This window comes from Mytilus galloprovincialis, chromosome 1, assembly GCF_965363235.1.
Source record: "Mytilus galloprovincialis chromosome 1, xbMytGall1.hap1.1, whole genome shotgun sequence".
NCBI classification, from domain to species: Eukaryota; Metazoa; Mollusca; class Bivalvia; order Mytilida; family Mytilidae; genus Mytilus; species Mytilus galloprovincialis.
Window position 1 is genome coordinate 106,839,667 of NC_134838.1, and position 72,089 is coordinate 106,911,755.

Here is a 72,089-nt window from a genome sequence, read left to right on the forward strand (position 1 = left end):
TGAACATTGCGTTGAACATGTCTTAGTTTTTTCGTGTTAGTAGAAAATATTTTTAACATTATAATGCTTCATGTTTTATTATTCACCTACTGATTTATCTACTGATAGGATTTGTATCTGAAAAAAAATCCTCAAGTGTCAAGGTGTGCTCGATCCTTAGAATATTTGAAGAGATTTTTTACTGAATATTGCGATAAACACGTTGTTTGTTGATGTGTTAACACTTTGTTTTTTTTTTTGTTTTTTTTTAAATAAGTATGGCAGTCAGTTCGTTTTCCGTTTGAATTGTTTTACTGGTCATTATAGCTGACTATGAGGTATGGGTGGGTTTTTCTCATGGCTGAAGGCTGTACGATTACCTATAGTTGTTCATTTCTGTGTCATTTTGGTCTCTAGTGAAGAGTTGTCTCATAAGCAATCAGACGAGATCTTCCAAAAAAAAAGGACTTTGTGGCAAATAAATCAAGATTTTTATAGAAAATCCACAGCCTTTAAACATAAACCTTAATACACAAATTATTTATTGCAGTTCGCGTGCCGGTGATTAATTGATTGATCATTGCTTCACACCTGAAGTATGTCGATTACCAGTTAATCGGCCCTTATTCACACACGAAGCGTGCCATTAATTATTTAACCGTTATCAAAACAACTTCACACCTGATCTAATCTTTCTGCATGTACGTTTGCACTATATTTTAAAATGAATATTTCATCACAATACTACTATCATTTATATACGTATTGACCTCAATTATGATAAAAGTTAAAATAAAAATTAAGCCAATATTTAGAAGAATTACGAGAGGCGTATTAAAAAAAACCACTAGTATCACTATTATTTACACACACATTGTAAGACATTTTTACAAGGCTTTGTTGCTATTAATAATAGTATTAAGGGTCCTACAAATACAGCTTTTAAAATACGATTTTTTGTTTTCATTTACTTCTCTCTGTTTATTCTACTTTTAACAAATCCATTCTATTTTTGTAGGTATGTTATCCACTAATGACCACTGATTAGCATATTGTGTACTCATAATTATTTTAATGTGCATATCAAATAAATTGCCGTGCAAACAATTTCAAACAATCAATTCTAAGGAATCAGTGGCGGATCCAGAGGGGGGGTTCCGGGGGTCCGCACCCCCCCTTTATTTTGGCCGATCAATGCATTTGAATCGGGACATATGTTTGCACCCCCCCTGCACCCCCCTTTGCCCTGGGCTAGCACCCCCCCTTTCGAAAATTCCTGCATCCACCACTGGGAATACTAATGATTATAACGATTAGCATTTTATAAGCTTATTTAAAACAATTATGATTGAATTTTATTAACAATGAAAGTTGTTTTTTTATTTGTATTTTGCTATATAATGATATACGAAAGAAAGTTACAATAACTATGCATATAAACTTGATAAATAATATCAAATAAAACATGGTTACGAGTTGGCAAAAATAGGGTACGAGTTGGTTGAGTACGACTTGCCGAAAGTACGAGTTGTCGTGTACCCGTCCCAGGTTATGGGGAGGGTTGGGATCCACGCCACATTCTTTTTTTTTGTGTCTATCCCAAGTCAGTGTTGTTTGTTGCTGTCTTCCATTTGTAGGTTCAGATTTTTTTTTGATGACTAAGGGGTATAGGCTTTGCTCATTGTTGAAGTTGAAGGTGACATATAGTTGTTAATTTCTGTGTCATTTTGTATCTTGTGAAGAGTTTGTCTCATTGGCAATCAAACCACGTCTTCTATTTCACATATAATCCTCATAGTCTTCGAAAATTAATCTTAAACAGTTTTTTTAGGGGCATTTTGTAAGTTTAAACATAGATGAACTATTTTTCACTTCTAAGATTGCTAATTGATTTTGAAAACAATTGTCATGACACTGAAAATTAAAAGTTGTAGAGTGTACTTTTATTCAATCAATAATTTAATATTTCCCTAAAAAGGGCACTTCACACTTTAAACCTTAGGCAATGTTGATACGTTTTTTTCGTGTTTATGCAAATCTACAATGAATGCATACAAGTATATTGAGAGCAGGTTGATTTCATATATCAATTATTAAAGCTTACACAACATCCAACACTGAGAACTTGGATTCATTTTTTAACAGGAATAACAGATTCAGAGTTAACATCAACATGATCAATGAAACAACAACCAACCCCACACAAAATTTCGTAAAAGGTTAAGCAAAACCTTGTGTCTTACCTGCAATTGCAGCTGTCAATGAATACTGTCTTTTGGTAAACAAAAAGACTTCTGTCTAAATTAAGTTTCCGAAAATTGAATCAAGACAAAATACATACAAAAGACATTTACATGTGATGATACTATCAAAGTTATTGTCTTAACTGTATATCTAGCTCTAAATTGAGTCGAGATAAGTTGTGAAAAAAATCAACATATACACATACCACAAAAGATTTGCAATTTGCCATCAACACATCTTCCTTAAAAACATATTTTTAAGATGCAACTTAAGACAACCACTGATATGGTTATGACTTCAATTTGACTAGGCTACAGACATGGAACAAATTAAACTAGAGGCTCTAAAGAGCCTGTGTCGCTCACCTTGGTCTATGTGCATATTAAACAAAGGACACAAATGGATTCATGACAAAATTGTATTTTGGTGATGGTGATGTGTTTGAAGTTCTTACTTTACTGAACGATTTTGCTTCTTACAATTATATCTATAATGAACTTTGCCCATTAGTAACAGAGAACTATATTTGGTAAAAATTTACATATATTTACCAAATTAATGAAAATTGTTAAAAATTGACTATAAAGGGCAATAACTCCTTAAGGGGTCAATTGACCATTTAGGTCATGTTGACTTATTTGTAGATCTTAATTTGCTGAACATTATTGCTGTTTACAGTTTATCGCTATCTATAATAGTATTCAAGATAACCAAAAACGGCAAAATTTCTTTAAAAATTACCAATTGGAGGGCAGCAACCCAACAACCAGTTGTCCAATTCATCTGAAAAATTCAGGGCAGATAGATATTGACTTGATTAACAATTTAACTTCTTGTCAGATTTGCTCTAGATGCTTTGAATTCATAGTTATAAGCCAAAAACTGCATTTTACCCCTATGTTCTATTTTTAGCCGTGGCGGCCATCTTGGTTGAATGGCCAGGTCATCGGACACATTTTTCAAACTAGATACCCCAAAGATGATTGTGGCCTAGTAGTTTCAGTGGAGATTTTGTAAAAGATTACTTAGATTTATGAAAAATGGTTAAAGATTGACTATAAAGGGCAATAACTCCTAAAGGGGTCAACTGACCATTTTGGTCATGTTGACTTATTTGTAGATCTTACTTTGCTGAACATTATTGCTGTTTACAATTTATCTCTATCTATAATAATATTCAAGATAATAACCAAAAACAGCAAAATTTCCTCAAAATTACCAATTCAGGGGCAGCAACCCAACAACCGATTGACCGATTCATCTGAAAATTTCAGGGCAGATAGATCTTGACCTGATAAACATTTTTATCCCATGTCAGATTTCCTCAAAATGCTTTGGTTTTTGAGTTATAAGCCAAAAACTGCATTTTACCCCTATGTTCTATTTTTAGCGGTGGCGGCCATCTTGGTTGGTTGACCAGGTCACGCCACACATTTTTTAAACTAGATACCCCAAAGATGATTGTGGCCAAGTTTGGATTAATTTGGCCCAGTAGTTTCAGAGGAGAAGATTTTTGTAAAAGATTAATTTAATTTATGAAAAATGGTTAAAATTGACTATAAAGGGCAATAACTCGTAAACGGGTCAATTGACCATTTTGGTCATGTTGACTTATTTGTAGATCTTACTTTGCTGAACATTATTGCTGTTTACAGTTTATCTCTATCTATAATAATATTCAAGATAATAACCAAAAACAGCAAAATTTCCTCAAAATTACCAATTCAGGGGCAGCAACCCAACAACCGATTGACTGATTCATCTGAAAATTTCAGGGCAGATAGATCTTGACCTGATAAACATTTTTATCCCGTCAGATTTCCTCAAAATGCTTTGGTTTTTGAGTTATAAGCCAAAAACTGCATTTTACCCCTTTGTTCTATTTTTAGCCGTGGCGGCCATCTTGGTTGGTTGACCAGGTCACGCCACACATTTTTTAAACTAGATACCCCAAAGATGATTGTGGCCAAGTTTGGATTAATTTGGCCCAGTAGTTTCAGAGGAGAAGATTTTTGTAAAAGATTACTTTAATTAACGAAAAATGGTTAAAAATTGACTATAAAGGGCAATAACTCCTAAACGGGTCAACTGACCATTTTGGTCATGTTGACTTATTTGTAGATCTTACTTTGCTGAACATTATTGCTGTTTACAGTTTATCTCTATCTACAATAATATTCAAGATAATAACCAAAAACAGCAAAATTTCCTCAAAATTACCAATTTAGGGGCAGCAACCCAACAACCGATTGACCGATTCATCTGAAAATTTCAGGGCAGATAGATCTTGACCTGATAAACATTTTTACCCCATGTCAGATTTGCTCTAAATGCTTTGGTTTTTGAGTTATAAGCCAAAAACTGCATTTTACCCCTATGTTCTATTTTTAGCCGTGGCGGCCATCTTGGTTGGTTGACCGGGTCACGCCACACATTTTTTAAACTAGATACCCCAATGATGATTGTGGCCAAGTTTGGTTTGATTTGGCCCAGTAGTTTCAGAGGAGAAGATTTTTGTAAAAGTTAACGACGACGGACGACGACGACGACGGACGACGGACGACGGACGACGGACGACGACGGACGACGGACGCCAAGTGATGAGAAAAGCTCACTTGGCCCTTCGGGCCAGGTGAGCTAAAAATGAGACCGAGATAATCTAATAAAAAGCAAGGAACATGGTAAATGAATTTATTTATACAAAAATAAACATACTGATATAAAAATGGAATACTAGTTTAATTGCTGTTCTTCATGAACCATACACCAGTTTATTGACCACACAACCCACCAAATTCAAGGTAGATAACTGTATACAGCCATCTTAAAATACCAGTACACAATTGCTCTAGTTCTTAGCTTAACATAACTGTTGACACAGATTAATGTCTCATCTGTCTGCCAAAAATAAAAAAACCAGATGCTCCGCAGGGCGCAGCTTTATACAACCGCAGAGGTTGAACCCTGAACAGTTGGGGCAAGTATGGACACAACATTCAAGCTGGATTCAGCTCTAAATTTGGATTGCGATTAAGAAGTTGACACAGCATAGGTTTCTGACACAGAATGAATGTGGTCTAATGAACTTAAAATATTTTTTTTTTTTTTTGCCTTGGAGCAATTCACTATGTTGTTGAATATTAATCCTCTCAAAAAAATGTTTGAAGAAATTTTCTTTTTATTTATGAAATCTGAAATGAGAAGAATTTACCCCCCCCCCCCCATTTTTTTTTCACATCCCCCTTTCCCTTTTTCCAAAACTGATCTCAATTCAAATTTCTAATGGAGTTTGCAACAATACTACTCATTTAAATACATCATAAAATATTAAAATGTAAAATAAAGTGCTTGTTATCACTGAATGGTAAAGATTGTTTTTTTTTATCAGTTGGTAGTAAAAGTGAATATACATTGTATATTGTATAAAACAATTTAAGTTGATTCAACTACTATTCTGGACAAAGAAAGATAATTCCAATTGAAAATTTCTTGCTATTGCACAAATTGTGCAATTAGATATTTCTTGCTATTGCGCAATACTGTGCAATTGAAAATTTCTTGCTATTGCACAATACTGTGCAATTGAAGATTTCTTGCTATTGCTGAACACTGTGCAATTGAAAATTTCTTGCTATTGCACAATACTTTATATAATAATTTTGGATCATGATTTGAACCAACTTGAAAACTGGGCCCATAATCAAAAATCTAAGTACATGTTTAGATTCAGCATATCAAAAAAGCCCAAGAATTCAATTTTTGTTAAAATCAAACTTAGTTTAATTTTGGACCCTTTGGACTTTAATGTAGACCAATTTGAAAACAGGACAAAAAATTAAGAATCTAAATACACAGTTAGATTTGGCATATCAAAGAAACCCAATAATTCATATTTTGATGAAATCAAACAAAGTTTAGTTTTGGACCCTTTTGGCCCCTAATTCCTAAACTGTTGGGACCAAATCTCCCAAAATCAAACCCAACCTTCCTTTTGTGGTCATATACCTTATGTTAAAATTTCATACATTTCTGTTCACTTATACTTTTAAAAAAAGTTATTGTGCGAAAACCAAGAAAAATGCTTATTTGGGCACTTTTTTGCCCCTAATTCTCTAATCTGTTGAGACCAAAACTCCCAAAATCAATCCCAACCTTCCTTTTATGTTCATAAACCTTGTGTTTAAATTTCATAAATTTCTATTTACTTTAAAGTTATAGTGAGAAAACCAAATGTCTTCAGATGACGACGACGCCAACGTCATACCCCTATACGACCAAAAATTTTTCAATTTTTGCGGTCCTATAAAAATTCATTGATCTATCCTATCAAACTGATAAAAGCAGAAAAGTTAAAAGCATTAAAATCTACTTATTGATTCAGTCACTGGACAATAACCTAGTGGGCAGGGCTTCCAAAAGGTCTTCATACGGATATGTAATTAGTTAAATTTTTTACAAAGAAATGTTAGAGAAATTTTCATTTTTTACTTGTAACAAGAAAACAAATTCACAGTCACTATTTTTCCTACTATTTTCTTAAAACCTATCCTCTCATATTTTACTTCAAAATTCTATCTCAAAGATTTCTAATTATTCCCCAAAAGTATTTTTTTCATGTATAATGATTAAATCTATGCAAAATTTGTAGATTGAAATATAGCACAGTGACCTATAATTTTTATGAATGTTTTGAACAAAGAACAGTAAAATCTACATTTTGGCTTTGTATAAGAAAACTCTTTCTGAGGAAATATATACACATCATCCATCTTAAAAATCTTCATCAAAAGAATAATAAAATTTGATCATAAAAATGTAGCAAGAAAACAAATTCTGAGACACCATTTGTCTTATTATTTTCTTAAAACATATCCTCTCATATTTTATTTCAAAATTCTATCTCAAAGATTTCTATTTATTCACAATTGACTTTTTTCATGAATAATCTATGTAGAATTAGGTAATTTTGCTCGACTTGTGGATTAAGATATAGCACCTTGACCCATAATTTTATGAATGTTTTGAACAAAGAAATTCTTTCTAAGGAAATATATACACATAATCGATCTTGAATCCTCATCAAAGAAATAATAAAATTTAATTATAAAAATGTACATTAAATATAATTTCTGATGGAAATAATGATCTCAATTAGCTCTGTATGGCAAATACACAGATACAAGTAAAACTGCACTACATAATACAGTTTTGAATAATGCTTGCTTATACCTTATTTGTCAATACAGATAACATGCCTTCCTACACTTCAAAACTTCAAGAATAAGTACCACTGTGGTGACGGTGATGATGTTTTCTCTTTTTACTCTTATGATGCTTTTTATATTCTATCTCACTACTGTCACTATCAGATGAACCAGAGTCACTATCAGGGTCACTTTGATGCTTGTACTTCTTTTGTTTTTTATGTCTTCTCTTTCTTTTACTATAATCATCATCACTTGAACCAGATAAGTCACTGTATTTATGTGAATGTTTCTTTTGATGGGAATATTCATCCTCGCTGTCAGATGATGAATCGCTATAATGTTTATGCTTTTTGTGTTTTTTATGAGATGTTTTGTGTTCATCACTATCTGATTGTTCAGAGTGTTCAAGGTGCTTTTTGTGTTTTTTTCTCTTCTTTACTTTATCCTTTGCCTTTTTCGTGACAGGAGATCTTGATCTTGACCTGAAAATGGATATAACTGACAGCTACAGTCCACAAAAAACAAATATTAGAATTTGAAATATATAATATTTTGAGTGTGTTCCTGTGCAATCAAGGCCAACAATTGGTTTAAAATGGGTCAAATGATTCAGAGGCAAGGATCTTTGAAACAAACTAAAACTTGTTAATGAACAGCCAATTGCCACTAATATAAAAGTATGTTATGCTTATTTAGGGGCCTTAGTGGCAGAATGATCAAAGCAGTTTATCTACTGTCTTACTAGCTTTCCAACACTGAGGTTGTGAATTTAAGCTCAGCACTATGTATGGGCGTTTGACTATAATTGTAAATTGATAACCAGGATGCTAGTTTTCATGCCAAAGGTAAGTGGAGCTTTCCAGAACTTGAACTTTCCTCACCAATGAAATTTATCTGTCATGACATAGCCAATAGTGCAACAATCTACCTTTGTCATTCTGCCTTTTTTTGCAAAGTGGCTCAATCTCCCTTTTTTTGCTCTAAACTCCTGTCCTGCCTTTTATCAAATGGTAGCTCCCTAAAGCTTTATAATAAACCATGAAATTAAGCAAGAAATTCACTGATTTATACATTAACAGCTTCCAGAGGCGTCACAAACCTCTTTATATAAATGCAACCTTCCATCAGTTGCAATTCTTTAAAGTATGCCAAACCAGAAAACAATTCGATATCAAAACACAATTTGGTCTCAGTAAAGCTTGAGAGAAAGAAGAGGAAAGAAAATATACAGCAGCAAAGCAGGCAACTTTCATGCATAATGCAACAGCGTACAAAATATCAATAAGACTATTGCAAAATATGAAATACTACTTTGGAAAGAAACATCATCAGAACAATATTCATCTTTGTATGATTTAAAAATTTCAAAGACACAGGAGAATAATTTGTGAACGGGACAATGTATGTGAGTTGCTTGAACACTAATGCAACAGTTTACTAAATATAAAATGTGAATAGTAAATTATGATTATGAAATAAATGTTTTATTCTAACCTTTTGTGTTTTTTCTTTTTCTTTTTCTCTATGTTCTTTTTCTTTTCTTCTGTCTTATACTTCTCTAAAAAATAGAATATGAAAATTCACTTCTGTATAATAATAAACTTTTAAACAACCATATGATTCTCTCTTTCATATAATTGTAAGTCATTTAACTTCCCATAAATGAAATAATAATAAAATAATAACATTGTTACCTGCTTTTAGGCAGAGAGCTTACTGCTACAGCATTTCAAAGTTAAATCAAAGCTGATTCATTATCTCCAGCTAAATACATATTGTAACAGACATCAAATAATTGAAAATAAGAACACAATTTAAACTGATATAATGTATATGTAACTGTAAATGTAGATCTGAGTGACAAATTTTGTCTGGTAAAAAACTTTAAACACCTCATACATGTACATGCCATACACTTCTTTATTGTTCACTAACTCAATAGATTTGTTATTCAACTTTTATAATTGAATGCCATTAAGTTATAAATAAATGAGTTATAGCTGATCATATACATGTATTACAATATGTAAGGGTTAGATCTCCTCAAAATCTAACTCGATGACAAAAAATAAACAGATGAACAAACCTTGTTGGAACTGACTGAGTGGTGAAATAAAATCATCTTCTGAGGAATCTGAGCTAGTACTGCTGACATCTAAAACAATATCTTTACCAGGATCTGCCTTCACAAAGTTACGACACTGAAATGTTAGATGTCCGGCTGAAAAACAAAATGGAAACGAAATAAGAAATTTTGTCAAAGGGCATGATTGCTCCCTGCTCAAGCTTTGCAATTTTCAAAAGTTAAAACGGGGCATAACTCAGGAACAATTATTGACCCACTGCTCAAATAAAAACTTAGTCTGTGTGTTGTTGTTCTAAGCATACATGGCAAAGTGTATGAATTAAAAACATATAGATGGAGTGCGCACAAAATTTTCAATTTTCCAAATTATAAGGGGCATAACTCTAGAAAGGTTAACAAAATATAGTCAAAATTTAATCTCTTGAGTGTTGAATTTTTCAGTAATAGAGTGCAGAAATGTACAAATGCAATTTTCAAATTTATAAAGGGGCATAACTACTAGTAACAGTAAATGACTCTTTGACAAAAGAGTGCTAAAACAAAAATAGGACGGACGAAAGGACTGACAGATGGAAAGAGGGATGGTCAAGGGTAACACTTAATGTTAAATAGCCCATGTTGCTTAGGGTTGGGGCATAAAAAGAAAACATACTTATACTCAAAGGAAAAGGAATGAAATAGTCCTGGATGTTAAAATATTTCCCAATACATTCCACCTGCCTTATACTACAGAAATAAGAATCCTTAAATGTCTCAACTGCTTAATTGATTATTTTTTGTATATATAATAGCTGAATAGTATTAAGTTGACAGGTATTGAGATAAACACTCATTAAATTCTTATAAAATTAAATAGTGCCAGAATAATTTTTATACCATACCAGTACAATGCAATGAAATGTTGCAAGTGGGACAAATAAAAACATGATCAAGCAATGCACAACATATATACCAATAAACAAAATAAAGTAAGCAAGTGTGATGTCTGATATAAAACATCTCCCCTCCTCTTGTGGATTGAGATGCCACTAGAGGGCGTAGTGTGACAAATCAAAAACAAGATCAAGCCATGCAAGTGAGGGGTCTGAATCTATAGCAATGTTTAACATAATTATTCTATAAAATAATCGAAAGGTATTTTAAACAGACTACAGCTGTTGTCTGCTCTATGGTCAGGTTGTTATCTCTTTGACACATTCCCCATTTCCATTCTCAATTTTATACATTATTTTTTGATTATCATGAAGTTTTAAGAGATATAGTAACTAACGTATGTTTTTAAGTCTTACATGGATTGTTAAAGTACTTCTTTTTTGTATACTGTAAATTTGTTTATTTTCATGAATACTACAGTAAAGATATGTTGGTATTTGATTTCATTGTTTTGCCAATGTCTAAATACAAGCCTACAGAATACTTGTAATTTTGTTGTTGAACGTTTCCACAATTTCAATCTTTTTTTTACATATACCCACAAATTCCATCCCACCAATTATCATGATAATGACGACTTCACAGTATTATATACATGTATAACAATCTGCAATACATACCATATCCACATTTTTTACAGGCTGGTTTTAGACCATCATTTTTATTGGTGTATTTGCTGCCTATACCTGAAAGTTTAAAAAGAAAAATAATAAGGCATCAGTCAAACATTAAAATCAAATAGTAAGACCTAAATGATTGGAATATCTTGCCTGCTATTATTGAAAACCCCACATCTGAAATTGAGCAAAAAAATAAATGAATTAGTTAACATGTTAACAGTGAGATGACATTTGTCATATGTTATATATACAAGTCGAACAGCAAAAAATTCTAGCAATCACAGACATGACAGATATTTCCACCATGCCCACTTGCAGTTCAAAATGGAAGATCTATATATTCTGGAATATCATTTTTACTGGAACAAATATTACAGTATTTGTTCCTAACTGAATAATGGGTATAGAATATTTGTTCAAACAGGAACAGAAGGTATGGCATTAATAATAACAAACCAAGGGGACATCTGTAAGTCAGAACATTAAGGCAGTAGGCATTTATTTTTCCAATCAGTTTTCAATTTTTCTTGTCAGACAAGATACATAAACATCAATGTTACATCATAATACAGTAATTATTAAAAAACATGTGAGAATAAGATTTTTCAGTGAAAAAACACAAAGAAATAAAATAAAATATCAGCAATATAGGATATCATTAAAGTGTAAAGAGTATAGTGTAATAAGTTTAATTTCATAACAAGAAGTAATTGTAACAGGATGCTGTTACGAAGTCTCCCAAACAAAGCTCCAATAACTCGCAATTCATATGGTCCCATGTTCATTTGATTTGATTTTTTGTCCCATACAAGAATATATATGGCTTACTGGTGGGGATCTCCACCATTTACAAGTATTCAAACAGGAGGGGGTGGTGGTGACCCCCAGGGACCTTACCTACATTTCATTTTATTTGTTTTATTGTCCCCTACAAGAATATATATGGTTTAGGGGTGGGGATGTTGACCGTTTACAAGTTTTCAAACAAGAGGGGGTGGGATGACCCCCTCAGGACTTTCCTTTTATCTCATTTTATTTGTTTTATTGTCCCCTACAAGAATATATATGGTTTAGGGGTGGGGATCTGGACCATTTACAAGATAATAGTACATTCTCAAATTGAACGGGGTGGGGGTGACCCCCAGGAACTTCCATTTAATTTCATTTGATTAGTTTTATTGTCCCTTACAAGAATATATATAGTTTAGGGGTGGGGATGTTGACCGTTTATAAGTTTTCAAACAAGAGGGGGTGGGGTGACCCCCTAGGGATTTTCCTTTTATTTCATTTCATTTGTTTTATTGTCCCCTACAAGAAAATATATGGTTTAGGGGTGGTGATCTGGACCATTTACAAGATAATAGTACATTCTCAAATTGAACGGGTTGGGGGTGACCCCCAGGAACTTTTATTTAATTTCATTTGATTAGTTTTATTGTCCCCTACAAGAAAATATATGGTTTAGGGGTGGGGATCTGGACCATTTACAAGATAATAGTACATTCTCAAATTGAACGGGGTGGGGGTGACCCCCAGGAACTTCCATTTAATTTCATTTGATTAGTTTTATTGTCCCCTACAAGAATATATATGGTTTAGGGATGGGGATCTGGACCGTTTACAAGATAATAGCACATTCTAAAATTGAACGGGGTGGGGATGACCCCCGGGGACTTCCATTTAATTTCATTTGATTTGTTTTATCGTCCTATTCAAGAATATATATGGTTTAGGGGTGGGGATCTGGACCGTTTACAAGATAATAGTACATTCTCAAATTGAACGGGGTGGGGTGACCCCCAGGAACTTTTATCTAATTTCATTTGATTAGTTTTATTGTCCCATACAAGAATATATATGGTTTAGGGGTGGGGATCTGGACCGTTTACAAGTTAAAAGCATATTCTCGAATTGAAGGGGGTAGGGATGACCCCCCAGGGACTCCCCTATATTTCATGTGATTTGTTTTATTGTCCTTTAATCATTTCTGAAGACTGCATGTATCTATCATTTACAGTTTTCAAGTTATATTCATTTGAAAATTTTAGAAAATAAAATCCCATAGGGTTCTATAGTAAACCCCTCCCTTCTTTCTGCCCCCCAAAATACCCCTTAATAGACCTCAATGCACAAATGAACGATTGATGGCTCACCTAGACATATTAGTCTAACATTTTATGAAACCCTAAGTAAATCTGACAAGTAGTTTTGGAGAAATGCTGCGGACAAGTTCATTTTTAAAGTGGCGGAAGAAGAGGAAGAAGAGGAAGAAGAAGAATAATAAAAATAATAAGAACTGAGCAAAAACAATAAGTCTCCAAACTTTGTTTGGGAGACTTAATAAACCCTGTGAAGTGTTACAAGATAATAGTACATTCTCAAATTGAACGGGGTGGGGGTGACCCCCAGGAACTTCCATTTAATTTCATTTGATTAGTTTTATTGTCCCCTACAAGAATATATATGGTTTAGGGATGGGGATCTGGACCGTTTACAAGATAATAGCACATTCTAAAATTGAACGGGGTGGGGATGACCCCCGGGGACTTCCATTTAATTTCATTTGATTTGTTTTATCATCCTATTCAAGAATATATATGGTTTAGGGGTGGGGATCTGGACCGTTTACAAGATAATAGTACATTCTCAAATTGAACGGGGTGGGGGTGACCCCCAGGAACTTTTATTTAATTTCATTTGATTAGTTTTATTGTCCCATACAAGAATATATATGGTTTAGGGGTGGGGATCTGGACCGTTTACAAGTTAAAAGCATATTCTCGAATTGAAGGGGTAGGGATGACCCCCCAGGGACTCCCCTATATTTCATGTGATTTGTTTTATTGTCCTTTAATCATTTCTGAAGACTGCATGTATCTATCATTTACAGTTTTCAAGTTATATTCATTTGAAAATTTTAGAAAATAAAATCCCATAGGGTTCTATAGTAAACCCCTCCCTTCTTTCTGCCCCCCAAAATACCCCTTAATAGACCTCAATGCACAAATGAACAATTGATGGCTCACCTAGACATATTAGTCTAACATTTTATGAAACCCTAAGTAAATCTGACAAGTAGTTTTGGAGAAATGCTGCGGACAAGTTCATTTTTAAAGTGGCGGAAGAAGAGGAAGAAGAGGAAGAAGAAGAATAATAAAAATAATAAGAACTGAGCAAAAACAATAAGTCTCCAAACTTTGTTTGGGAGACTTAAAAATAGGTATATTAAAAATAAAAAATAGAACAAGAAACATTGTTTCATATTTTGTAATAAATTACTCATGACCAATTGATGCATATCCATAAGGAACATTTCACTACCGCAATGCAATGCAGAGGTTATTGAAGGCGTTTATTCAAATCTAGTTAACCCAGATGCTCCGCAGGGCACAGCTTAATAAGACCGTAGAGGTCAAACCCTGAACAGTTGGGGCAAGTATTGACACAACATTCAAGCTTGATACAGCTCAGAATTTGGATTGGGATAAAGGTTTCTGACACAGAATGAATATGAACTTAAAATTTTTGTTTTGCTTTTGTGCTGTTGAATATTAATCCCCTCAACAACAAATATATTTGAAGAAAAATTCTTTTTAATTTCTGAAATCTGAAAAGAGAAAAATTTTGAGGGAGGTAATCAAGTAATCAAACATATATAAATAAAAACATTACTTATTCCAGTATTGATTCTCAGTTTATGTGGTTGTTTAGTAATGAAGACACTGATGCATGTAAAAGTATAGCTAAGTACATAAACATGTGTTTTTTACTTAGAATATAAGTGTGAAATTTTTGTTTGCTGCTTATAATGTAAAATGATTACTTATATTTTTTACACTAGAGTTACTCCCCTTGGAACACATATACTTTGATACTTGTGTAGTATTAATTTTAGTTAAGATTGTTTAAATGTTATTCTTTGTTGTATCTATGCTATTAATGATTATGTTCATAATTGAGCTTTCTTTAATAAAATATTTCGTATTTCGTATATAATTTAAAACAGTATTCTTTAAATTTATATTGGATTACCTCCCTTACACTGCTTAAATTCTCTAAATTGTCCTTTAACCAGAAAAACCACAAGTTATTGACTGAAAACTACAAAAATGCTTATTTGGGCCTCTTTTTTGACCCCTCACTTATTGAACCCCCACCCCCCTTTGGAGCAAGAACCCCAAAACTCAATTCCAGCCTTTCCTAGTGTATTGCTATAAAAACATGAAAAATAAAGAAAATATTAAAAAAAAAACGACATTCTAAAAAACATAGATTTTCTTTGTGAATCATTTTTAAATTTGACGAGATGAGTAATGAATATTGTCATGATGATCAAAGACTTGGTCATTCATCTCCATAAAATTTAGCAATAGGGGAAATAATTGGGTCTCTCTCTATATACATATATAGCTATTCCGGCTTGGGTATTCTCTCCCAAATAAGTTATATTATCACACAGCAGGTAAATTACAGTCTTCACTATTAGCCACTAGTCCGATGTCCCAGACTAGTAAATATTGATTCGGACTAGAGAAAGTTTTCAAAATTTTATACAGTCGTAGAGGGACAAGTTTTGATATTTAGTTCCAGACTAATAGATGAAAAAGTTTTTGAATCAGACTGAATTGTGTCATTGTGATTGGTTTAACACTATAACGTGGTGGGTTCATAAAATTCCATAGGGATTTCATGACATCTTCTTCTTCTTTTAGGTCAACAAGGCTTCAATACTGAAGAATACATGTTGTTAATGGTGACATCATTTATTGATTTATTTATTCTTCTGATTTTGTTGTATTTCTTTGTTTCTCTTTCTTTAAAATGAGACAGGAAAAGTCCTGAATGCGTTAAATTGGTTTCAACTTATACGGTTCGGCCTAGTCCGAGATTACTCTTACATGTATGTCCAACAGCTGTTTTGCCAGACAAGCTGGGGCTATGGAAAAACAGCCGTTGGACGTCAGAGTAATCTCGGACTTCGTTCGGCCTAAACACCTTTGGCTATGGATTTTACTAACCCTCTGTCTCATACCTGCCAACTGTATCTATTTGCGGGGGATTTACCCCATGGAGGCTGCCAAATAGGAATTTTGAAAGAGCAATTTTGTCCACAATTGAAACAAAACAATTAATTTTACAATGGCTATAGGCTAGTAAAAGTATGAAGAAGCCAAAAAAAACAACATTAAAATGTATTAGAAGGCCCCCTTGAAGGTTTTGTAGGACTATAAGAGCCAACTTGCACGTAAAACTCCCATGGGGATTTTGAAAAGTTGGCAGGTATGCTGTCTATGGATCCGTAGGGGGTCAGTAGCGAACCATGTAACTTATAATATCCTATTTTGGATATACTACCACAAATATAATATAATTTAACTATACATGTACGGCACACAGTCACTTGTTTCTATATATATGGATATGTTAATTGTTATCATTTTAATAATTTTCTTAGTAAAAATAAGTTCCTGTCCTGAATGAATCCGGGGCCGTTCGCGCCCATTCATGTTCTCACCCACTCATGTTCGCACCCACTCATGTTCGCACCCAAAGTCCGTTCGCACCCTACATGATCGCGCCCAATTTTAATTGGTTTTGTGTTTAATAACTTTGTAATCAAATTTTGGCAAGTGTATTCTTATAAGTATATTTGTTGTCATTGTCTCAAAATAAAGTGAGAGCATAATTTTTTGTTGTGTTGAAAAAATCTTAATCATGTTTTGGATAGTGTATTGTTAAAAAAACAATCTTTCTAAATAAAGTGGGATTCTGTCAACGTATTATTTTGTGTTGAATAACTCTTAATCATGTTTTGGTGAGTGTATTGCTATAACTTTGTTTCATTGACTTGTTTCAAAATAAAGTAAGAATCTGTCAGACTACGTTTTTTTTTTGTGTTGAATAAATTTATCATGTTTTGGTTAAAATAGTGTATTGCTATATTGTATTGTTTCATTGTTTCAGATCAAAGGGACCAAGCTGTTAAAACAAGTATCCTCGTGTATTGTATTTTCGACCTATTAACATATTTTTCCGAATTTCCCTTTTATATGTTTGAACATAGACATGCCTAATATTTTGAGAGTCACTAGTATACTTGTGCATAAAATAACTGTATCTGAAATATATTTCGATCTTTAATTTATTTTTTTATTTGAATTCATTGGATCGATGGAACCTTTGTTGACAAAAAACAAGCGTCTTGTGTTTTCGACCTATCTAAGAAGATATCTTTTGTGTTTTTCATTTAAAATCTTCAATGCCAAGCTATAAATACATTCAGTATTTACACCAAAGCAATTTAAAACAACAATTATGATTTTCCAATTATTCAACTGGAATATGAATTAAAATTGGGCGCGAACGTGTAGAGTGCGAACGGACCTTGGGTGCGAACGTGTAGGGTGCGAAAATGTATTGGGCGCGAACGGACCTGATACCGTTCTGAACATATTAATTAAATCAAATTTGTTTCTATTTGTTTACCTTGCATTGTGTCCTAACTCACATTGGATTATTCTAAGACTAGTTATACAGCTAACCTAGGGTAAACTGTATATTTTCTGTGAAATCGTCCCAATTTTTTTGGTTAGGTGCATAAGGGAGATAATCTGTTGGCATATAAGTCAAAACTAAATGAAACTCCTAAAGAAACCTCGACATTAACTTTGAATTGTTATTACGAAAATACATAATATTCCAAAAAGCCCTAAATAATAAGAGAATATAAATTTATATGATGAATTTGAATATGAAATTCGTAGTTAACAACACAAAAAGACCAATTACTCATTTATCTTTTAGTTAAACCTAAACAAAATGGCTGCGCCCATTGCCATTTCAAATTAATGGTCTAGTTTGTTTTTGTTTGACATGCAATGAGCAATATTTACATACAAGAACCGCCTACCAGCGGAAAGGTTGAAAATTTGTGTTTTCTAAAAACGTTTTAAAATAAAGTGAACCGTTCTGCTATGAACATTACTCCAGCAGACAGTTGACAATGTCAATAAACGTATTTACACTTTTGGTATTTAGCTGAATCTTGCCTCCGAATGACCTTAGATCTACTCCGAATCACCTTTTGACGTCAAGCAACAATCTCTTTTAAATTGTGACGTCAAATAATTTAAATTATGATGTCAAAGTTTACGGGAACCTGTGTGATTTTACGTAATGGCGGACAAATTTGCATACAAGTGTAAATACGTCTATAACAACAGCTGTTGTGCTGCATGTTCAAACTACATGTATCATTTAAAAGTTTAATCCAGTGGAGACATATTTCATCACTCTATAGAAATTCATCTGCAAATATTTTTTTCAAAAATCTGTCCCCAAAATTTTAGAATATACCAATACACATTGATACATGGTATCAAATAGTGATATTCGTTTTGTTAATATTTATTTATGCAATTACAAATATATCCTTTACCATAAGAAGTGGGTCTCATTGGGGTCTAAGCATGAAGCGGGATAGTTGATTTTTTGTAAGCGTGACACGTGAAAATCAAATTTTGTGCCATGAAAACGGGAAATAAATTCAGCGAGACGCTGGAAATTACCAAAAAATGAGAATTGCTTACCTACATAGTGTAAACGGGATACAGGAATCTGACAAAACAGTAAGCGTGATCCAGGATCAAATCCCCCAATGAGACCCCCTAAGAAGAAGTGCTTTTTCCTGAGATAAAAAAATGGATGTTTGAAAGCAATTACCTTTGTCACAACTAGTCCGAGATTACTCTGATGTCCAACAGCTGTTTTGCCAGACAAGCTGGGGCACTCTGATGTCCAACGGCTGTTTTGCCAGACAGCTGGCCCCAGCTTGTCTGGCAAAACAGCCGTTGGACGTCAGAGTAATCTCGGACTAGTCACAACGAGCTATGATGTGGTTTCCCTGAAAAAAGCACAGGTTAACCTTGGTACCAATGATGGTTCATTCATATAAATGGAAATGAAATCTTGTGTATTGAGAATGAAAGATCCTTTTTCTTTATCAAATAAACAACTTGGCACAATTGTTATGACAATATCATGTGATAGACCTTTTCTTTCATCACAGGTTTTTCCCTTACACTTAAGCTTAATTGTGCTCATTGATTGTAGAAGTTAATATTCATTTGATATAATAGGTCTCAGGGTTAAAGTCACTCCATACAGAAAAGCTGTTGTCATATTACTTAGAGTACAAGAACACAATAAATCAATAGCAGTTAGCTATGAAATGTATGAAGATTTGGATAAGATAAAGGATGTTCTTTTACAAGAAAGTTCATGTACACATGTTTAATCACAAAATGTTTATAGTAAAACTTTGCCATTCAAGTATTACTGTATTAAAGATATATATTTGACTTTTACTTAATGCATAACTACGTTTAGCAAGTGAAAAGCTGAGAAAAAGAAAACCATAGTTAACAAATAAAACTGAAATTAGGTCTCATTAGAAGTACATGTATATGTCATGAAATCAAACTATGATAAGAGGTTTAATTAAAGTCTATTAATTGTATATAAAGCCATATATAAATTTATGTTCAAACAAGAAGAAAAGCTTGCCTTAAAGGGGCACTAGCTACGAGATGTATAGAAATCAAAAATATGATTTTTTTTTTGTTCAATCATTAAAGAAAGTGAAAAAGTGAAATAATAATTTGCCTTTATCAGCTAAAGTGGTTCAATTTTGTCAAATTAAACTTATAAACATTGATAATGAATTATTCACTTGCAAGTGAATAATTCGACCTCATTAAATCCATATTCATGTGAACTCCTATTTAACCTGTAGAAAGTGATAGAATAATGCATGCATTGTCCGTGTACAGGTATTTAAAGGAAAAGAATGTCAACATTGAAAGTGAAACAAAGGTAAATAATTTGATTAACTGATTTGATCTACACAAAATCATTCTTATAAAGGTAAAAACGACGATAAACATAAATTTTTAATCTATAATACAAAATTTAACAGACCTATAAAAATCCAATTGCACGAGTTGCTTAATCTATTTATATCTGTGTTTATGTTTACATCGCTTATATGGTCATAGAAGGTCAACTCGATAGTTAATTAGATGGCATCTTGGCTAAATTTCACATGAAACAAAGCAACATCTTATTGAGACCATGTCCTGTAAATTGTTTAGTTGATATTTTTGATAGTTTGAAAAAATGTTTTACATTGTTATAAATAAAATGTAGATAGTCTTATAACAACAACACTTTAGGGACTGCTGCAGAAATTTATTGATCGCCATATTTCGGTGCCTAGGGAACCGTCATAAGGATAAAAACAATACATAAAATCATGCTGAAGTACAAAATCGGGTTGTAAAAATTTAAACGTCACAATGTTACAATGGCAAGTAACATTATTAATAGCAACTGAAAGTGAAAGTGAAAGTTGATTGTAAGTATGTAAGTAAACTATCAAAAGAAATTAAAATAAAATGTTTTTGTTGTAAAAATGTTTGTTAAAATTATTCTGCCAAAATGTGTTTGTCCTCTTGCATCGTGGAAAGAATAATACAATAAGTTGTCAGGCTGTGTATAGACAGTATAGCCGTTGTGTGGTCTGAATGTTCATTTAACTTTCTTCCCCAAAATAGACGACATTTTACCAGCAATTCCGTACCATTTTGACTGGCTTCCCTTGGCCAGAGGTACTGCTTCCCTAAAGTGTTGTTGTTATAAGACTATCTACATTTTATGTTTTTTATCATAACGACCCTGCATACCCAATGTATCCACTTTATGGACTCTACCGTACTACAGATTCACCAGGCGTTGGTTCACTTTCGTTTGTAATTGTTATAAATAAAATATAAGAATTTGAGTCAAATCGGTGAACATGAATTTGGCAGCTAGTGCCCCTTTAATTGAGAGTTTCAATGTTTAAATTTCATTTCAGAAATCAACTTGATCCATGCTTTGCTTTAATCATGATGATGAACATGAACTGTATTATGTTAAATCTATCATTGTCTATTTGTAGGTTCTATTAGATACAAGTGTGGGAGACATTGACATAGAATTATGGTCAAAGGAAGCCCCAAAAGCATGTCGAAACTTTGTTCAATTGTGTATGGAGGGATATTATGAGGATACAGTATTCCATCGCATTATCAAGGATTTCATTGCACAAGGAGGGGACCCATCAGGCACTGGAGATGGTGGTGAATCTATTTATGGTCATCCATTTAAGGTAAAGTTGTTTTACATCCATTTAAAGTCAGATGTTATACATCTTCAGGCAGTTTTACATATTGAATACAGTCTTGATTATTATGGTTTGTATATTGTGCAAATAATAGATGCTTTAATGTTTTAAAAAACAACACATAATAGATTAGGTTTTTAATATAAATTATAATGGTGTACAAATACTGATGAATTTACAATCATCATCAACTTTAACCTTTCTATTTGCAAGATTTTGTGTAAAGAATATAATCATGATGATCAGAAGTTGTTTTCAACACCTTACATACTTGTATGTTGACTTGTTTGTTCCTTGTTTCAATAATCAAGTAAATTTAAAACTTACATTGTACATGTATCATGATATTAATATGTTTCATGTCACAATAAACATCATAAGGAAACAATATAAAACATCTAATGGCTAACACTTGCCAACTGTTTTGTAATCAATAATGACTTTTGGTTTATTTCAGGATGAAATTCATTCAAGACTTCGTTTTGTTAGAAGGGGACTGGTTGCCATGGCAAATGCAGGGCCGAATGACAATGGTAGTCAGTTCTTTTTCACTTTAGACAAAACACCAGAGCTGCAATGTAAACACACCATATTTGGAAAAGTAAGATTTATCATGCATGTAGTTGCTGTTTTGGGTTGTCAAGAAAAGTTCTTATATATTAAATACAGAATGATATGTGAATGCATGCCTTAGTTTATTGGGTTAATATTTCCAGTTAATGTGTAAAAACAGATCATCATGCATATGTCAGAAGAAGAGACAATGCTTCTAAAGTCTAAAGATATCATTTTTTTTTCAATTTTCAGATTCTTATCTTTTCAATGAAGAGAACACACATTTCATAAAAAGCATGCAAATAAAAACAAATAGCTTTACAGCATAGATATAGTTGCCACTGATAGGACTACAAATAGTGTATCTTAGAATTAAAACCATTAAAGAGATATAAGAAGATGTGGCATGAGCGCCAATGAGACAACTCTCCATTACGGTATAATTTGTAAAAGTAAACCATTATAAGTTTAAGTACGGTCTTTAACACAGAGCCTTGGCTCACACCAAACAGCAAGCTATAAAGAGCCCCATAAATGACTATTGTAAAACCATTCAAGCGGGAAAACCAGCGGTCTAATCTATATAAAAAACAAGACATGAGAAACATTTATGAACCACATTAACAAACGATAACCACTGAACATCAGGTTCCTTATCAAGAGTCTTATTAATTTTTAACATATCAATGGTCCAATGGTAACATGTTGTTCTCAAGGACAGGAAGTTATTGGTTTGATCCCCATCTGGTTCAAATTAAGGACTATAGCAATCATAATTGCCTTCTTCACTAAACACATATCATTTCATATTTATATTGGCTTAGAATCAGAATAAAATGTCTAGATTAGTTACATGTCATCCTTTAGACTTACGCCAAGGACCTAGCCCAATAAAAATTAAAAATTTGTTTGTTTGATACTAAGCAGAACAAAAGATGGCATGAACAAAAAGTCATCTAAACATCTAGATCCTTAGTTTTGTCTAATTGATATATGTAGTAGTATCCAAGATATTTGATATACAAAAATATGATCATTACTTTTGTTTGGCTTGCTCTTTTTTAGTTAAGAATTTACATCCTAGAGAGATAGTTTTTTACAATTGCCTTTTAATGGTATCTGTGTATTGCAGATAAGTCATCTTAAATTTTTATAGATAGCATTTAAATTTATTTATTTCTGTCATTTATAGGTTACTGGTAATACTGTATATAACATGATTAAACTAAATGATTGTGAAACAGACGGTACTGACAGACCATTATATCCACCAAAAATTAATAAAGCACAGGTAACTTATTTAAAATACTGAAACCAATGCTTTAAATAGACAAAACATAGATAGAAGGAATAAGAGAACAAGGAACCAGTTTCCCTCACTTACCTTTTATCGATGTCATATAAGAATGGCAACTGCACAACAAAATTAAGTATATGTACTCATGTCTCCTTCAAGTTGTTTGCAAAAAGTTCATTTTTTAAAGTACAGACTTTGTTTCCAACTTGATATTTTTTCCAATAGACGAAAAAACCTTTCATTAGACATACTAACAATTGTCCCTGCCAAAACAAAGCTAGAATGGTGGAGGAGCTGACACTTATTTTTATCTCATTAGAGCATCTGATATTTAGGGCAAAACAATGTTTGTAAAGAAGGCGGACTTAGAAAAGTACAAAAATAAAAAAATACTGAACTCTGAGTAAAATTCCATGGTAAACAGAAAGTCCCTAAGCAAATGGCAAAATCAAAAGCTAAAACACACCAAACAAATGGAAAACAAATGTCATATTCCTGTGAAGGTTTTAAAAAAAGTATTAAGAATGTTAAAATTCTATTAATTAATATTATGGAAGAGTTAAATTTTAATCTTGCAGATAGTTAGCATCTAGCTCATTTCTGAATTCAGTTAGATGCTTGGCCTTTATAATGTCTTTCAACTTCTTTTATTGCTTCTTTTGATACTATTGATGTGTTGGAGTCACAGAAATAAATATAGACATGAAATTATGGCACGGAATCAGGGTCATAAATACTTATTTACGTATAAACATAATTATTTCTGAATATACGGAATTCGATTTATGTATATACGTAAATCGAATTCTGTATAAACGTTAATCGAATTCTGTATATACAGAAATAATTACGTAAAATACGTAAATTGAATTCTGTTTATACATAAATCGAATTCCGTATATACAGAAATAATTATGTATACACGTAAATAATTATGTAATATACGTAAATCGAATTTCGTATTAACAGAAGTATTTCTGTACATACATAATTATTTACGTGTATACATAATTATGTATGTACAGAAATACTTCTGTTAATACGAAATTCGATTTACGTATATACGAAATTCAATTTACGTATATACAGAATTCGATTTACGTATAAATAGAATTCGATTAACATATATACGTAATTATTTCTGTATATACAGAATTCGATTTACGTATATACTTAAAACGAATTCCGTATATACAGAAATACTATCTTTCTGTCTTTACATAAATATTTCTATATATACGGAATTATTTCTGTATATACGTAATTCGATTTCTGTGTATATGGAATTAATTTTGTATATACGTAATTCTATTTCTGTGTATATGGAATTATTTCTGTATATACATAACTGGATTAATGTATATACGTAATTATTTTTGTATATACGTAAATCGAATTATGTATATACACAAAGAAGAATTTTTGACCCTGATTCCGCGCCATATGAAATGCAGTTAAACAGCATTTTTTCTAAAAACCTGAAAATCTGAGATACTTTTTATGCTTTCAATGCTATCTTAAACAAATAAAACAATAACAAGTTTAATATGTATGGCTAAATGGTCACACTGCTATTGATTGTTTTAGATTTTATCCAATCCATTTGATGACATAGAACCACGGACTACAGGCAAAGACAAGAAAAATGAGGACAAGAAGATCAAAAGTAAATCGAAAGCTACAAAGTAAGTCTGCATTTAGGCTTTCAGTCCAGTAGGTTTTTTATTTGTTTGTACCAGAAACAAGCAATTTTCTACATGAGTTTGAAATGTTTTTATTTGATCTTAGAACTTGGCCAATCAAGTTTGAAGAAAATATCTACTGTAAATTCAGAAGTTATTGCGATGTTTTTATACCCCCGCTTTAAAAAAGGGGGGGTATACTGTTTTACCTCTTTCTGTCCGTCCGTCAGTCCGTCAGTCCGTCAGTCCGTCAGTCCGTCAGTCAGTCCGTCCCATGAAACTTTCATCACATTTTTCTCAGGAACTACACATCCACCCTTTCTGTAATTTGCTATCAACATTTATATATGTTAGCCATACCGTGTGATGCGTTTTCAGATTCATCACTTGACAACTTCCTGTTTACCGAACACTTGTATGATTTTACACATGATAGCCAAGTTGAAAATTTTCGTCACATTTTTCTCAGCAACTACAATACAAGGATTTCTGAAATTTGGTTTCAGGATTTATATAAGTCAGCTATACCCTGTGATGCGTTTTCAGATTCATCACTCGACAACTTCCTGTTTACCAAACACTTGTATGATTTTACACATGATAGCCAAGTTGAAAATTTTCGTCACATTTTTCTCAGGAACTACAATACAAGGATTTCTGAAATTTGGTTTCAGGATTTATATAAGTCAGCTATACTGTGTGATGCGTTTTCAGATTCATCACTTGACAACTTCCTGTTTACTGAACACTTGCATATTTTTACACTATTAATATTATCCACTTGTGGCGGGGGTATCATCAGTGAGCAGTAGCTCGCAGTTTCACTTGTTATTATTGCAAAAAATGCAAAACGGTTATAAAAACAAAAATTAAAGTCTCATTTTGAAATATTTTATAATCATGATAATAATTAATCAGGATTTTTTTCGATATTACAAAAACTAAAATTACATTTGATTCTAAAATAACAAAAAATTGTGATAATAAATGCACGCAAAAAATTCTGAATTTACAGTAATGCCTGTTGTAGATTACTTTTGTAAGAAACAAGACATATGAGGTATATTTTCTTATATAACAATCAGTTTAAATTTCTATTAAAGATACACACAGTCATTTATAATTTATTTACCCATCAATATTAGGCCACGGTTTTTTAATTTGCTGGTTTACGGATTTTCCCCATGAAAAAGTCGGGTCGGTCGGTCGGGAAAAAAAAGAAAAAAAAATCATCTTTGAAAACAGAAAAATATGCAAAATCAATATATATTTCACCTTTCTAACAATATGTTTGTTATGCCATTTTATCATCATTTCTTAAATTTTAGTTCAATGAAATATTATTGCTCAGCTGTTATAAACATCGCATGACATTGTCTAATAAGTTACAGTAAAAAAAAGGGGGGTGCACGGACAAAGATGAAATTAAATCGTCATTTCAGAAACAAGAAAAATAGATTCGCGTAGCTCTTAATCAATTCCAGAAAACTTGGTGAATAATGATCTTCAAGCACGAAAACTGATAAAGAAAAAAAATGTAAAAACGTCGTACGAAAATAAGTTTCAACACACGTGTCAAAAACCTAATAGACTCGTCCATTGGAAAAACGAGATTATCGGGTCAATCTGTTGTCTCGCATTCCCGTTTTTTATCCAAATGGACGATAATTTTTTTATTATCTATGAAACAAGAAAATTCCAAATGATTTGTTAATATTCAATACTTCAACTTGATGCCTTCAACCTATCCACATTTGGACAAGTCTATTTCTATGAGATGATGCATCTTACGGACTGATGACAAATAAGGGAAACGAACTTATTGTGTAATTGGTTTTAAACACAAGTTTCGTTCCGCAAAATTAATTGTGCAAACGACATTTCAAGGTCAGTTATTATGATAATTGATTTGTCTATATTTAAAAACGTAAACTGGAAGTTTTATTTTTTCACAACAGCAAGTGTTATCAATTTTGTTAGTGATTAATGCATTTCATTTCATAAAAAAAAATTATTTTAATTATTTTTCAGGGATAATGCATTTCTTAGGGTCGGCGGCAATAAAAAAGCATGAAAAGTCAATTTTATTTTTATTCTGGAAATCGGCAAAATCGGGTCGGCGGATCCGTAAACCAACAAATTAAAAAATCCTGGCCTTATACAAGAAATTAAAACGGAGAATGGAAATGGAAATGGGGAATATGACAAAGAGACAACAACCTGACCAAACAGCAGAATGTATGGTGTTTGTTGTACATTTGATGAAGATTCACAGCATAATACACATACATGTACTTTTTTTGTTACTTGCTCACTATCAGCAGCAGTGATAATAGGTCTATTAAAGTTTGACATCAGACAATAGAACACTTATGGTCAAAGGAACTCAATAAGATATCAGATAATTTTTTGTTAGTGACCATCACCTTAGTGAGCTACATATTTGGAATTACATGTATTACCATATCCATAGATTGACCGTTACTTTGTTATGTATTCTCATAATACATATTGTATAAAGCTGTTTCTTTTATAAGGCATTGAGCTCCATTAAGATATATTTACCATGTATGAACCTGACACTGATCTTCTTCCTGTTTGCTTGATGCTTTAAAAGTTTAATGTCTACTAGTATTTGAGTTAACATTGGTTTTAAGGATGTACTTAGGTGAGGTTAGGTAAAAATTAAGAAATTAAGAAATTAAAATTGATACAATAAGCTGGTAGAGCATCTATTAAGAATAAAGATGAGCTAAAAATATTGATAGGTCATGGACCTCCTTTTCGAGATATTTGAGATTTAAAATATGGCGGGAAAAGGCTGACTCGGACTTTTACCTTATATATGCATTGGTACTATTTGGGTCTCAAAACAAAAGAAAGAAAATTAAGAATCTTAAAAATTTTAGTAAATGAACTTTCATGAGCTATTAAGTCTTATATGAAAAAATAAAGGGGTGTTATGGGGCAAAATATTTTACATTGTATTGTATGGAAAAACACCAAGGAGTCCGAAGCATTTAACACAAATTCCAAAACCTCACCTGAGTACATCCTTAATGATAAGTTCAACTTCGTGTCATCAGATGCTTATATGAAAATAAGGAGATGTGGTTTGATTGCCAAAATAATCTGCCAGAGATAACAGAACAAGGATGCAAACAACTATAGGTTACAATATGGCCTTCAATAATGAGCTAAAACAGCACATTGTAGTTTGCTTTAAATGGACCTGGCATGACAAAATGTGAAATAATTCAAAAAACAAATTGATGGCCTGATTAAAGCAAAATCAATAAGATAAAATCATCTATTGCAGACAACAACTGAATAACAGGCTCCTGACTTGGTCACATATATAGAATACTCAACCATCTTCAAAACCTGCTTATTCATTAAAACCAATGCCTAAAAATATAAATTAATTTTTTTTTATTTCTGTTATAGAAATTTCAAGTTGTTATCATTTGGTGAAGAAGCAGAAGAAAATGAAGAAAATGACACCATAGCAACAAAGGTTATAACTGAGAAATAAGGGGAAATATATTCTTATCTATTAGATTATCATATGTATATATACAAGTCTAAAGATTTGTGCTAGGATACTGATACTTTTTGTTATCATTGCACAAATCCTAAGACTTGTAAAGGTTTATTTCTGTCTATGTGGTATCATCAATTTTATAATATCTGAAAAAGTATCATATCATCTTAAATTGACAATACCATGAAAACAGAAAAATTATACAACACTTCAAATTTGCTTTACATTACTGAAAATAGATGTATGAATAAGATTTTATCAATATTGTTGCACACATCTTAAGACTTGCATAATATTCATATATAAATCATTTGAAATTAAATCAAAGAATTGCAGTTCCCAACTTGTTATCTTTCCTCAGCAGCATTTGAACTTGTTTTTTTTTTGTGATCTAACACCCACTGCAATGTGGCCAGGATTGTTTACCACTCTGCCAACTATCCTATGTATAGACATAGTGGTCTAAAGCACTGGATAGTCTAGGGCAATGGACATACAAGCAGTGTGGCAATGATAACACAGAAGCATGGATTTCATACATTGATAATCAGATATTGAAGGGAATTTATGAATAGATTGGATTATTGTGTTAGAAGTTTTTGTCGTACCATCATACCAAGTGTTCTATAGAACGAGGCAGATAAATGTTTTAAATGACTAATGACTAAATAAATTTCAGCATTATTGGTATAACTTACAAATGGTCTGAAGGGCATACATACTTCACAACATTCAAAGAATTTTCAAAAACCTACATTTATCATTGTACTTCAGTTATCTATCTGTTTGCATTCAGTGCTTAATGGATTATTCCCCTTTTATAAACAGTTTAATTTTGGTAAGAGTCTGTCTTTTTTGGAAAGATGATGTTATGTTATTTGTTTAATTCCAATGCCCCTATTTGAGAACCAAAATGAATGAGAAACTAAAACCTTAACATTTATTAGTAGATATAAGAAGATGTGGTATGAATGCCAATGAGACAACTCTCCATCCAAGTCACAATTTGTAAAAGTAAACCATTATAGGTCAAAGTATGGTCTTCAACACAGAGACTTTTCTCACACCAACCAGCAAGCTATAAAAGGCACCAAAAATTCCTAGTGTAAAACCTTTCAAACAGAAACACCAACGATATAATCTATTTTAAAAAATGGGAAACCTTTTGCTTATAGTTAATAACCAATTATATATCAAACTAATTCAATTCTTTTGTCAAATTTGAATAGAAATAAGTTTCAAAGTGCTTTTAAAATATGCCTGTATAACTAAAAAAAACAACACAAAAAGGAATTTTGGATAACCCACATTTTTGAGCTGTGATGAAATACATATTTATAGCATTGATCAAAATTAGAAATAACCAAATGGATACAAAAATGAGTTGAGTAAACAAGTAGTGATTATGTAATAATTTATTTATAGGAAATGAAAGGAAAGGGTAAAAGTAGTCATGATTTGACTGATGATCCTACACTTAGTACAGATGTAGAAAATCTAGAGGAAAGAATCAAGAGTCATGAGGTATTACAGATGATAATTATGTTATCTACCGGTATTTTAATAAATTTATGACATGCTAGAATATAATTAGATAAAGAATAATGAGATGTGGTAAGGTATGACTGCAAATGAGAGAACTCACCACAAGAGTCTGTTAATAACTAAATGTCATAAATTGAGACCTAATAGCAGAAAACAGCTGAGAGTCACCAATTGGTCTACAACACAGTGAGAAAATCATGCACCTGGGGTTGGCTTCAGCTGGCCCCTAAATAAAAATGTATATGGTATAGATCTTTATTTCTTATAGAGCAAAAATACTGCAATATGATTGGTTAATTACCACGGTGTAAATAACACCCCACCCTTGTTCACATGGGATAAATAAAATTTTGGCAAATTAAAAAAAAAAAAAAAAAAAAAAATTGCTAAAATTAAGAGAAAAAAAATAATAATAATAAAATGTCAAAGAAAAAAAAAAAAAAAAAAAGTGTAAAATTCTGTACACCCCTGATTACACCAAGATAACTAATATTATTCCTTATAGGCATTTCAATTGCAAACTGCACAATTTTGTAAGCTATATGCACCTATATATCTAAGGCACCAATAAACAAAGTCAAAACACAAGCCTAAATTGATATTCATTTACATGGATATTAAACATAGCATCCACAATTTAGTGATTTCAAAATGAAACAAGAGGCTCTCAAGAGCCTGAATCGCTCACCTTAATTCTTTTGGTTAAATCTCTCATCAATGATTATTTTGGCTTTTCAATTTATTTAAATGTTTTTTTGGATCGTCCTATTTTCTTCAAAAGCCCAAAAAAATAATCATTTTCTTCTATGTTCTATTTTAGCCATAGGAGCTATGTTTCTTGACATACAAGGAAATAAAATATAAAATTTATACTAGATACTCTGAAACTCATTTAGCCTAAGTTTGGCTGAAATTGATACAGCAGTTTCAAAGGAGAAGATTTTTTAAAGTAAGTCAACATGATGAACAAATTGTGAAAAAAGTCTTTAAAGGGCAATAACTCCTTAAGGGGTCAATTGACAATTTTGGTCAAATTGACTTAATTGAAGATCTTACTTTGCTGAACATTATTGCTGTTTACAGTTTATTTCTATCTATAATTATATTCAAGATAATAAACAAAAACAGCAAAATTTCCTTAAAATTATCAATTCAGGGGCAGCAACCCAACAACAGGTTGTCTGATTCATCTGAAAATTTCAGGGCAGATAGAAATTGACCTGATAAACAATATTACCCAACGTCAGATTTGCTCTAAATGCTTTGGTTTTTGAGTTATAAGCCAAAAACTGCATTTGACCACTATGTTCTATTTTTAGCAATGGCGACCATGTTTGTTGATAGATCATAATTTCGGATACAATTTACAAACTAGATACCCTAAGGAACATTCAGTTAAAGTTTGGAAGTATTTGGCCCAGTAGTTTCAGAGGAGAAGATTTTTGTAAAAGATTACTAAGATTTAGGAAAAATGGTTAAAAATTGACTATAAAGGGCAATAACACCTAAAGGGGTCAACTGACCATTTCCGTCATGTTGACTTATTTGTAAATCTTACTTTGATGAACATTATTCCTGTTTACAGTTTATCTCTATCTATAATAATATTAAAGATAATAACCAAAAACAGCAAAATTTCCTTAAAATTACCAATTCAGGGGCAGCAACCCAACAACGGGTTGTCTGATTCATCTGAAAATTTCAGGGCAGATAGATCTTGACCTGATAAACAATATTACCCCATGTCAGATTTGCTCTAAATGCTTTGGTTTTTGAGTTATAAGCCAAAAACTGCATTTGACCCCTATGTTCTATTTTTAGCAATGGCGACCATGTTTGTTGATAGATCAAAACTTCGGGTACAATTTATAAATAAGATACCCTTAGGAACATTCAGTTAAAGTTTGAAAGTATTTGGCCCAGTAGTTTCAGAGGAGAAGATTCTTGAAATAGTTTACGACGACGACAGACGACGGACGACGACGGACGCCAAGTGATGGCATAAGCTCACTTGTCCCTTCGGGACAGGTGAGCTAAAAAGGCAATCTTGTTAGCTCAGAAATCTATGTTTAAAAAAAAATAAGGAGATGTGGTATGATTGGCAATGATACAACTATCTACCAGGGTTTAAATGAAGTAGATGTAAGAAATAATAGACCACTATACGGCCTGCAACAATGAAAAAACCCCACCATGTATAGTCGACTATATAAGGCTTGATATGAAAAATATGAAACAATTCAATCGAGAAAGTTAAATGCCAAAATTTATAACAAAAGTTAATGAAAAACAAATATGATAGACTGGAACCAACAACAACCACTGAACTACTGACTTGGGACTGACACATAAAGAATGTGACATATATCTAATCATGTATATGAATGCTCAATTAAAAATATTAATTTTCAACATGAACTTCATGTGTCCTTGTCCTCTGAAGTAAAAATTTAAGTGGTTGACCTTTTGGGACATTTTCTGGTCCAGATCACACATTTTTAATCGTAAGACATAGGCTTTTGAAGTTAAGGTGTACCACCGTAATATGATGTATCTAGTACCATTCAAAGTTACCTTGCATTCCTTTAAGTTCTTGACAAACATGTGTTGAAGTAAGTTTGAGTCTTCCTACCTTTTTTCAGTACAACTTTTGCAAATATTCTCTCTGAAGAACTGTTCTCTGGCATATGAATTGTTTATTTAAAGGAAGATGAAGCTAATAGACAAGACATTGCAAAAACAGTGGCAGAAAAACTGAGAGAAGGAAAGAATAAAAGAAAACATGAAGGAAATAGTGATGGCGAGGATGATCATGAATCAAGTACATTGTAAGTACAAGATGGAAGAACAAGTGCCCTGTATTAAAAATGATTAAAGTCATTTAAATTTAGATTTCTTTGAGAAGAAACATTCTCCTTTCCACTGTTGAAAAATTTCACTGATGTTTTTGGATTTCCTATAGGGAAGCCAAAAGGTTGATGTCCTAGGTCCTAAAAAATTAGAAAATACTAAATGGCATAAATTAAAATAGGTAAAGACAACTGGGTGTGGGAGACCATAGCAATAGTCTTGTAAGTCAAAGTGCTCTTTGGTCTGTTACCTAATAGATAAAATCATTGTTCTACTGGTTTCAAAAATGCAGGGTACATCTCAATTATACAAACTAAAGAAAACAATATGACACTGAAATCTATTTAATAAAAGTTGCTGCTTTAGCTACTTTCGATATGATGTAATAAGAAAAAATTAACATATCATGCTAAATTATGCATACGAAAATACATAACAATGTGAAACAAGTTTATACTGAAATGTGAGTGTGTGATATTGTTATATTTTTTACAGAGATGAGCTTAAAAGAGAAGCAAGAAAACTGAAGAGAGAATTGTTAGGAAAGACAAAGACAACAGAAGATTTAACACAGTCAAAAACAGGTAAATTGTTTCCATGATATAGATGAGTTTAAATGTAAGGTATGTGCCTATTAGACAGCAACAAAACAACACAAATAATACAAAGACATTTAAAAAATTAAAAATAACACTGTTAATATTTTTGCTGTGGAAGGCCTTTTCTGGATTTACCTTTATCAGGAACACTCAATCCCAGACATTTGAAAGCAAGGGATGCTGAAATTTTAGGAGCTCTCAGACAAAAAAGGACTAAAAAGAAAAGATGAATTCATTAAAATTAAATATGCATTAGTTATGGAAAGTTAGTTTCTTAATAATATCTTAATTTATCAATAGGGATTTAAGATTATTTTTATTAAATCATGTCAGTGCAGGAACATGTATTTTAAAATGCCACTGTGAGATTCCAAATAGCACCGTTTCCCCTATATTCAAGAATCAAATTAATATAATCATCTCCTCAGTAGCACTATGGTAAAAATACATATAAAACGTTTAATCCCGCTGCAAATGTTTGCACCTGTCCTAAGTCAGGAATCTGATGTACAGTAGTTGTCGTTTGTTTATGTAATATATACGTGTTTCTCGTTTTGTTTATATAGATTAGACCGTTGGTTTTCCCGTTTGAATGGTTTTATACTAGTAATTTTGGGGCCCTTTATAGCTTGTTGTTCGGTGTGAGCCAAGGCTCCGTGTTGAAGGCTGTACTTTAACCTATAATGGTTTACTTTTTAAATTGTTATTTGGATGGAGAGTTGTCTCATTGGCACTCACACCACATCTTCCTTTATCTATATAACATTATGGCATAAGGCCCTGGAGAGAATACTGACTAAAGAGTTAACATATGGGTTCTACAATAATTACAATACCCAGCCATCACAACCTAAGATTCAATTTTTAATCTCAAAAATCATATTAATCTTATTTTAATTTTTTGTTATGTCAAAAACATGATTAGTTATGTTAAAACTTTAAAATTGAAAACACTTTCATCTTTAATTCTTTGATTTTGTAGAAAAGCCAAAAATAAGTGAAGTTGTTGAAAGTTATATGAAAGAAAGACAAAAGTACCAGGATTTGAAAAAAGTGCAAGGAAAGAAAGGAAAAGATAGAGAAGCCATGACACTTGAAATGTTATCAAAATTCAAAACAAAACTAAGCTCTGCTAAACTTTTGGGTGGTGATTATGATGATGATGAAGAAGAAAAAGCAAAGGAAAAGGTGGAAGAAAAGAAGGAAGAAGAAGGAGAAAAGATGGAAGAAGACAACGATCCAACAGATTTGTCTTGGTAAAAAAAATAATAGGAAAATATGATAATTTGATTATGTCATCAAAAAAAAATAATTAATTTGTGTAAAAAAAACCACCCAAATAATGTACTAAAATTTTAGAACTTTTTCATTCATGAAAATAAGAATAAACAAGCTTAACCTTTTCACAGTATCACAAAATAAAAATAAGTTTTTATTTTTAGTATTTTTAAAGAAAACAATATTTTGAACATCTTTTGTTAGAAGTATTCATTATTTCTTTTAAACCATGTTCCTTGGGATCCACCTACAATATCGTCAATATATTCTTGTTTGTTGGTTGTTTGTTGTACTATTTTTAAAAGTGTTGTTTTAGAACCATAATTTCTAAATTGTATAATGTGATAGTTTTACAAATTATGTTTAACAAGCAAATGTTAAATAATTACATACGCGTCTGGCGTACTAAATTATAATCCTGGTACCTTTGATAACTATCAGCATTAAGCATCAATGAACACAGGTATCATTTTCTTATAGTAAATGTAATGACTGATGACATGATATTTATAGATTATTGTTTATCATCTTAATGAGATTGGTTTTCTCGTTTGAGCCAGTATGAGGAAAGCGAGAAAAGTAATCGAGTTGAGATGACCAATGATAATCTGTTTATTGCTATTTTACATATGAAGACGTTGTTAATTTCAATGACAAGGGAGCATGTTCACTTAGTTTCTAGTGATAATTTTTCATATCACTCTACTGTATTGAGAAAAGAAATTATCATTCCATACAATCAAACGAAAATTTTGTAAAATAGTGATAATAACACCTTATTCGACATACATAGAATAATATGAATAAAACTAATCCTATTAGACTTAAGCAGAGAAAATGTGTGATATTTATCAATTTAAACTATCAGCACTTATCCAATAACACGTAATCCTTAAGCTAACTAGTCACTGTATACATATATACTAAGCACAGAATTAAATATTTTGAATCAGTATATTAAATCATTTACTGTACAAATGAACATGATTTATCGTTAGTGCAATGTATACATTTGTAAACTTACAGGATGAGACACAAGCTCAGATTCATGGATGATGACCGGAAGAGAAAAGTCATTGATGCAAACATTGAAGAACTGGACAGATATGAAATTCATGATCCAAGAAACCCACTGACTAAACGAAGACGTGAAGCAAGTAAACAAGCAATGAAAGAGCGGAGATAACACATGTTAATTGTTTTGAGTCTGGTGTTCTCCTCATGAACAATTGAATGTCTGTGTTTTTAACACGTAAATAGGCATTTGTAAAGATCTCTATATGTGAACTGAGTGTGAAAAGAGGAAAAAGTTCTTCAGTTTTATAAAAAAAATAACACTTTAAAGTTTGTTTCATATTCAAGGTTATGGTAATTGAAATAGGCTTAAAATTGAAATATATTGCATGACTTTTGAATTGAGTTTATTTATTTTTTTGTCATTTGTTAACAAAGTGCTATTTATATTTAAAAGATAAAAACAATTTTAGCTTGTTTAGAATAAGACCACTCAATGATGTTATTAAACTAAAAAATATTGAACTAAGATTTAATATCATTTGTTGATACATGTAGTTATAATATATGATGTTATGTTGACAGATTATTGATTATTTGTGATTAAAAAAAATATTGTAAAACTGCAGATAAAATGTTTACTGAAGCTGGAAAAAGTAAAGAACTGTGTGTTGAAACAGTTTTGTGATGAAAAACAGAACTCATTTTTATGAACTGTCTCTTTTTGAGAATGAAAAGAATTTAAAAGGTAAGCATACATGTCTTCAAAAAAATATCAAGGTAAATCATGAACTGACAGATATAGTTTATTAAGCATTTATTGAAATCTGGATAGAACATATATGGAAATGTTCATCATTATCTGAGCAAGGTCCATAATGTCCTTAGACATTGCCCTTAAATGAGTCTGACCCGCTTCATGTTAAAGTGTTTGGTCGGGGAAGTTTTTGCTGAAGTTGAAGTCCAATGGATTTGAAACATAGTACATATGTTCCCTATACTATGATCTTTTTAATTTGAATGCCAAATTTGAGTTTTGACCCCAATTTCAGGGTCCAGTGAACATAGAAAATGATAGTGCAAGTTGGGCATCTATGTACATTCTTGTTTATGTTGTTTTACAGTTACTGTTAACAGAACTTGGTAACAGAAATTATCATTTACTTGAACGTTTTAAATTTTTCACTAATTAATGGTTGTATCTCATTGTTACATACTGCATAGTTTAAACACTTTGAACTTTCTTCACTGTAGTTACATTTTTCAATAACAATTTGTTTTTCTATCATTTTCTTTATCATTTCAATTTCAGATTATTTGTTTTTCTCCAATTCAGCCAATTTTTATTATTTTGAAGGACTCTTTATTTAGGATTCTGAGCAATATTATACATATCCTCATTAAGGTGTATAAGTATAAATATCCCAGATTATGCCTGCTGCTACATGGTTACATTTCTTTGATTGATTTGTCCAGATATATTAATACTTTATGCTTTCAAACATGACAGCCACAACATATAGAGCAGGATCTGCTTACCCTTTTAGATCTCCCCAGGTTAATATAAGTTTTTTGTTGCTCAGTCTCAGTCTTCAGTTTTCTATGTTGTGTTTTGTAGACTGTTGTTTGTTATTTGTTCTTTTCAAACTTTAAATGTTGCTGTTCTGTATAATGAATAATTGAGGGCAGGCTGTATTATAAAATTCAAACTCATGATGCCATACTTTCTCAATAAAGCTTTCATGATGTTTTACTGGTTAATATTTATTTATTTGTTGAAACTTGTTAAGCTAAGAAACATATGGGCCGTTTATAAACTCTATTTTCTTATCCTGTGTAGTTTTAACTTTTTTGTGAACATGTTGGTTTAAGGGATTCTATTATTCATGGTTTTAAGATTAACACATTGGTACTTAATATAGAATATATTTCATTCTCATTTCATGGAAAAAAAGGAACCAAAATGTCAACAATATATGTACCACAATAACATAGTACTTTCACAGTACTAGATTTAATGGCAATGTTTTTAGACCCCTTTAGTTATATCAGCCATCTGGTGTCATGTGTTTACCATTGCCTTTAATTTGCTTTAATAAAATGTTTTTTCTCTGAAAACAATTGCAAACTTTTTAGATGACAAACTATATGGTAATTTGTCAATGTTACTGATGTCTATCAAAGGTGACTATAAAAAATAGGGTAATCACCTTATAATAAATGAAATGAAAATTGTTATTGTATTGATGTATTTTTATTTGTCTTTTAAATGAAAAAGTATGTCACCATCAGGTTAACATGAATGTATGCTTTATCTTAGCCATATTTGGCACAACTTTTTGGAATTTTGGGTCCTTAATGCTCTTCAACTTTGTACTTGTTTCCCTTTATATTTTTTTTTTATCTGAGCGTCACTGATGAGTCTTATGTAGACGAAACGCGCGTTTGGCGTACTAAATTATAATCCTGGTACGTTTGATAACTATTAACAGCCTGCACGACCAATTCATGAAAATGATGAGTATAGTGATGCTTTTCAACTTTTTTTTATTATTGTTTATAAACAACTGAAAATGCAGCAGAACAGCTTTTTGAATTATCTAACTAGTCTTTTGGCTTTCAAATACTATTTGGACACAGATTCCACATACTAATTGAATTGAGGATATGACAGTTGAACAGAGAATGTAATACAAAATTTATCCATTTCCATTTTAAGAAATCCATTAAAAAGAAATTTGATAGCAGTTTCTTGATTCAAGTTATTAAGGTAATCTAGTGAATTATTCAATGTTAATGTAACTCTATTGGGATCAGTTATTGCTTATTGCACAATTACTTCATGAAATCAATATAACATCTTTTGTGAAGTCTTAATAAAAAATTAAGCAGATATTTTTCATTTTTCAAGAAGCAGAAGCCAACAGTGCCTTGATGCAGGCTTTAAAAATTCAAAAGAAGCAAATTTGTATTTACTTATTGCACATTTAAAACAAAACAAAAAAATCATTCCCAGGAAATTGTCCCCCAAGTTTTGTACTGTTTGGTTTTCTCTTTTTAACAAATCTATAAAGGCCTAACACAAAAGTGAAAATATATGATGCACTAGCCAGGGTCTTATTTTGTTTTACAAACACAAGCTGTGTATGTTTTCCATGTATTAGCCATCTCTTATCTAGCAATACTTACAGTTTTGTTCTAACCATTTTGCTAGAATAGATGATGAAGGGTGCCCAGGGGCAAATATGGCACACGTTTTCAGTATGGAGAAAAAAACGATACGAGTATATGGATATGGACCTGCATTATACCAGGCCAACCCACTTTGCTGTATTTTGTGTGCATGTTCAAAAGGAAATCATGTCGTCATAACAGGACACATTAATCTGATTCAAAGGCATTCACTCTTTTATTTTGGCAAATCCTAAATGCTACATGCTTAGTAAGAGAAGAAGCATCAAACGCCAATGCATTAGTCTGGTTTAAACTAACCAGGGATGATCGAATCTATGGCCTCCCACATTCATGGTGACAAGACAACAAGACAGTCAAGTCTCAAAGAACTATGATGGCAAGACTAATTAGATATAAGAAGATGTGGTATGAGTGCCAATGAGACAACTCTCCATCCAAGTCATAATTTGTAAAAGTAAACCATTATAGGTCAAAGTACATTCAGGTTTAAACCTACTTACATATATTTCTATGTAAATTGAAAACATCGACTTCACCTCGGATACAAATTAATTATTGATGATGATTGGAGTTTTTAAAATGTCTAGTGGCAAATATTACATGCATATCAGGGACAATACCAAGCTTATGTGATATAAGTAAAAACCCTATATCTTGACCAACACTCTGAGCCAGATTTGTTAACGTACCTGTTCACAAGGTAACTGTCCACAGGAAGACATCTAGATTGCGCTACCCCAGGCGTGGATCCAGAGGGGGGGTTCCGGGGGTGGAACCCCCCCTTTTTTTTTGACGATCAATGCATTTGCATGGGGACATGTAATTGAAACCCCCCTTTGTCCTGGGTTAGGAACCCCCCCTTTTTAAAATAGCTGGATCCGCCCCTGTACCCGGACACACATATGACTCTACGCCAACCAGTCGCATCTCTTACTTTAAATCAACGATGTTCTTGGTTAGACAACTTAGACAAGGCAATCTATCAAACACTGCCTACAACGGGATAAACTTCAAAAGAATTTAAACAAGAATGTTTCATAGTACATGGATGCACGGTCACCACACGCAACTTATCATTTTCTAAGTTTAGTGGACCGTGAAATTGTGGTTAAAAACTCTAATTTCGCATTAATGAGTAGAAAGATCATATCATAGGGAACATGTGTACTAAGTTTTTAGGTGATTGGACTCCAACTTCATCAGAAAATTGAACTAACTTGAACAAAAACTTAAACCCGAAGCGGGGCAGACGGACAGACGAACAGACCGAAAAACACAATGGCCCTAAATGGGGCATAAAAAACACCATTTATTCCTCTTGTATTGTTTATATTTCGTTTGAAACAAATGAAAAAGTTTAAGTGCTTTATATTTTATTATTATCGTATATATACATGGCAAAATACCAAACACAAAAACTGTTGATTGTAATTCAGTAAAAGGTCAATATTTCCAGATCTTAGGACGAATTGGTCCTCGCTTCTTTCTGTTGAATTGTTGGTCTTCGTAATCAGAAATGTACGGTTGTGGTTTTATTTTCAATGGAATAACTTTGTTGTCATTCAAGTTCCTATTACATCTGAAATATATGAAATGTATAAATTGTAAATGAGCAAATGAACATTTTATCAAAAAGTGAAATATAAAAAATACCAAACTCCGAGCAAAGTTCAAAACGAAAAGCACCTAAACACATGACAAAATCAAAAGCTCAAACACATTAAACGAAACAACTGTCATATTCCTGAAATGTTACAGGCATTGTCGCATGTAGAAATGGTGGATTGAACCTGGTTTTATAGCTAGCTTAACCTCTGCCTTGTATGACAGTTGCATGAAATTTCATTATATTGACAAAAATGTGTGAACAAAACAGACACAGCAGGCATAAATGTCAAAAATAGGGGTACAGCAGTTTATATTGTGTTATAATCTCAATCACTACAAAAACAAACAAACATGTCAACAAAGAAAAGCAAAAAAGGCATATAGACAAAGCAGATCAGCAAAGTAGTTGGAGGTCTTTAGGTTAAGTAATGCAACTGTATCCCATGTAAAGCAGACTTTGTTTCAACTTGAGAGAGTTCTGCGTAAAAAAGTCGCGAAAATTGAAAACCCAATAATTCAGAGTTCTTGGATAATTTTATTGACATTTTAAATACAGAAAAATCCTTGGTAATTATACAGTTGTCTTTCTACCAAAGTACTGATTACAGAGCTGAGAATATATACACTCCATCCATGTGTGGTTCTATTGACCTGTGTTTATGTTTTATTTGACTTTATATTGTTCTTTATCAGAATTTAATTTGATAACCACTTACGACAGACAGAAGAAACAGCAAGTGACTACTACTGCCAAGGCCGCTATTGATATGCATACTATTGCCCAAATTTTCACTAAAATACAAGAACATTCATATTATTATTATAATACCACCATACCGAATATTTTTATACAATGTAAGAAACTCTGTGATTATGTAACAACATGAGTGGTAGAATATTGTAATGGCTAAATGGTACAACATTTGAATTTAGCAATAAAGCAATAGGGTTGATTGGGGTATTGGAAAATAGTCATCCCTAGATTCACGCCATCCCTCGTTAAAACTGGGGTCCGTTTGACTGTAAGGAAGGTTTTATTTGATGCCTCTAGGTTATAATTTTTCTTATTGCAGACAAAGTAAGTCTGACATCGACTCTGCAAAGTGCAGGTAAAGTTTAAACCCTTTTTTTTTTTTTATCAAAATAGAACATTAAATATGGCAAGCCGTTCTCGTCAAAACTATGTTTAAACTATTTTTCGAAAAATTTACACACTGAGAATTACAACAAAGGACACTGAGATTTAAAAACTTCAAAACTCACACTGAGAATTGAAAATTACACACTGAGAATTAAAAATTACACACTGAGATTTCATAAAGACGCACTGAGATTACAAAAATGAAAAACGCACACTGAGAATTGAAAATTACACACTGAGAATTGAAAATTACACACTGAGATTTCAAAAAGACACACTGAGAGTAAATAAACTGAAAACACACACTGAGAATTTGAAATTACACATTGAGAATTTAAAATTACACACTGAGAATTTAAAATTACACACTGAGATTTGTGCGCACTTTTTATGCGCACATATCTAATTAGCATACTTAATCTGAATCTATTACAAGCTTAAAACAACAAGGGGACAGAACTCGTTAGTCTTTCGATTTAGTTCCAAATTATTAATAAAAAAACTTTAGAAATACAAGAACAAGAAAAATACCCACTTACTCTTATTACAAAATATAACCAAATGGTGAAAAACTTTATTAAAATTATAAGAAAACATTGGAACAATCTGCAAAAAAATGCAGTGGAATTGTTACTCAAGTGTCTATTATAGCATATAAACGTAACAAAAATATAAAAGATTAACTAGCAAAATCAGGGAAACAGTTGGAAGACTTTTGAAAAGGGACACATGTTTAATTACTGGTAGTAATGATCTGAATTATAGGCAACAAACTTATGAATATGAGCTATGTTAAGTCTTGAAATTTATTACGAATGTTGGTTGAAGGAATCGCATTTCATTATAATGACAAGAGTTCTTGAGATCAAGATATTAATCTGTTGAATTATTCATCTCATGAATATTCATTAGTAATTTACATATTAATCTCAGTGTGTAATTAACAATTCTCAGTGTGTGTTTTTCAATATATTTCATCTCAGTGTGTAATTTTGAATTCTCAGTGTGTGTTTTTTATTTTTTTAAATCTCAGTGTGTAATTTCGATTTCTCAGTGTGTTATTTTAGGTTTTTAAATCTCATTGTGTATTTTTTTCGAAAAAAGGGTTTAAACATAGTTTTGACGAGAACGGCTTGCCATAATTAAAGATCGATATCATAGACGTGCCAAAATGGACATAGTCAATTCGTGGACATGCAGAGAAAGTAAGATAAGTCTATAATTTCACAGATGATATCGGATATGTTCCTTACCTCGTAACTACAATCCCCTTTCCCTTTTATGAATGTGACCTACCGAATTAGACTATTTACCGGATTTGTTGTAACATGAGCAACACGACGGGTGCCACATGTGGAGCAGGATTTGCTTACCCTTCTGCAGCACCTGAGATCACCCCTAGTTTTTTGTGGGGTTCGTGTTACTTATTCTTTAGTTTTCTATGTTGTGTCATGTGTATTATTGTTTGTCTGTTTGTCTTTTTCATTTTTAGCCATGGCGTTGTCAGTTTATTTCGATTTATGAGTTTGACTGTCCCTCTGGTATCTTTCGTCCCTCTTTTACGATGACCACACATACATATGAAAAATAGAGACAAGTTGATAGGGACCAAAACAACTTACAAAGTCAGAATAACAACAAATTAGAACAACAACAAAAATACAAAAACTTTATACGACCACAACCATGGTCTTTCAGTGCAACGTATCAGTGTATAATGCTTTCATTGTGGTTCTATGCTGACCAATTTCTGATGAATATGTTTATTACTAAACAAAAACTGTGTTTTAAAATTATAATGAAAAAAATCTTTTGATTAAATTTTTTCTATTTTATTTTAATACCTGTATTTACTTGTAATATTGGCGCACACGAAAGATTTATTTTGCCGCAAATGAAATGCCTGTTGGACTATCGGATTTTTTTTATTAGTTTTATTGGCTTTGAAATGGCTTCCAGTAACTGCGAGTGAACTCAGATCTGTACTTAGTTTCTTTTTGTTGTGGGAATGTATAAGTTCCCGTCCATGTCCCGGCACTCTGTGTTTTTGTTAGATGTATTTCTATTTGTATCCATCTGATGAGTTGTACCTTTTTCAACTGATTTTTTTATAGTTTGTTCTTATGTTGTACTCATTAATAGAAATACTTTCACTGCTTTTAAAAGAGAATTTCAAAGAATAATCCTCGAAGCTTCTGTTTTTTCATTTGCGTATAATCCCGTATACTTACTTTTAGTGCAATGTTTGCCTTTGAATAATATATTACACACGCAAATATAACCATCAACGTGTTCAATGCATTCTCCATACAGACAGGGGTCATCCATGCAGTTATCTATAATTTTAAAATCATTTCAATTAATGATGATGGCAATCATGGCATACATCTGAATAGCTTTATGCTAATATGTAAATTTATTTCTAATACCATTTCACCATGTATTTCCAAGAAATCATGGTCAAAAGGTTTAAGTAATAATTTGTTTAAGGAAAGTAGTTTGAGTTTTATATCCCCTAAGTTTTGTGTTTAGTACATCATGTGCCAACCGTAAGGGGGAAAATTGAAGAAGAAAAAATAATTATACGGCGTTTTGCGTTTGCCCCGATTTTTCTTTCACTTGTGTCGATTTTTTCTCTCATTTTCGCCGATTGTGTACATAACAGGTTGCCATTTACCAGTGTCGCTTGATTTGTCTTCATACTCTGTACTTAGACCATGGGCCAGCAGAATGGATAAACAGCCATATAGACCTTGTTATCTTAATGATGGCTGTTCAGTTAATTCGTTAATAACTATTCCATGTTTAGGATATGTGAAAACGGGTTAATACATTAATCTTTACTATAGGTATAAAGCTACAAACCACTATCATTTTTCTGAGCAGTCTGTGAAATTCTTATGGATCTAATAGGAGGGTTCCTGTTGATAGTAGGACTGGTGGTTGAGGTCGTGGCTGAATGTGAATTAACACTGGTTGCAGTTGACGTTGTGAGTGGAGTTGGTATTGTTATTGAAGACACAGTCTTCTTTGTATTAGACATATTTTTTGTTGTTGTAGATGTAGTTGTCGTAGCAGGAGAAGTTGTTGAAATTTGAGCGTTGTTCGATGTGGGTGTAGCGAGTTTAATAGGTAATCCCATACTGAGAGAAGGTTTATTTAGGGTCCTAGGTATTGTTGAAGTAAGTGTTGTTGTAGACATGTCCGTTGAAATCGTTGCATGTGCTATGATAGGCTTGGCTGTAGAAGTAGGTTTTGTAATAGGCGTGGTTGATTCGGTAGGTGTTGTCGCTGTATGTTTGGTGGTCGTGGTTGGTATGGTTGTTGTAGGAATAGTTGTACTAGATGTTGTAGTAGATTGGGTTGTTGTAGGCGTGGTTGTAACAGTAGTTGTGATGGTAGGTGTGGTGGTACTAGGTGTTGTAGGCGGGGGTGTAGCAGGCGTGGTTGTAGTAGGCTTGGTTGTACTGTCTGTTGTTGTACGCTTAGTTGTACTCTGTGTTGTGGAAGGCTTGGTTGTAGTAGGCTTGGTTGTAGTAGGTGTTGTTATAGTGAGTTTGGTTGTTGGTGATGTTGTTTTAACAGGAGTTGTTGTTGTGGTCATAGTGGTTTTGGTTGTAGTGGGAATTGTTGTTGGATTTTCTGAAATCAATGCATCATGTTCATATAAAAAATGCCAAACATGTTAAAGTTAGTTTTTTTTATAAATTCGTATGATATCGATTCTATTTTGATGTATACAATCATAAGATCGGATAGGCATAGCATGTTCTTGATCATCAACACCAATACAACACCACTAGACATACACATTTCAGACCAAAAACTGACAAAAATAAAATTTGCCTGATGGAAATTGACTCTTTAGTTTTAGCAAAATAACATAACTGATATCTGTAATTCTAGCCAAAATATCTCGCCACCAAACGGCACTGACCTGAATAACAACTTCCGACTTTAATGTGCAATACTCATAAGTGTAGAAAATGATTTCAAGATAATAAAAAAAACACCAAAAAACACCATCCTTGATTTTCCTATTATTTAGACTAGAACTGTTAGTTTTCCTATCGAAGGTCGGTAGTTTTCTCCGGGCACTCCGGCTTCCTCCACCATTAAAAACTGGCCGCCACGAAATTACCCAAAAGCGGTGCTTAAAAGTGGCGTTAAAACACAAAGAAATAAAAAAAAATGAATAATAAGAATTTTGAAGACATGGAATAATGGGAAGTTTGAACCCGCGAACCTCCTTAAAGAATTATTGCTCAAATTTGGAGGTTTACATTACAGTATTTTAAATTAGTTCATTGCCTTGTGTCTCAAATTATTTACCGAATTCAAACAAATATACAAAAAAGTAAAAATCACAAAAATACGGAACACCGAGGAAAATTCAAAACGGCAAGTATCTATCCAAATGGCAAAATCAACATCAAACGAATGAACAACAACTTTAATAATTCTGACTTAGTACAGGCATTTTCTAAAGTAGCAAATGATGATTAGTCATGGTTTTATAGCTAGCGAAACCTCTAACTTGAATGCAAAAGCGATTATGACATAGATTCTTATAATATCTTTTTTATTTCTACACATAATGTACCCTATGTTTTATATCAACTTTGGACAATGGATTTTGGACTCCAGTAGTGTGTTTGAATGTTTATATTTCTTGCTATTATAATTGAACAGATCGTAAAACTAAAATTAAGAAATTTTGAAAGCGTGATCGTTATATATTTCAAATAATTCCTACAAAGAATTACTTGTCATTACGATGATATTTATTAATTACAAAGTCCTCTCAAACTTAAGAACGGTGCTTTTGTTAACTGTTTTAGAGAAATTTTTTTACATCGACTGATCATGTATATGTTCGATATTTCAATACAGATGGATTTTGTAAAATAGCGAAATGTATTATCAGTTTTAGTAAAAAAAAAAATTAAAAAAATCTAGCAATAAATGTTTGAAATGTCGCGGATACCAGAATATAGAATTAAAGATGTGGTATAATGGAAAAATGGAAAATGAGACGACAGTAACAACATGTTAAAAAAAGATCACATGCAAGGATATAGACATCTACCCATCATCGAAGAAACATAGATATAGGTGTATCTGCCTTCAACAACTAGTAAAACCAACACCATATAGAAAGTTGCAAAAGGCTCCTGTGTAACAGTGTTTACGGTTATAACAATTTTTGTTTTATATCTGACAGCAACCAACGGAGACTACAGAACTTCAAGCTAATCATATTGGACTGAACTGTAAAGACAGCTTGCGTTGTTAATTATTTGAGAGAACACAAAGGCTATATTAATACTCTGACTATTATTTTAAGTTGATCGCCTAAAAGAATAAGCTTATTTTTTTATGTCATGCTTAAAATAGAAATCTGAATTTAAAAAAAAAATCTCTTTGTGAATGTCCACTTACTATACTGACACTTATCTCCATGATAACCTGGCTTACAGTAACATTTTTTGTTGGATCCAACCATGCTGCATATCCCACCGTGTTCACAATATATTCCTGGAGGGCATGCATCTTAAATTAGAAATAACACATATGTTAAAAAGATAAAAAGAAAATATTCACAGTTTTCGAATGTTCTGTTGTGCCTCTTTGTTAAATATTTGTTTGTTTTTGTTCTAATTGATATTTTGACACAGTAATGACTGCTTTACTCATATTTTGACAATTTGACCTATTATGTTTTGTTCACGCATCGTTGTAAATAATGGAATTTGATGCAACTGTCATACAAGTGAGAGGTTAAGCGCTATAAAACCAAGTTCAATCAACCAAATTTTTACATTTGAAAATGCATGTACCAAGTCAGGAAAATGACAGTTGTTGTCCATTCGTTTAATGTGTTTATCATTTGATTTTCCCATTTGATTAGGGACTTTCCGTTTTGAATTTTCCTCGGAATTAAGTATTTTTGTGATTTAATTTTTTTCAAACATTGTTTTATGTGTATTAAATATTCGTAGCTAAGTGTCGATGTATATATATATCTGATGTTCTCCAGTAGAGATGGGATGCCTTTTTAAAAAATTTCATTTATCAGTGTAGCTAAGGAGATTGAAGTTATTGAAATTCGTCTCAAATTTAAAATTTTAAAAATGTTAGATTTTAAAATTTGTGTTTCCTTTATGTTGTCTTAATCATGTGACTGATATTTTTTGCTAATTTAAGTGTTTATCCAGCTATAATTATTTTGAAATTTATAACTAAAGGCAAAAACGCATTAATATGGTTAAAATCGTCATCAAAGGACAGTTACTCTTATAAGGAGCCCGCTGACGATTTCGAAAATTAAACTTATTGTAGAAATTGCCTTGATGATTTTTTTTTTTTGCATTTAAGTTAAAGTTCTATTATAGTTTTCAAGATAATAGGCAAAAATGAAAAAAAAAATGATAAAATTTGCAATTAATGGCAATAACTCAGGACTATAAAAAGTCGTATGACGGTCAACTTCTGATGTATATGTACAATTTGTAGAGCCCAACATTCTTGACATTTTTGCCCCTGTCAGATTTCTACAATTCTTTTTATCGGTTTTTGTTTTCAATACATTCCAATTATTTTTTTTGTTTTTCTGTACTATACGAATATAAATATATAAAAAATAGCGTATATTAGCTATTTACTTTCCGAAATCCTGGTTTACTATCCACAGCGGTCACTGACATATTACATAGAGTATATCAGTAAGCGCTGTGGATGGTAAACTAGGTATTGATAGTAAATAGCAAATACAAGCTATTATCTGTAGCATATTTATGTTCGTATAATAGAGAAAAAAAAAAAATTAAATTTATTGAAAACAAAACATAACAGATTTTAGAAAACAGGGGAGGGCTCAAATAAATTGTCCTGTACCTATGCCTTTAATATTTTACCGAATAGACATATGGAACTGATTTTTAAAGTTGGCTTTATGTTGTGCTGTTACCCCGCTGTCGCAGCTAAGGAGAGGATTATTATCTCAAAAACATGTTTAAAACTCCAACCAATTTCTGACGGGCCTGTCTCAAATCATGGTCCTGTAGTTCAATTGTTGGCGTTGGTTTGTGCATGTCTGTCATATTTGTATTTCGTAAATTGATTGTTTTAAATAATGCCGTTGTTTTCTCGTTTGATTGTTTTACGTTTTTATGATGGGTTATTGTATAGTCGACCTACGGTATATGCTTGTCTCATTGTTGAAGGCCGTACGGTGAAGTTATAATTGCTTACATACAGTGGAGATCACTTCTAACCTCTCAATAGAACTGTCAGAATGGATGATTTTAATGTGTCAATCATTGGCCACAGCTACACTGTTTTGAATTTCATTCTATTAAGATTTACATAACAAAGTGTAAATATGGTCAGTTTTGGTTGATGCTGTCACATATGGTCAGTTTTGGTTGATGCTGTCAAATATGGTCAGTTTTGGTTGATGTCGACAAATAATTTTGTTATATTCATGAGTCAGTCTGAGATATCAAAACTACTGAAATTAGTTTACGATTCAAAATTTTGATTAAAAAGAGGACATGCTGGCACTATAAACTGATGTACGTAAGCATAATTTTGTTTTCCAATATTGCTTTCATTTATATTAAACAATCCATCCTGATATAAAAATATAATTTAAGTGATATACTTTGCGGCTATTAAGATTGACATCATGTACATAATAAAGTGCAAATATGGTCAGTTTTGGTTGATGCGGACAAACTATTTTGTTATACCAGTCAGTCTGAGGTATGAAAACTACTGATATTTGTTTATGATGCAATATTTTGAATAAAAAGAGGACATGCTGGCATTCTAAATTGATGCAAATGAAATTAGATAGCAGTAAAATTGTGTTCCAATATTTCTGTCATTTGTATTTTCATGATTTTACAATCCATCCTTACATAAAAATATTACAGATTTACTATGCGACTATAAGAGTTACATAAAAAAGAGCAAATATGGTAAGTTTTGGTTGATGCGGTCAAATATGGTCAGTTTTGGTTGATGCTGTCAAATATGGTCAGTTTTGATTGATGCAGACAAATAATGTTTGTTACATGAGTCAGTCTGAGGTATGAAAACTATTGATATTTGTTTCTGATGCGATATTTTGAATAAAAATAGGAAATGCTGGCACCCTCAATTGATGCGAGAAAAAAAATTGATTTCCAATATTGTAGTTATTTATATACTACAGTCCCTCTTGACCTAAAATTATAACTGAATTACTGTGCAGCTATTTAGATTTACATAAAAAAAAAGCAAATATGGTAAGTTTTGGTTGATGCGCTCAAAAGATTTTACTACACGACTCAGTCTGAAGTATGAAAACTTCTGATATTTGTTTATGATTCAATATTTTGAATAAAAAGAAGACATGCTCATTGGCGGATCAAGGGGGGTGTCCAGGAGTTGGAACCCCCCTTTTTTTGACGATCAATGCATTTGAATGGGAGCATATAGTTGGAACCACCCTTTACTCATGGTTTGAAACACCCCCTTTTAAAATGGCTGGATCTGCCCCTGCATGCTGGCACTATAAATTGATGCGAACACAATTGTTTTCCAATATTGCTGTAACTTGTATAGTACAGTCCCTCTTGACCTAAAATTAAAACTGAAGTACTGTGCAGCTATATAGATTTGCAGAAAGAAAGAGCAAATAATGTCAGTTTAGATTGATGTGGTCAAAAGATTTTTGTTAAACAGGTCCGTCCGAGGTAAGAAAACTACTCGTAAACAGATATTACATTTGGTTAATGAGGTCAGATAATTTTGGTATGTGATAAGCAGCCATCCTGACTCCCGGAATAACAAATGTAAAAAAAATCAAATAGTAATCCCCCCCCCCCCCCCCCAACTACCTATAATACTAACGGCCTAATTTATGTACAAAAAATGAAAGAAAAACAAATAATTTATGTAACACCTCAACAAAAGAAAATCACTGAATTACGGGTTCCTGACTTGGAACAGGCACATACATGCAGAATATGGCGGGGTTAAACATATTCTCTTGCCGATTATAAATCTGAAATAAAACCGGCAAAATAGCAAAACTCTATATAATTTTAATCGCTATTTTGCCGAAGCCTTTATATTCAGACAAAGATTTCTTAAAACTTATAAATCAATTCTAGCCGTAGAATTTATAAATCAATTTTAGCCGTAGAATTTATAAATCAATTCTTGCCGTAGAATTTATAAATCAATTCTAGCCGTAGAATTTGAAATCACTTCTAACCGTAGAACTGTTCTAGCTAGAACTGTCTAAAACTGTTCTAGGATAGAACTGTCAGGATCAGTTCTAGCTAGAACTGTCCAAATCAGACCAACACTGACCAAATCAGTTCTAGCTAGAACAGTTCTAACCTGGAAATGACTAAAAGGTGTCAGGCTGACAGTTCTACATACTGTTCTAGAACAGTTCTCCTAACAGATTCTGACAGAATTTATGAGAGGTTAGAACTGATCTCCACTGTACATTATTATATTCACTTAATTTAAATTCGGTGGATAAATGTCTCATTGGCAATTAGAATGAAATTCAAAACAGTGTGGCTGTGACCATTGATTGACACATTAAATTCATCCATTGACTGGGACAATTTAGGTGAACGTTTGTATGTAACGACCACTGCTCACTATGTACTTTTTAAAGACACTTAAACTATGGGGTCACCAAAGGTTCTCAACACTTTAATAAAGTAATTCGAAAAATTAATCAGAAATAACACGATGTTTTGATTTATATCAATTATATAAATCAAAACATAAAGGTTATTCCTGATTAATTTTTCGAATTATTTTATAATTAAAGGCGTTAAGAAACCTTTGGTGACCCCACAGTTTAAATGTCTATCGTAGGTACGTCGTGAACAGTGGTCGTTACAGACAAACGTTCACGTAAATTGTCCCAGTCAATGGATGAATTTAATGTGTCAATCAATGGCCACAGCCACACTGTTTTGAATTTCATTCTATACTCCAATTGTTTTTCATTTTTCTATTTCCAAATATATGGAACAAAGTATTATTACTTATAAACCTACAAAAATGTCGTTCAATTGAAAAATACCAAATAGGACTACGATTTTTAACCCACCCCTTCTACATTAACGACTGTTGAGTGCACACGAATAATAATAGACATGCAGTGGGTGATGGTGGTGGTGGTGGTGGTAGTGGGGATCCCATCGCATAACTTGATAAAAGATATTTTTTCTTAATACACCGTACCATTTCAAGAACCTTTTTTTTTTTCTTTCTCCCGTTCCCATTCCCTCCTGTATGTTTGCATTCTTCAATATAATTACTCCTCCATTGAAAAAAAAATCTGTTTAGAACTCCAAGTAGAAATATGTGAAATATGGCCTATAACCAGATATCGTTACCATAAATTACTTAAAACCTTTACTAAATTTTTCCATAGATATAAAGATTTGGTTTTGAAGTTTTGTTGTACCTGTAGAAAACTTATTTCAAACAGGATAGCACATTCTCATTTTTACGGAAATGTTGTTAACCGTGCCCGGAAATTTAGAAATGATCCATGTAAACTTGTCGCTCCTTTAAATAAACTTATTCTAAAAGGTTACCTATTCAACACTGTAATAAGATCATTGAATATTGTTTTTATTGGTATACATATTGATTTTGTTATCAGTAAATTAAAAGCTAACTAAATATTACTAGTTTGTTATATAGAGAATAATACATGGTAAAATCCGTATCATATGTCGTATCATCCCGAGACATCAATATCAGTCCAAGGGCCTTTAGGCCCGAGGGATGATATTGGTCGAGGGTGATACGGCATGTGATACGGATTTTGCCATGTATTATACACTTTATCATATATTTCAACAGAAGAGTATTATATTATATGAACTGTTTTCTGATCCATAGCGCTGGGTTACCTTCAGCTCTACTTTTGTCTTGTTTCAAAGGCATTAAAAGAACTGCTCAATTACTTATCCGAAGCACCTGGGTTACTTTACAATTTGCGTGCTGTTGTTTTAAAAATATTTTGTTTATTATTGTATTAATTTGTGTGTTTTGTATTTTTCATAGTTGCATTTAGTGTGCCAAAATCTATGAAAACTTGACGTTCGTGACGTCACATACAATATGAAAACTCGACGTTCGTGACGTCACATACCAAACAATGACGTCATTCAAAAAATTTACCTATTTTGAGGAAAAAAAATTTTAAGCAAAAAAAAAAACCAAAACTGACTTTATGTAAAAAAAAAAAAAAAAAAAAAAAGTAGGGGTGTGATAAAGGGTATGCGATAAAGGGTAGGGGTGTGATAAAGGGTATGCGATAAAGGGTGCGCATCAAAGTTGCGCGATATGGATTAAACAGCAGGCTATTTATCACATATGCAAAACTACTGTATTTACTACTAAACATATGATAAATGCATATACATATTAATGGATCTACAATCTGTCGATACCTGTAACTTGGCATTGCACAAGGTCATGTTTTTCTCTGGCTGTTTATGACGTCTTTTCACATTCACTTTCCATTGGATGTTGGATGTGTACGGATTGATAGTTTAGTCTTAGATGCATGTTTTTTTATTTATTAATTGTTAGTGGCTTTGAACTAGCTGTCAGATAACTGCGAGTACTCTCAGATCTGTTCATTGTGTCTTTTTGTGTCGGGATGTATAAGTACCGGGCCAGGTCCACTTGTATTTTTGTCAATCTGATGAGTTAAGCCTTTTTCAACTGACTTTTATAGTTCGTTTTTATGTTGTACTGTTATACCACTGTCCCAGGTTAGGGGGAGGGTTGGGATCCCGCTAACATGTTTAACCCCGCCACATTATTTATGTATGTGCCTGTCCCAAGTCAGGAGCCAAATTCAGTGGTTGTCGTTTGTTTATGTGTTACATATTTGTTTTTCGTTCATTTTTTTTTTAACATAAATGAGGCCGTTAGTTTTCTCGTTTGAATTGTTTTACATATAGTCTTATCGGGCCTTTTATATCTGACTATGCGGTATTGGCTTAGCTCATTGTTGAAGGCCGTACGGTGACCTATAGTTGTTAATGTCTGTGTCATTTTGGTCTTTTGTGGATAGTTGTCTCATTGGCAGTCATACCACATCTTTTTTTTTATATATTAGAATAAAAGGTTGTCTCTGGCTGTCAAGTTTTTCATCCGATCAGGAAAAAATGATGATCATAGTCAAAGAGGACTAGATACATATCATTCCTGACAAGTTTTCATAAAATTAAGTAATACCGCCAGGCGCGTAGCTGCATATACGCTAACACGCAGTTGCGTGCACATCGATTCGGCATCAAAAAAAAATATGGCAAAATAAAAATATAAATTAAATGATTAAAGGAAACACATATGTCACTTTTTTTTTTTATTAATGAAAGGTTATTAAATAACTTTTTACAAGATTTGAATTTGTTATACTCAGTCTAAGACATGTAGTTTCGGAGCACATTTTACGGAGTACGGTTTATCTGTTTGGAATGAGATGTTCCAATCGGCATTAAATTTATCAGATCCCGAGGCCATGTGTTCGACAGACAACAAGACCCAATCACCCTGCAAACACACCAAAACAGTATTGGAAAGTCTCATTATATTTTGCGTTCATAGACCATATGATAATGAAACTGGAGAGTGGAGTCGCGTCTGGTATTATTAGAAAATCGCTTCTTTGCGCCGTATCTGCTTCCTTGTGTTGTTGGAAATATAACAAACGAAGAAATCTCTGAGACATACGAAACTGACCTGGCATGTAATTTTGACGAATTCAATTGGGAGGTCGCTCGATGGTGAACACGTACGCTGATTTATAACACCTCGCGAGTGCTACCGTGGAGATATATCAAGGTACTACGTCTGTTGGAAACTTGCAAATGTACGATCAACAATGAACAACGACAGGTTATCATCGCTTAGGCATTACTTCATATTCATCGGGAATTCAGTGTTAATATTGACAAAGTAATAGAGAAGTTCGTTTCTGCCTAGACCCGAAGAGCAGATTTTGGACAATTTTGAGTAATTTCGGTATCACAAAAATGTGTTGTTTATGTATTCAATTTACCATTATTTACTCTATTCAGAAGATTAATTAATAGTTTTCATTCATAAATTGTTTATAAGTCCTTTCTACATGTAGCTCCTCTTTTAACCGTCCTATGACCGAAAACCGAAAAAAAAAAAAAATCTGCATAAAAGGGTCCCAAAATTTTTTCGCCTCGCTCCGCTCGGCGGTAGTTGCTTGCACAACATTTCGTTCTAGCTACGCCCCTGACCGCAGTCCCACTAGGCCACGATCGCACTACGATCTGTGAAAAAAATGCAAATTTTAATGATCGTAGTACGATCGTGTAGATCGCAGTATTATAAATAAGAAATATGTGCTCCTATACAGTTGAATTTACCAACCTACCAGCACTATATGAGCAGACCGTATAGACAGACTTCTAATCATCAAACCTTTAATTTAAACATTTCTCTGTGAAATATCCGAGGTAAAGAAATACTGTAAGAATTTCTATAGTGGACCTAGTAGTCGTTTGCTTATATAAACTATACATGTTTCTCGTTTCTCGTTTTTTTTTTATATAGATTAGACCGTTGGTTTTCCCGTTTGAATGGTTAAATACACTTGTAATTTTTGGGGCCTTTATAGCTTGTTGTTTGGTGTGAGTCAATGCTCCGTGTTGAAGGCCGTACCCTTACCTATAATTGTTTACTTTTATAAATTGTTATTTGGAGGGAGAGTTGTCTCATTGGCACTCATACCACATCTTCCTATACCTACTTCCTTAGATTATTCCCGCAAATAAATGTTTTAATTTGGTCTGTCGCTTTAATGGAAATGATCGTGGCCGGACCAGGTTAGCTAAATTGAAAGATTATCTCTGAATCTTACAATAAAGTTCTTTCTAAAATGTTTTTAAAATATGTTATTGTGTGATCGTATAAGCTAGTGAAAATCAAGTAAATGTGTTGAATTTTAAACACGATTTTTGTTATGAAAGTCTTATAGAACTTCAATTATACGAAGAAGAAAAAAATTGATGTTACACGCGATTTCCCCCTCCAATCGGACTATTTATGTATCCATCTCCATATCAGTAATACACTAAGAAGATGTGGTATGACTGCATAAGAGACAACTCTCCACTAATCAGCAAACAACATAAAAGTTTACACACATATAGGTTACCGTATGGCCTCCAACACCGAGAAAAGTCCATACCGTAGTAAGCTATAAAAGGCCCCGAAAAGGTCCCTAATCTTGTTAACTACAGTAATGTCTTTAATATATTTACCACAGCAATTGCCAGAATATCCTTTATAGCACTTGCATTTGCCTGACTCTGAACGCCCATTAACACATCTTGGGGCAGCACAAGGTTCTCTAATTATTAAATCTTCGTCGGTGATGTTGCAAACTTTATAGCATTCCGCTTTATGCATATTACCGCAGCATCTTAAGGTGTACCTTTTTCTGACACTATCACAGTCATGCTCAAAACATTTTGTCCACGGCATTTTTATTGTAATATCACATATATTAATACCACTACCACATTCATTTAAGCAGCAATAAAATGGAAACCAAAACACACTAAAATACAAGTGCTTGATATGCATTGTTTAAACCATTTACCAGAATGATCGCGTTTCCTTTTGCACTTTGCATGCAAATTGATATAAATATAAATGAGCATATATGAAAATATAAGAAAATCAGATATATTATCAACAATTATTTTTCAATCATTTATGGTAGTAAGAGCCAAAATTGATACGTGCAATATAAGTACTTGTCAGTATACTCAAACAATTCGTTTACTTACAAAAAAATTCAAACATTACTCAATTTTCACGAGGTAAACACAGGAATAAAATGACATTGTTACGAAGGATTCGAAATTTTGCTTGTTCTTGCTTTTTCTCCAAATTCATTTGACCGGTCCACATAAATTTTGACAAATTTCTCAATACAACCTACTGGAAGAATTTTATATAAGCATGACTGACCTAAAATTAAATCACATGCAATTGCAAGCAAGATAAAAGAAAAAAAATGAAATTGCTGGTCCTTGTAGATCCTTCTTATTTTCTTTATATACACCGTATTGATTCTCTTATGGTTGTTTTTATTTATAATTTCCTTGGCGTTGTCGGTCTACCTAAGTTTTAATATCCTTTGGTATATTCCGCCTCTCTTTTACTGATGATTATATACAATTTTTCCTTTCTTTGAATTACCTATAAAATATGTTTCTGGAAAATATATTTGAAGAAGGCTAAGCCCTATAAAAAAAACTCGTTTGATTTAATAAATAACAAGTTTGAGACATCGAGCTAACTATAACATTCAAACGCGAAATACAAAATATGCAGAACAAAAACCTAAAATCTGAACAAACAAGCCTGAAAATCGGCAATTGGGCGAGCAAGAGATCTCTACAGATATAACTTCAATGTTTTTAATTTATAATACGTTATTTATAATATATAAATGCGCTGTGGAAAAGTTGGCAATACTGTTATAGCAATCAGTACCGAAATCAAGTTTGGATTGAAAATTTTGGTATATACTTTATTGAAAAAACTTGTGTGCTACTTCTTTCAATCGTAATATGTTTTTTAAAGAAACAAGATATTTCAAACAGTGCAATTATTAAAACTGATTGGTCGGTGTTTTAAAATTTGTTTTATACTTTCATGTGTTCAGTGTATATAGTTTGTAATTTATACTCAACGTCATAATTAAAGATAGACCTACTTTTAGAAATAACAAGTTAAGCCAAATGTCAATAACTTAATCTTATCTTAATGTCAAATTGGGTTCCATAAATAAAAACAGTTCATTTTATTGTGGATTTTTACTTTTATAACAAAACATTACCTACTCATTGTTAACATAGTATTAACAAATTAGTGTGAAAGTCTAACTGTAGACGTTAAAATGATATATGGATACGATAAGGTCATTAAGGGTCATTTTAGGGTAAAATTTATATATTTCAGGTCAATCAGGAAGTAACAAGAGGTAATTTATTGAGATTAGCAGATGTATGTTCTAAGACATTTCAAAATTCTCATTTTATAGAAATACAAAATGCATACCACCTTACCAGGATGAAATCTGCGTTTTAAACATGCATTAAATTTTATCGATGATTTACATTCTGAATTAGAAATTATTGAATTACTTGCGTTTGTCAGTGCCAATATTAAACAATATACTGATGCAAAAATGGAATAAAACATGTTCAGTAGTAGACTATTAAAGTTCTCTGGTTATTGTAGCGTTCTATATTTAGGTACGAAAATAACTCAGTCAATTCAATTTCTTCAATTGTCAACTATAATATATATGACTGTCACTCTTATAGAGACTTTTTAATTTTTTAAATTGTGAATTTCCTGAGTCTTATATTATATATTTTTTTATGTTATATTGTATGTTAATATCATAAAATTTTTGAACTTATATTTCATAATAATAAAAATGTGATATGATTTTTTTTATCTTTATAGTATGAAATTCAAAACAGTGTAGCTGTGGCCATTGATTGACACATTAAAATCATTCATTGACTGGGACAATTTAGGTGAACGTTTGTATGTAACGACCAATGCTCACTATGTACTTTTTAAAGACACTTAAACTATGGGGTCACCAAAGGTTCTCAACACCTAAATAAAGTAATTCGAAAAATTAATCAGAAATAACACGATATTTTGATTTATATCAATTATATAAATCAAAACACAAAGGTTATTCCTGATTAATTTTTCGAATTATTTTATAATTAAAGGCGTTAAGAAACCTTTGTTGACCCCACAGTTTAAATGTCTATCGTAGGTACGTCATGAACAGTGGTTGTTACAGACAAACGTTCACGTAAATTGTCCCAGTCAATGGATGATTTTGATGGGTCAATCAATGGCCACAGCTACACTGTTTTGAATTTCATACTATGTCGCGGAATCAGGGTCAAAAATACTTATTTACGTATAAACATAATTATTTCTGTATATACGGAATTCGATTTATGTATATACGTAAATCGAATTCCGTATATACGTTAATCGAATTCTGTATATACGGAATTATTTATGTATACGTAATTCAATTGCTGTATATATAAACGTTATCCGATTTCTGTGTATACGGAATTAATTTTGTATATACGTAATTATATTTCTGTTTATCGGTCGTCCCACTGTCTATATCACTCTGTTCAGCTCTTAATATTATTCCGTATCATGTCTTTGTGACGTCAAATACGTTGACCCGGCCTAAATAACTTTGACCCGGACATATCAGCGACGTCATAATGTTTGAACCGACGTTAATAACTTTGACCCGAACTTATCAAGTCATCTTTTGTGTGCTGGTGAATCAAAGAAAACACTTCCGAAACACGCAAATATAACCCGATAAATCGATTATCAGATTATCTGCATATTGATATTGTAAAATATCAGCTGCTTGACATTATATGAAGGCTTTTTGATCTCGTTCGCTACGCTCACTCGACAAAAAGCTTCATATTATGTCTCGCAGCTGATATTTTACGATATCAACATGTAGATAACCTGATAATCGGTACGTATACGGAATTATTTCTGTATATACATAATTGGATTAACGTATATACGTTATTATTTTTGTATATACGTAAATCGAATTATGTATATACACAAAGAAGTATTTTGACCCTGATTCCGCGCCATATCTTTATATCGTTGTTTAAGATGTAAACACATTGTGGGAAATAAGGAAAAAACTAATACACACTAACTTGTTACAAAAACAGATTAAATTCAAACGTGAATGATTATTTCAGAACAAGGAATTATCCATGTAAAATTGAATTGTTCGACTCTTTGCTAATGTTTTTTTTAATGTAATACCGACATTTCACAGTTAAATACTTCTTAACCCTTATTTTATTGTACGTTTTTCAGCTTTTTGTCTTGTTGTTCAACAAACCGAGAGTTGTTTTATGACATACCAGGATAACTTTCTTAATTTTGTCATGATGGCCATATTCAATATCAATTTGTGGTATGTTTAGTATCAATTTGGATATGCTTAATATCAATTTGTGGTATGTTCAATATCAATCTATGGTATGTTCAATATCAATTTAGTGTATGTTTTATATCAATTTGTGGTATTTCAATATCAATTTGTTGTGTGTTCAATATCCATTTTTGGTGTGTTCTTTTTCAATTGAACCCCACAGGGAAAATGTAGAATCTTGAAACAGAATTGTTCGACTCTTTGCTAATGTTGATTTTGTATGTACTACCGACATTTTATAGTTTAATACTTTTTAACACTTATCTTATTGTACGTCTTTCTTCTCTCTGTCTTGTTGTTCAACAAACCGAGAGTAGTTTTATGACATATCAGGATAACTGTCTAAAACTCGTCAGGATGCCATATTCTATATCAATTTTTTTGTATGATCAATATCAATTTGTGGTCCGTTCAATATCAATTTTTTGTATGTTCAACTTGATGTGTGTGTGTGTTCAATATCAATTTGTTGTAAGATCAATATCAATTTGTAGTACGTTCAATATCAATTTGTTGTATGTTCAATATCCATTTTTGGTGTGTTCTTTTTCAATTGAACCCCACAGGGAAAATGTAGAATCATGAAACAGAATTGTTCGACTTTTTGCTAATGTTGATTTTGTATGTACTACCGACATTTTATAGTTTAATACTTTTTAACACTTATCTTATTGTACGTCTTTCTTCTCTCTGTCTTGTTGTTCAACAAACCGAGAGTAGTTTTATGACATATCAGGATAACTGTCTAAAACTCGTCAGGATGCCATATTCTATATCAATTTTTTTGTATGATCAATATCAATTTGTGGTCCGTTCAATATCAATTTTTTGTATGTTCAACTTGATGTGTGTGTGTGTTCAATATCAATTTGTTGTAAGATCAATATCAATTTGTAGTACGTTCAATATCAATTTGTTGTATGTTCAACTTGGGGTGTGCATGTGATACAAATTTGTTGTATGTTCAACATCTATTTGTTGTATGTTCAATATCAATTTGTGATGTGTTGAATATCAATTTGTGATGTGTTCAATATCAATTTGTGATGTGTTTAATATCAATTTGTGGTAGGTTTAATATCAATTTGGAGTATGTTCAACTTGGTGTGTGTGTGTGTGTTCAATATCAATTTGTTGTAAGATCAATATCAATTTGTTGTATGTTCCACTTGGTGTGTGCATGTGTTACCAATTTGTTGTATGTTCAATATTAATTTGTGGTATTTTCAATGTCAATCTGTTGTGTGTTTAATACCTATTTGTTATATGTTCAATATCATTTTTTTTTGTATGTTCAATATTAATTCTTTGTATTTTCAATATCAATTTGTGGAATGTCCAATATCAATTTGTTGTTTGTTCAATATCAATTTGTGGTATGTTCAATATCAAAGAGTGTTATGTTCAATATCAATTTGTTCTGTGTTGAATATCGATTTGTGGATATGTTTAATATCAATTTGTTATATTTTCAATATCAATTTGTTATATGTTCAATATCAATTTGTTGTGTGTTGAATATCAATTTGTGGATATGTTGAATATCAATTTGTTATATGTTCAATATCAATTTGTGATGTGTTCTATATTAATTTGTTATATGTTCAATATCAATTTGTGCTGTGTTCAATATCAATTTGTGGTATGTTCAATATCAATTTGTTCTGTGTTGAATATCAATTTGTGGTATGTTCAATATCAAAGAGTGGTATGTTCAATATCAATTTGTTGTTTGTTGAATATCAATTTGTGGATATGTTTAATATCAATTTGTTATATGTTCAATATCAATTTGTGATGTTTTCAATATCAATTTTTTATATGTTCAATATCAATTTGTTATATGTTCAATATCAATTTGTGGTATGTTCAATATCAATTTGTAGTATGTTCAATATCAATTTGTTGTGTGTTGAATATCAATTTGTGGTATGTTCAATATCAAAGAGTGGTATGTTAAATATCAATTTGTGGATATGTTTAATATCAATTTGTTATATGTTCAATATCAATTTGTTATATGTTCAATATATTTGTTGTGTGTTGAATATCAATTTGTGGATATGTTTAATATCAATTTGATATATGTTCAATATCAATTTGTGATGTGTTCAATCTCAATTTGTGATGTGTTCAATATCAATTTGTTAAATGCTCAATATCAATTTGTGATGTGTTCAATATCAATTTGTGGTATGTTCAATATCAATTTGTTGTGTGTTCAATATCAATTTGTGGTAGGTTTAATATCAATTTGGAGTATGTTCAATATCAATTTATTGTATGGTCTATAACAACTTGTGGTATGTTCAATACCAATTTGTAGTATAAGCAAGATCAACGTTTTGTATGATCAATATCAATTGGAGGTGTTTTCAATTTCAATTTACCCCACAGGGAAAATGTTACAAATTTGCTCACGATATGGTTAAATCATCATTAGTGTTATTCAATCGTAAGCTATGCTACTTCTTCAGCAAGATGAGTATTTTCAAACAAGTTGACATATACAAGAGGTAAGCCGTCAGATTTTCTACTGGAGACTTTCATCATATAAGTAGTATAATACTTTTAACATTAATTTCAATGACAGATACTTATAAGCCAGCACATCTTCATACTAACGTTAATCCTATTGATTGAAACACTCAGACAAAGTTGACCATTGCAATTTTGGTAATTCTTTTAAGGTGCATTTGGATATATAGTTCGTCAAGTATTTATACATTCAAATCTTGGAATATGAACTTTTCTGATAAAGGTAAGGCAAGAAAAACGTCCGGACGTACCAAATTTCTGAAGCCTCACACAATGTATTTTTCTTTTTTTTTGTGTCGATACTACAGCTAATGGACTATTTGTTCCAAAGGGTAGCAACAGACCAATAAGAACACTAATTTATTTTTTCCATTAATAAATAATTAGAAACAAAGGTTTAAACTTCTCAGGCACAAAAGAAGTATAATACACTAAGGTAGTAGCGGCAAAATTCTGGTTATGCTCAATTATCGATGGAACATATTAATTCACCTAAAATTTTAATCAAATATCCCATATGTGTGTCATGTTCCACATGACGATGAGTCAAAAAGTTAAAACAAATTGACGTGTCTGCAAGTGGGTATGTCATCGAGTCAGCAATTCGACAGGAAAACGAGTTGACAGGCAAACAAATCAACGAGTCCATATTTCATTTGTACTGGTGATGAGTAAGCTGGTCGACAGGCAAATTAGTTTGTAAAAAGACGATGTGTCGAGTTCTGAAGGTAGAAGAGTCTGCCAGTTGACATATCAGTTCCTTTCGTGATCTTTCTCTGCAGGTCCACAAATCATTGTCCCGACAAGTCAACTGTGGTATCTAGCATTTGCGTGTTGTGTTGAAATGGTGTTATAGGAGATCATAGAAATAAATAACGGTTGGTAGGCCCTAAGTTATGTCCAAGGCAAACATAGAAATATTGTTACAGACACTGAAGTATTAAATAAAATAGAGAAACTTAAATGTTTATATTATTTATATTGCCTTAAATCTTCAATAATTAAACGATGTTCTAAAATCTATCACACCAATAACAAGAAAGATTCTGCCAGATATTTAAATCAATGTACAAGTAAATAAAAATCGAATAAATAATATCCTATTGTATAAAAATGTGTCAAATCGGTTGCTCAGTTACAGGTGGATTAATAGACACTGCCTCGTCATATGATGGGGGCTGTTTTGTAACGGCGCCATTTTGTTTGCTATCTTGCTTTCTTCCATTATGATTGGTTTTATTCTGTGTTGTTACGGCGCCATTTTGTTTGCCTTCTTGCTTTCTTACATTCTGATTGTTTTCAATCTCACTGGTACTAGCGTATCGACATTGCTGGGACGTTGTTGCATTGCCTGAACGAGAGTTATTGCAACAGTCCCAATCGGAAGTTATGCAACAAAAATAAGCCGGGAGGCAACCTCCGCATCCGTTACCGTCTCCATCACAACAATCACATGTGCATCCATTACACGTTAAGATTTTGCAGCAATCATCAAAACAGTCACATTTACAGTCACCACAATCACAACAATTACAATCACCACAATCGCAATCACAAACACCACAGTCGCAACCACCACAATCGCAACCACCACAATCTATATCTCCCATTCTCTGAAATATATTACATTTTCTATTAAGCCAAAAAGAGAGGTCTGTGATTCCTATAAGTATCAAAATGACTTACCTAGCATTCGAAAAATGTATCTTGATCATGCATTTTCCAATTTCAACCCACCAATTTTTTCTTTAAATGTCCCGTACCAAGTCAGGATTATGGCCATTGTTATATTATAGTTCTTTTCTGTGTGTGTGTGTGTTGCATTTTAGTGTTGTGTTTATGTTGTGTCGTAGTTCTCCTCTTATATTTGATGCGCTTCCCTCAGTTTAAGTTTGTAAGCCGGATTTGTTTTTTTTTTCTCAATCGATGTATGAATTTTGAACAGCGGTATACTACTGTTGCCTTTCTTTATCTATATCATAAGTATCTTCTCTTTTTATAACCGTTCTTAGACTTTAAAATAATCTATGATCTAGACTATTTGATTGAATTTTGCTTTTTTTATTTATATAATAGATAGAAGTTTTTGACTGGTTATAGTATCGCCTTCTAAATCAAATCACTAATAGCCAACATCGAATTCTATGCAAGACGTTGTAAATTTTTTTATGCTTAATCATTTTTATCAGATACTCATGACAGATATATTTATGTATTTTACCCTGAAGTGACAATGAATCCCCCCGAATTAGTATAACAGCGTATAGTAGTATCAACGGAAAAGCCCATCATGGAAGACTGAAATGAAATGTAAAGAAGACTTGTCCTGCAGAGTGCACACAAACTCACACTGCATGTCCAATTTAAATTCATCAGATACAAAACCGATTATTTGTTCTTACTCATTAATGCCGCGTGCTGAGTTGCGAATCAGCATTGACCAAAGTCATTGGTTTAAACCGATAATCTCCCACACTCTATGCGAACACGCTACCACGACACCACCAAGTCGTTCAAGAGTGAATATGTTAGTGGAGCGGAAGGACAAATTGACGAACAGTCAGACATCAACATTATTATATACTATCTGCTTAAGAAAACAGGAGTAAACATACACGTTGTGATAAGATGTCGACTAACCGACTGTGTCCTCCTGAGGAATACATATATATATTATTTTAGTCTCCATTAATATAAGTGTGTGACTTGTTTGATATGTGTTTGGCAAATACGACCGGCCTTCTAGAACTGAAATAGAAGATACTTATTTTAAAAGAAGCTAAAAGAGTTGCGAAATATACCAGAGGGACACTAAATCTAATAAATCTAATACCATGGCTAAAAAAGAAAAAAAAAACGGCAAACAATTGTACACAAACAACATCTGTGAAACGGTCAACCAACTCGTGATGGCGTCCGTAAAATTTACGACGGGATGATTTCAACTTCACCATTTTGAAAGTCTTGTTTTAATAGCTTCCTTGTGAGCAGAAACCTTCTATCAAAAAATCATGATAGGAAATACAAATACGGGAATATCGTATCAATTGGGAGATATATACTCCGTATGCAGGCGCTACTGGAATGTTGCTACATAGAAATCGAAAGTTCTCAATTGGGAAGTTGAAATCATCTCTTTTGTCTAAAAGTTTGGTTTCGACCGACCTTCGTTGTCAATTTCTAGATGTAAGTTAAGATATAAGGCAGACTTAACTTTATCTACCATATCCTTCATCTCAAGTTCGATGGTATAGATGCGTTCAACATAGTCATCAAATGTTAAATTATTTAGTGATAGAACATCATCTATATAACCATTTGTGTATAACGGAAAGTAAAGTTAATGGATACTGTTGACTTCTTTTCTTCCTTCTTCAGATGTTCCTGTATGAAGTCAAACTAATGTTCGCCCAACAAAAGAAATCCCAGCGTGGTATATATATATTTTTGTTTAACACTTACCTTACCAAAATATTCTTACCAAGTATTTCAATCTAGTTCACTTGATAGATGTGTATTTATATTAATTTGTTATGACGGATTTCCCGATAATTCACATGTTCGTGACGCAACTGATTTATGTTGAGGATACACCCGCTTATCATACGGTTTTTCCAACTTCAGTTAAGATACGACGCATTTATTTCAAATTATCATAGTCCTAATGATAATGTTATCGCAAAAAAAAAATCAATACATTGTAGACGTACAGTCTGTTTATTCATTGCAATTGCACATTTTAATTTATATGAATATTTTTATAAAAATTATATTGACCCAAGAGGATATTTAAACAATCCAACCAAAAGAGTTAACTGGGATAAACATATAATGACTCGTCGACCTATACGGTCTAGTTGTAAAACTGGAGTTCGCCTGACTATGTATGATGTAAAGATATAAAGCCTCATCCGTTTGGCTGTGTTGGATGTTAAAATACAAATTCTCAACCGTTTGGCTGTGTGAGATGTTAAAATACAAATCCTCAACCGTTTGGCTGTGTAAGATGTTAACAAAAAATACATAATCTCATCCGTTTGGTTGTGTGGGATTTAAAATACAAATCCTCAACCGTTTTGCTGTGTAAGATGTTAACAAAAAATACATAACCTCATCCGTTTGGCTGTGTGGGATTTAAAATACAAATCCTCAACCGTTTGGCTGTGTAAGATGTTAACAAAAAATACATAACCCCATCCGTTTGGCTGTTTAAGATGTTAAAATACAAATACTCAACCGTTTGGCTGTGTAAGATGTTAACAAAAAATACATAACATCATCCGATTGGCTGTGTGGGATGTTAAAATACAAAACCTCACCCGTTTGGCTGTTTAGGATGTTAAAACACATACAGTCGTTTGGCAGTTTAGTAGTTTAGAACGTGAAGTTCTGTTTCTAAAAAAAAAAAAACATACAAATTACAAATCAAGAAGTTTTACAAATCGAAATTAATATATTTCCACAGTATTTCACACGAAGTCGCTGTCAATATCAGTTTTAGATGTGTTCAATATCATTTTCCCTTCACAGGGTAAATGTTGAAATGTTTCTCACTAAAAAATGGATAAATCATCCCAGTGTCTGTCAATCGTAAGGTGCGTTTGTTTTACTGTATTCCAGTCACGTAGTGTTGTCATTGTTGTCATTTGGTGGTGTTTCCAACATTATCACATTAGCGGGAGGTTTGGCTAGCAATATAAGTAGATTCAACCGTCTATTTATTCTTAAAATTAATTGTATCAAATCAAGAAAAAAGGCAGCTGTTATCTGCAGTCCGTTTCTATGTATTTTTAAAGTTTGATTTTGTTGTAGTTCATCGTTTCTGTTGTTCCGTTGTTTTCTTCAAAAAGCTGATGTGTTTCCCTCGGTTTTTAGTTTGTTATCAGAATTTGTTTGTCATGATTAATCGAATTGTGAGTAATGAACAGAGACATGTAGTAAACTGTTGTCTTTGTTCTAGTCGTCAGCAAGACGAACAATGCAAAACTTTTTGTAGTTGAAAGATAAAACAAATAAGCCATAAGATTCAATGACAAATATTATTAATCTCTAACGTTTATTCTATTGTTTGAAACCATCCCGCAGAGTTGATCATTGATATATTGGCAACTCTTTTATGTCCTTTTTGGTTATATAGCTCGTTCAAAAATTTATTTTTTTGGAATAGCGAGTTTTTGTTAAAGGTGCAACCAGACTAGGGACCCGAAACGCACAAAATTTATAAAACCGTATTTTAATTTTATTAGTCAATAGCGAAGCAATTGATCTGTTTGTTCCTTAGGTTATTGACAGCTCAGTAGTCAAAGCTTTGCAAATCGACGGGTAAACCGGTTTGACAAATTAAACAGGTGATGAGCTCGCGAGTTGTCAGGTAAATTAAAGTTAGTAAATTGACATATTTACATGCTAATGGGTTCAGGTAACTTGTGTCAAGTTTTAAAGGTATTCGAGTCTTCAAGTTGACATAACAGTCCTTATTATGATCTACTAGTCAGCGGGTCAACAAATCATTGGTTTGACAGTTCAACTATGGTATCTAGTAGTTTGATGTTGAGTAAAAAAGTAATTACATGGAATAAATAACGATAGGTAAGCCATAATGTATGTCCAAGGCAGAATGGGAAATGTTTTTCATATACCGTTACAACAAGAGATAATGAAATTTGTTTTTAAATGTTGTGTAAATGTTGCGGAGTAGAGAGGACATTATCATTCTCCTAGAATTCCATAACACCTACCTGTTTCTACTAGAATTTTAAAGGTGCAACACCTGAGTTTAGCTAGGAGGAGTTAAGATATATATTCACGAAATTCACACAAAACCTAGGTGGCCATATGGTCTAAGCAGTTCGTCTAAAGTTAGCACTAGTGTTAGCTCTAAGTCTGTAAAATAGGGATGAAAGATTCCAAAGGGACAGTCAAACTCATAAATTGAAAATAAACTGAATAAAAAAACAAACAGACAACAATAGCACACATAACACAGAAAACTAAAGAATAAGCAACACGAACCCCATCAAAAAACTATGGGGTGATCTCAGGTGCTTCAGAAGGGTAAGCAGATCCTGCACCCGTCGTGTTGCTTATGTAAGTTCGAATTCGACTTTGATCTTAATTGACAAGAATTGCCAGTGTACCTGTCAACAGTCGGTGGTTCTCCGATGGTACCCGGATGTTCCTACCATGAAATCTGGCAACCAAAATAACACCAAGGGCGCTTAAAGTGGTATTTAACACCAATGAACAAATGACTGCAACCGAGATTCTAGAAATGAATTTCTCTAAGCCAACACAAGTTTTTAAAGATATCATAATCCAGCCTTCATTGAGTTATGAGTTTAGATGTGAAAATGTCGAATGAATTCATTAGTATTGTTTGCTACATAAACATTTTAGGCATTCCAGCCAGTCATTACCTTAGCACTTTGTAATTGTTATTTCACCCACTATCCCTGAAGAAAGGTTAACAGTTATAAGGATATTAATAAAACTAGAAATCATTAAAAATATTTTTTTTATGAAAATATAATTTGCGATAGCAATGATAATATAAAATTAATAATATAAGTGATACGGTCATTTTTTTTTTTACAGAATTCAGCAAACATATTTGTCTACATGTAAAATAATATAAAAATAAGAAAACGAGATTTTGTGTCCTCTTTTGTCGTGAGGTAGATAGAAAGAAGCACTTAGTTCACTTAAAGGATAACATTATTTTTTTATTTCCCTTTTCTTCAATATTTTAACGATGCTTTTAAAACTATCAAACAATATTACTATACAAATTGTTTTAGGTATAAATATCAATGTACAAATAATGAAATAGAATAAATATTATTCTATTGTATTAAACTTGTGAAACCGGTTGCTCGGTTATAGGTGGATCCATAGACACTGCCTCTTCATATGATGGGGGCTGTGTCGTTACGGCACCGTTTTGTTCGCCTTCTTCATTTCTTTCATTGTGACTAGTATTAATGTAACGGCCTTGCTGGTTCGTTCTTGCATTGCCTGAACGAGAATTATTGCAGCAGTCCCCGTCGGAAGTTATGCAGCAAAAATAAGCCGGGTAGAAACCTCCGCATCCGTTACTGTCTCCATCACAACAATCACAACAATCACATGTACAGCCATTACACGTCAAAATTTTGCAGCAATCATCACAACAGTCAAATTTACATTCACCACAATCACAACAATCACATTTACAATCACCACAATCGCAATCACCACAATCACAATCGCCGCAGTCGCAATCGCCACAATCTATATCTCCCATTCCCTGAAATGTACATACATCATTTGGTCATTACATATATTCTGCTAAGCAAAAATAGATGATTGTGAATCTGCATGTAATTTACTCATTAAGTACCAATTTTTTTTTTAATTATACGTGTAATGCGATTCCCTCTGAAATAATTTCACACGTGTGCGTTGAAGACCCATTTATTATTATTTTTTTTTTGGGGGGGGGGGGGGGGGGGGTAGGCTGTTTTCTGCTCTTTTGTCAGGTTGTTGTCTCTTTGACACATTCCCCATTTCAATTTTCAATTTCAATCTAGATGATTTGTTCCGGTGCTTTGCAAGGAGTATACAATCAGCAAACTTGTGAGAATATTTCATCATACTCCCTTTATATAACGTTGTTTTACTCCATGATCATCCGTCATAAAATTTCGCTTTTTTATTTATTTAATAAATTCTGAAATCGAAAGTTTGAAATACTAAAGTTACCAGACGCTCTTAATTTTTCGATACTGAATCATTTTTACCAGACACTGATGCCTTATAAATCTATTTATTGTACCCAGTCTTTTCGGACAACTGACCCTCACCAGATTTTATACAACAGTATAATAGTATCACATGAAAGGGCCACCACAAGTAAGATGGGCATGTCCTACAGGTATAACAGTGGCGGATCAAGAATTTTTCATAAGTGGGGGCCCACTGACTGACCTAAGAGGGGGCCCGCTCCAGTCACGCTTCAATGATTCCCTATATAAGCAACCAAATTTTTTCCCAAAAAGGGGGGGCCCGGGCCCCCCTCTAAATCCGCCTCTGGGCTGTGAACTATCAATGTTTGTACAACATCAGATGTATATACATGGATAACCTGTATCCCAGAGCTGTATTCCAGAGGTGACATTTCCTTGGTAGAATATTTATGCTCACTATGATGTAGTTCAGGTTTATGATCGGGTTCGTGTTGCTCAATTCAAAATCTTACTTTCTGTGTATTTTAGTTTGTCTTTTCCATGTTTTTTGTTTGTTTTTGACCGGTTGTTTTTGTCATGTTTTTTTTCCTGATTCAGCTTTGTTGTCCCTTTGAACGTACCTTCTCCCCAGTTTAGGTGAATGTGATAACCAAATCAAAAGTGACACAGATTTATGTCAACACAAAAGTGCTGACTTCTTTGCTGGTGGTGCCCTAGGAGATGAATGCATAATGTTGTAGATTCTGTAATTCATCTTTAACTTTAACATGTTTAACTTTATTCATGACATCGAATTTCGCATGTTTAAAGTTTACACAGTACTGTATGTATGCATGATGTACATGTACGCAATATTAAAGAGTTAAAATAGATCGATTCAAACACTGTCCAGAAGGGGTATGCGGAAACAGCATTAAATCGAGTTTTCATAGTACATACCTCGTAATGGAAACACAAACCATAAAGGTATCTAACCGTATGCGTAGTCGTCAACCTACTAGACCCCGAGTCATTTTTACGAGCATTTCTATGGAAAATACTCCTAAATTATATCATGCGAAACCCCCTTGGGCATTTATTTATTAAAAGCATTTATTTATTAAAAACACAACACACAAGTTTAACAGGGGGTTCAAATGGAAGTATTGTTATTTGTATTTCCGATTTGATTTTATAATACGCACGCATAGTTTTACTTAAAATTTTTATGAAATGTCAATCAGAGTGATGACAATCCTTGATCATCCTTTAAAAAGCACCGGTTACTTACTGGACAGGTTTTCATCCGATTTAATTGGTTAGTTTCTCAATATATATTTATCGGATACAATTTTATCTGTATTGAATAGTAAAACAATTATTTCCCTGCTAACATAACAACACTTACCTCACCAAAATATGTTAACCAGGTAATTCCACAGTGTAGGTCACTTATGTGTATTTATATTTATTTATTGTGACGGATTTTCCGATATTTCACCTCACATTTTCATGACGCAAGTTATTTATTTTTAGAACACACAGATAGCCACAATAAGACCTATGATCATGGTGTTACTTAATCGCAGTCATATCAATACATTGTATATAGAAGATGAAGAAGAATATTATAATAAGAATAATAAGAATATATATATAAAATGACTGAATAAATAGTCAACGATTAATCTTACAGGGCGATGGATCATATAATATGGTCTAATATGATACAGTACACTATAAAAATAGACAATAATAGTGCATTGACTTGACATATCAACGATATAAGGATGAGGCTTAGAAACGGGGAAATGCGAGGCTGTGCCGAGCATTTTGCCCGTTTCGGGCCGAATCCTTATATCGTTGATATGTCCAGTCAATGCACTATTATTGTCTTTATACTGCAATCTAAAAAAAACATTTTCAATTGTTGTTTAGTGTGTTAATGTTATTTATTTGATTTAAATATTGGGAAAAATCCTCCTTTAAAAAGGCCTCATATCACACAGGCGGAGAAATATACAACACGCTGAAATGTACATCATTACCTGTTGAAAACCGCAATCAATGGTGAACGAATTTGTTTGTTTACAGACTAAAATATCAACAATAAACATAAAAC

General features: G+C 32.4%; 3 protein-coding genes and 3 long non-coding RNA genes across 6 annotated transcripts; 1 reads left to right on the plus strand and 5 right to left on the minus strand.

Annotated features, from left to right (window-relative positions):
- Window positions 1–7,349: 7,349 nt before the first annotated feature.
- On the minus strand, window positions 7,350–17,685 carry LOC143049494 (uncharacterized). The gene is made up of 5 exons (XM_076223111.1): window positions 17,556–17,685; window positions 11,070–11,135; window positions 9,517–9,651; window positions 8,925–8,988; window positions 7,350–7,912 (listed from the first exon to the last, which is right to left on the minus strand). Exons 1-5 carry the CDS (start codon window positions 17,560–17,562, stop codon window positions 7,498–7,500), a joined length of 687 nt encoding a protein of 228 aa, XP_076079226.1. The 5' UTR covers window positions 17,563–17,685; the 3' UTR covers window positions 7,350–7,497.
- Window positions 17,686–17,861: 176 nt separating this feature from the next.
- On the plus strand, window positions 17,862–36,238 carry LOC143049483 (spliceosome-associated protein CWC27 homolog). The gene is made up of 11 exons (XM_076223103.1): window positions 17,862–17,989; window positions 21,070–21,279; window positions 21,752–21,895; window positions 23,042–23,140; window positions 24,734–24,831; window positions 28,276–28,345; window positions 29,798–29,896; window positions 32,624–32,745; window positions 33,263–33,351; window positions 34,349–34,622; window positions 35,671–36,238. Exons 1-11 carry the CDS (start codon window positions 17,948–17,950, stop codon window positions 35,828–35,830), a joined length of 1,407 nt encoding a protein of 468 aa, XP_076079218.1. The 5' UTR covers window positions 17,862–17,947; the 3' UTR covers window positions 35,831–36,238.
- Window positions 36,239–40,242: 4,004 nt separating this feature from the next.
- On the minus strand, window positions 40,243–43,939 carry LOC143053455 (uncharacterized). Its single transcript, XR_012971369.1, has 3 exons — window positions 43,834–43,939; window positions 41,178–41,253; window positions 40,243–40,432 (listed from the first exon to the last, which is right to left on the minus strand). It is a non-coding gene; the product is annotated as an uncharacterized LOC143053455 (long non-coding RNA).
- A 520-nt stretch (window positions 43,940–44,459) lies between these two features.
- On the minus strand, window positions 44,460–47,200 carry LOC143064591 (uncharacterized). Its single transcript, XM_076237552.1, has 2 exons — window positions 47,045–47,200; window positions 44,460–45,244 (listed from the first exon to the last, which is right to left on the minus strand). Exons 1-2 carry the CDS (start codon window positions 47,106–47,108, stop codon window positions 44,460–44,462), a joined length of 849 nt encoding a protein of 282 aa, XP_076093667.1. The 5' UTR covers window positions 47,109–47,200.
- A 15,411-nt stretch (window positions 47,201–62,611) lies between these two features.
- LOC143049505 (uncharacterized) lies at window positions 62,612–65,933 on the minus strand. The gene is made up of 2 exons (XR_012970263.1): window positions 65,727–65,933; window positions 62,612–63,877 (listed from the first exon to the last, which is right to left on the minus strand). It is a non-coding gene; the product is annotated as an uncharacterized LOC143049505 (long non-coding RNA).
- A 2,828-nt stretch (window positions 65,934–68,761) lies between these two features.
- LOC143049512 (uncharacterized) lies at window positions 68,762–71,553 on the minus strand. Its single transcript, XR_012970264.1, has 2 exons — window positions 71,376–71,553; window positions 68,762–69,549 (listed from the first exon to the last, which is right to left on the minus strand). It is a non-coding gene; the product is annotated as an uncharacterized LOC143049512 (long non-coding RNA).
- Between the last annotated feature and the right edge of the window lie 536 nt (window positions 71,554–72,089).

Bases quoted from the DNA above. Each gene is read 5' to 3' on its own strand.
- LOC143049483 (XM_076223103.1), top strand. From the start codon at position 17,948: ATGAGCAATATTTACATACAAGAACCGCCTACCAGCGGAAAG. The intron at 17,990-21,069 runs GTTGAAAATTTG...GTCTATTTGTAG, and splicing joins AACCGCCTACCAGCGGAAAG to GTTCTATTAGATACAAGTGT. The intron at 23,141-24,733 runs GTAACTTATTTA...TGATTGTTTTAG, and splicing joins CAAAAATTAATAAAGCACAG to ATTTTATCCAATCCATTTGA.
- LOC143049494 (XM_076223111.1), bottom strand. The intron at 8,989-9,516 runs GTTTGTTCATCT...TCTATTTTTTAG, and splicing joins ACTCAGTCAGTTCCAACAAG to AGAAGTATAAGACAGAAGAA. The intron at 7,913-8,924 runs GTTAGAATAAAA...ATCCATTTTCAG, and splicing joins AAAAAGAAAAAACACAAAAG to GTCAAGATCAAGATCTCCTG.
- LOC143064591 (XM_076237552.1), bottom strand. From the start codon at position 47,108: ATGGTTGGATCCAACAAAAAATGTTACTGTAAGCCAGGTTATCATGGA. The intron at 45,245-47,044 runs GTAAGTGGACAT...CATTGATTTCAG, and splicing joins TGGAGATAAGTGTCAGTATA to AAAATCCAACAACAATTCCC.